The sequence below is a fragment of the Mastigoproctus giganteus genome, chromosome 14 (genome assembly GCF_048544385.1).
Source record: "Mastigoproctus giganteus isolate SK-2022 chromosome 14, ASM4854438v1, whole genome shotgun sequence".
Classification (NCBI taxonomy): Eukaryota; Metazoa; Arthropoda; class Arachnida; order Uropygi; family Thelyphonidae; genus Mastigoproctus; species Mastigoproctus giganteus.
Genome location: NC_143588.1, coordinates 116,111,657 through 116,183,745, shown reverse-complemented (window position 1 = coordinate 116,183,745; position 72,089 = coordinate 116,111,657). Strand labels below are relative to the sequence as shown.

The 72,089-nt window shown below is 37.3% G+C and overlaps 2 protein-coding genes and 1 pseudogene across 2 annotated transcripts; 1 reads left to right on the top strand and 2 right to left on the bottom strand.

Annotated features, from left to right (window-relative positions):
* Positions 1 to 4,197: 4,197 nt before the first annotated feature.
* Positions 4,198 to 5,304, bottom strand: LOC150075619 (uncharacterized). Its single transcript, XM_090388591.1, has one exon. The coding sequence runs from the start codon at positions 5,302 to 5,304 to the stop codon at positions 4,198 to 4,200; it is 1,107 nt and encodes a 368-aa protein (XP_090244717.1).
* Positions 5,305 to 22,968: 17,664 nt separating this feature from the next.
* LOC150075618 (uncharacterized) lies at positions 22,969 to 58,208 on the top strand. The gene is made up of 3 exons (XM_090388590.1): positions 22,969 to 24,452; positions 56,050 to 56,128; positions 58,203 to 58,208. Exons 1-3 carry the CDS (start codon positions 22,969 to 22,971, stop codon positions 58,206 to 58,208), a joined length of 1,569 nt encoding a protein of 522 aa, XP_090244716.1.
* A 13,612-nt stretch (positions 58,209 to 71,820) lies between these two features.
* LOC150075617 (intracellular coagulation inhibitor 3-like) overlaps positions 71,821 to 72,089 on the bottom strand; it is a 2,228-nt pseudogene continuing 1,959 nt past the window's right edge.

Sequence of the window (72,089 nt, the reverse complement as noted above, 5' to 3'; positions counted from 1 at the left end):
TTCTCAGACGAGAACTTTGAAAATTCAGTGAAGGAACGATTCCATCATTTACATCTTAAAATATGTTTAGGATGAGCTAAGCTATTTTGTGTGTGTGTGTACTGAAATATGAAATATCGTTTTACTTGTAAAGCGAATTAATTTTTATTTTATTTTAAGTCAATGCTCCCAAGCAATCGTTAATGCAGTGAGCAGGCTCCACAGATTGGGAACTTGGGTTTAGGGGATTACCACATATTAATAGATTATCCAGCAAATGAAATCATCTGTATCCAAAGTTGGTAGTTTTGAAAATTAATACCGTATATCACCCAGACTATTAGAAAGGTATTAATTTTTTTTGATGTCTTGACAGCAAAATTTATTGATGGCATATTTCTCATCAACAGTGCAGCTTCCAAGAATGAAGCAAAACTTTGGCTTTAGGCTAAATGACTTAGAAAATGATATACTATACAATTAAAAAAGGGGGAGGGGTGGGATTCCTCGTTAATAATAAATAAATGCCCTTTTTGACAGAACATTTTGAAATTTCCTTCCAATATTTCAGGAGGAAATTCTCAATGGATAAATAAATCAATGCATTTGTAGATTACTTCATTGTTAACATCAGAAGAAAAAAATGTATCCTTGTGTATGAAGCCAAATGCTTTCAAATCATCTGATTGTTTAAGGTTAATACTGAAAATTTTCTGACCTTTCCAAATACTCAATTTTACTAGAATTTTTGAAGTTCACACAGAGGAAAGGTTTGAAAATGGTTGCAAGGTATAAAGTGACTATTCCGATAATTTTGTTTAGCATTGAAACTGCACCTCACAGTTCTCATTTAAAAAAAAAAAACATTGTGCAGTGATACTGCACAATGTTTGGCTTTGGTGATGGCAAGGAAGCAACATTCTAGATTTATTTCTAATTGTCTTGTAAATTTGCTGCACTGTACCTTCTAATAGATTCTAAATAAATTTTGTTCTTTCTTGTGTGTGTTCTTTCTACAACATCCCAATCTTAATTTACTACCGTAATACAGGGTGTTTCAGTTAAACGTTTCAGAACTTCTAAGAGGGGTAGGGTACATCCTGACAACTCGAAATCATATAGCAATGTGGGGTCGGAAATGCTTTTCTGAAGCGGTGTTGTACACAGAAGCACCATAAAGAAAAGAGACCGTAAGTGAGAAATCGTTTTAATAATACATGAAAAGAAGCAAAAGGTACATGGATTAAAGTAAGTGTTCGAAGTTTCTTCCACAGGCTACAATGCACGCCTCACATCTCCGACGCATGGACATCCGAACATTCTGGAATACTCCAGGCGAATTTCGAATTTCTTCGGCAGCTACTGCGATTCTTGCAACCAGCTCCTCAGCATTGTCAACAGGGGTGTCATAAACTAGCGATTTCATATGACCCCAGAAATAAAAATCAAGACATGATAGGTTGGGTGACCGAGCAGGCCAACGCACGGGACCACCACGTCCGATCCACTGTTGACCAAATGTGACATCCAGGTAGTTACGAACATCTCCACTATAATGGGCAGGGGCTCCATTGTGTTGGAACCACATTGTCTGTTGCGTCAATGCAGAAATCTGTTCATCTCTCAAAAGTTGTGGCAATACTTGCTGCAGAAAGATCAAGTAGATAGGTCCGGTTAGACGACACGGTAACAGGTAAGGGCCGATGAGGTGATCTCCCATAATACCGGCCCATACATTGACCGAAAATCGAATGTGCTGCACGACGTCGTATTGCATGCGGGTTCTCGACCGCCCAGATATGGTCATTATGCGTGTTGAAAATTCCTTCCCTTGTGAAGGAATTTTCACGGTCATATGAAATCGCTAGTTTATGACACCCCTGTTGACAATGCTGAGGAGCTGGTTGCAAGAATCGCAGTAGCTGCCGAAGAAATTCGAAATTCGCCTGGAGTATTCCAGAATGTTCGGATGTCCATGCGTCGGAGATGTGAGGCGTGCATTGTAGCCCGTGGAAGAAACTTCGAACACTTACTTTAATCCATGTACCTTTTGCTTCTTTTCATGTATTATTAAAATGATTTCTCACTTACGGTCTCTTTTCTTTATGGTGCTTCTGTGTACAACACCGCTTCAGGAAAGCATTTCCGACCCCACATTGCTATATGATTTCGAGTTGTCAGGATGTACTCTACCCCTCTTAGAAGTTCTGAAACGTTTAACTGAAACACCCTGTATACACACAATTATTTGGCATGTACAGCACCAATGTTCTTTATATTCACACTAGGCTTTGCCATTCTGTTGACATATTTAAATTTAAATGTTTTAAATTTTAAAAAAAAATGCAAACACGTGCACACACATTTTTAAATATTTAAAAACCTAATTAAGGTGTTTCAAACACTATGAAAAAAGTTTATTTGTAAAATAATAAGAGGAGTTTACCTTAATATAGTACGTAAAACACTTCCATATGATACTCTCCAGAAATTAAAACGAAAAAATCAAAAACTTATATTAGAGTAAAAAATAAATTTTAAATAAAAATTAAAATAAATTTTAATTAGAGTAAAAAATAAATAATTAAAAACCAATTTAACGCAATTAAAAATTAAAAAGTTAACTTTTATTAAAATTAAAAATTATAAAGTTAACTTTTTAATTTTTAATTGCGTTAAATTGGTTTTTAATTATTTTTTACTCTAATGTAAGTTTTCGATTTTTTCGTTTTAATTTCTGGAGAGTATCATATGGAAGTGTTCTACGTACTATATTGAGGTAAACTTCCTCTTATTATTTTACAAATATTAATATCAAAGTAGAACATATTGAGTATTACAGCTCTGATTCATACTATCTGAAAAAAGTTTATATAAACACACTGTCCAATTCCGAATGGACACAAAAATGGCTGCTTGAATTTGAAAAAAAAAAAAAAAAAAAAAAAAGCTAGAGTTTTTAATGGCAAAAATAACAAACTGGAATAAGAAAATACATACTAGCAAAATGTTTATCATGTACATGATACATGTTCATGTTTAAGTGAACATGTACATGATACATGTTCACTTAAATTAGGTACATGTTCACTTATTCTTATTTACAGGAATACCTCGCACAGTGCGGTTAATGCGTTGGAAAAAACTACCGCACTGACTGAATCAGCACTAAACGGGGAAGTTTTAATGAGAAAAATAATGATACATGGGTATCAAAGGATTTTTTTATATTAGAAATAATTAGTTAGAAAAATAATAAATACAAATAGTGATGAGGTAGACTAAAAACAAAATTAATTGATAATCAATCGCAGTCGCAGATTATAAACCGCACTATAGTAAATCCCATACTGATTAAACCCACACTGTGTGAGGTATTCCTGTATATTTTAATTTTTTATTATTATTTTTTAAAAACTATAAACTCCATAGTCATTTCTTGAAATTCAAACAGCCATAGAGCTCTGCAAGGGTCCAGTTTCAAGAGCTCTATGGCTCTCAAAACTGGACCCTTGTTTTTATGAACTTCCTCACTGCTTAAGTTGAATCGATCCTTATATGAAACTTAACTGAAGTTTATAAAATTTATCAATTTTCAGTTAAGTTTCATATTTATAATGTTTTTAGCAAAATTAATAAATATTTTCATAAAAAAATTATACATAATAATTAATACAAATCAATTTGTAAAAGGTCACAATATGCTTCAAAAAAAAAAAAAAAAAAAATCCTTTTTCCAGAAATCAAAAAGAAAGTCGGGATATCTGTCAGGTGTAGCAAAGCCATTTTTGTTAGGATCACTGATGTGATCCTAACAAAAATGTGATCACATCACTGCCAGCATGGGTGCACTTGCCCCCTGGATTATTTAATTTTAATGCAATTTTTTCTCACGAGAGCACTAGCAAATAGAAAAAAAATGTTTAATTTCATTTCAGAATTGTAGTGAATTTTTTATTTTTATTTTCACAAAATAACAAAATAGCAACTTTTAAAAATTTTGAACAAAGTGCTGCGTAGAGGCTTTATCGCCCTGATCTTAGCCATTTCTATATTTTTTAGTTTTTTTATAGTACCAGTATATTCCAACCCCCCCCCCCCCAAATTTCTTCGGGTGCCCATGACTGCCAGGTTAAATATACCTACACACATTTGAACAAATATATATTTTGGATTACAAGATTTTTAAAACACCTTGTCACATCATAAATGAAATGGTTAGTCACGAGAGTGAAGTATTAAATGTCTTCTCAGATGATGTGACCTCGAAAATGCCTTACCACATGTTTCACAAAAGAATCTCTTTTCTTGAGTATGCACTAACGAATGTGTTTTCAAACTGCCTGACTGAGAAAATGCTTTGCCACATATTTTACAAGAGAAGGGCTTTTCCTGAGTATGAACTAATAAGTGTGATTTCAGATTACCTGACTGAGAAAATGCTTTGCCACATGTTTCGCAAGAAAAAGGTTTTGTCTGAGTGTGAACTAATAAATGCGTTTTCAGATGTCCTGAATCAGAAAATGCCTTGCCACATATTTCACAAGAGAAGGGTCTCTCCTGAGTATGAACAAATAAATGTGACTTCAAACTGTGTAACCTTGAAAATGCCTTTCCACAAGTTTCACAACAGAATCTTTTCTCCCGAGTATGTACCAACAAATGTGTTTTAAGATTACTTGATTGAGAAAATGCTTTGCCACATGTTCCACAAGAATATGGTTTTTCCTGACTGTGAACTAATAAATGTGTTTTCAGATTACCAGATTCTGAGAATGCCTTGCCACATATTTCACAGGAAAATGGTCTCTCCTGAGTGTGAACTAATAAATGTGATTTCAGAATTTGAGACCTTGAAAATGACTTTCCACATGTTCCACATGAGAAGGGTTTCTCTTGAGTATGAACTAATAGATGTGTTTTTAGAATGCCTAATCTGGAAAATGCCTTGCCACATACTTCACAAGAGAAAGCTCTTTCCTGTGTATGAACTAAGAAATGTGTTTTTAGATTACCAGAACGTGAAAATGTCTTGTCACATATCACGCATGAAAAGGATTTTTTCTGATTGTTAACGGAGATGTGTGTTTTTAGATTGCTTGAACATGTAAACTTGTTGCCACTGGTTCCATAATCAAGAGGTTTCTCATTTGTATTAACTTTTTCCTTGGCTTTAATATAATCATCCTCTTCAAATTGGCTGTCATTTCCTGTATGCTTATTCTTAACTTCTGAAATACAATTATCATCTTTGTCTGACATCTCATGCTGATGGAGGTTTTCTTCCTGTAAAAGGTGTTCCTGGCTATTCCCATTAGCAAGCATTTTATTGTGTTGATTAATGAAATCGTTGATCTTGGAAAATATCAATTTTTATCAAATTCTTTTCTTCTTCTTCTTTTATATATATGGTGTCCCAAAGAAAAAGTTCATTGGAACCTATAAAACTCTAGTACCATGAACCAGTTATGAAGGCAGAAGAAATTTGCTGACATCTTAATTTAATTTCTGAACATTCCAAGTTACTGTATATATCTCTACATATTTATTTGCAGTCATGACTGGATTAACAACTTTTTCTCTTGGTTATACCTGGGACAAAAAAAAAAAAAAAAAAAAAAACTGATCAATAATTAATAAATGAAAACAGCAAGTTACAAATTTATTAAACACATAATACCTACAAACTAAAAACAAAATTCCTTTTTACTTTTTAGTCTACTTTTTGTGCTGTAAAGTGTGGAGCATAATTTGTTACCTAAAATGCAAAAAAAAAAAACCCTTATAATCGAAAAATATCTTACTATAGTCACTGTAAAGGGGTTAAAAAAAACTACACAAAATGCAAAGTGTGGCAATTAAATAATAAGACTAGTGTAATATAATAAATATAATGATTTCATATCTTACAAGTTATTCCCTTCAAAATAATCGTCTTGAGCTTGTACACACTGTTTAATACATTTCTTCCAAGCACAGAAACATTTCTGGAAGTCATAAATCCTTTAAATCCTTCTGTAAATCATAAATCCTTCTGTAAATCCTTTTAACACTTCAGTCATTTTTTTTCTGAATGTCTTCAATGGTTCCTTTAAGTACGCTTTTCAGTTTAGGGAAGACAAAAAAAAAAAAGTCAAAAGGGGCTAGGTCTGGTGAGCAGGGTGCATGTTTACAAAGGGATTTGTGTTTTGGCCAGAAACTGGCAAACAGAGAGCACATTGTGTGCTGGAGCAGTCTTGGAGCATCTAACTAACCTTCCATAATTAAATCTCTTCCTTCAAATATTTTCACACAACTTTGTCAGATCTTCAGTGTAGTATGTTTGATTGACAGTGTGATTTGGTGGGTATTCACAGCCATAATAATTCCTTTAATATTGAAGAAAACAAGAAGCATGGTTTTCTTCCATTGTATTGACTGTTGTTTTAGTTTCTGGGTTGTAATGAAACAACCAACTTTCATTGAAAGTAATTTCAGTACTCAGAAAGTTTGGATTTTCTTCAATTTTGTTGAAAACTTCTTCACAAACTATGAATCTTCTCATTCTCTGATCTTCATTCAAAATTTTTGGGGCCATCTTGGCACATACCTTTCTCATGCCTAAATTTTCATTTAAAATTTGTCTAACTGTTTCTATGTCCATAGTGAGTTCTGATGCAATAGCCTAGACACATACTCTATATATAGGCTGCACTGTCGTAGCCTAGGTACGCATTCATATATGCTATGGTGCCAACTCTATCGTCTCACGTGGAGCATCTCAGGCAGTCAGCAGCAATGTGCATTAGTGTTTGGTATTCTTAATTCCATCTTGACAAGACAATGTGATAGCTTTTCAAACTTTACACTTCACAATTTATTTTTTACCCCTTTAAACACGACCAAAAATATATTTGCACCTTGGCTAGAAATCACTGCCAACAGCATGTGTTCTGTTTGGCATCATGTTTTGCCCCATTTGGTAAATGATTTCACTGGTTTTGAATCGCAAGTTCAGACAATTGCTGAAGGTATTGTAAAGATTGGAAAAGATTTGGGATTCGAAACTTTGGACACTGCCAATGTACAAATTTTTGTATGTGAGTGCACTGATCCACTTGCAAATGACTTAGATAATGCAAATCTCCTTGAAATTGACAAGCAAACTACATGTGAAGAAGAGGAAACCAATTCTGAAGTGGCACCAAAAGGATTTTCAACAGAAGGATTGGAGAAAGTTTTTTGGGGGGGTTGACATGTTGTTGTTGTTGATTTGGTTTTTTTTTTTAGGAGCAACTAAGCAACTAAGGCCATATTGCTCCGGGATATGCGGTGGTCATTCCCTGACCTTTCCGCGTCCTTCGTATTTGGTGGTGATGGGCTCGAACCCCGGTCTAATCAAGAAGCGTGTGCTACGCACTGCTGCTCCTTCCCACCTGGCTACGGAGGCGCCGGGGGTTGACATGGTCTGCAAGATGATTATGAATGTTGAATGTAGCACCAAGATACGACAAATGCTACAAATACTTGTAGACTGAGAAAAAGAAGAGACAACTTCATAAAGCTTTTTTTCTCATCTCTCAACAATGTTACTTTTTCATTAATAAAATTTTTGCAATATTTTTTATTTCAAATCCTTTTAATTAGCTATCAAGTGCAAATTGTTTATAGATTTATTATAATTTGTTTATAGACTGTTTCTCTGGTACGCATTCAATTAAAATCCATTATAATTATACCTCAATCAGCAGTTTCACATAACACAGAACAGTTTCGGTACCAATTATCAGTGGGCAGGAGCAGCAGTGCGTAGCACACGCTTGTTGATTAGACCGGGGTTCAAGCCCATGACCACGAAATATGGAGGATGCGGAAAGGTCAGGGAATGACCACCGCATATCCCCGGAGCAATATGGCCTTAGTTGCTAATGCTCCTAAAAACCAAATAAACAAACAACAAACCAATTATCAGTGCTATGCGGGGTATATTCACACCAGAAATGTTTTTAAGAGATGGATTAACATAAGTCTAATAATAATTGGGAGGTAAATGACTTAAGAAACACAAAGCGGAAGAGAAATTGTGACAGTAAAAAGTAAACAAAGCATCTGGGGCTAACGGACTCTATCCAAGTATACTAAAAGATACTGCAAAAGTAGTAGTTAAATCTTCAACAATAATGAGAGCATCCTTAGATTCAGAAGAAGTATCTGCAAATTGGAGATGTCTCACCCTCCTATTCACAAGGATAGTTCAAATGGTGAAGAGGGTAATTACACACTTGTAGGTTTAACCTCTGTGCTCAGGAAAATGATGTAATTAACAGTTAAAGAAATAATGCAAGTTCATCTTGATAGTAGTAGAGACAGAGGGCAATCATAGGATGGATTTGTTAAAGGGAAATCATCATGCCTTGCCAATCTGATTAGAAGTTGTCACAAATGAACTGGATGCAAAGAATAATTCTGTATCATAGATTTCTGCAAAGTATTTAATACTGTACCATATGTATCACTTGTATAAACTGTAGCAGTGTGGCATTATGGGGCACGTTACCACCATGGATAAAGGATGGGAGGTAAGAGACATTGGTTAATTTTCCATAATTCATACCCTCGATTTAAAGACACTCATGTGCCATCTGTGATACCCCTTTTAATTTTAATTATAAAAAATTAATTTTCAGCTTTTTTATTGAATTGAAAATGGTGACCTATTAAAAAATACTGAAATGAAAATAAATGAGAGAAACCAATAATAACAATAATGAAAGTTTTTATCATATTTTTAGAATTTAAAGTCCAGTTCCCTGATTGCATTTGGACTGAAACCTAATGAATGTGTATTTTTATCAACTGTTTGTTTAGCTGGTGAAATTAAATCTCTATGGAAAGATCTGACATCTGTTGGCATCTCACATATGCATGTTGGAATGGGAACTGTCCAGAAAAGTAGATGCTTTTGCTCACCTGGCATCTGTTAAACACCAAACAAGAAATTAGATTCATAATTCCCAGTATACCAAAATGAAAACAGAAAATATTGTATAACCAGTCAGAGAGTACTTGTGGGCAAAATTACACAGGAGGATTTGATTTCACTTACAAATTAAAAAAATAGAAAATTGTTAAAAAGTGGCATTTGTTAGATGCCGCACTAGCAACAGAAGGCTAACATTCACTGCTCTTCATGAACTAATGTGATGGGCAGGTTCTGCAGGGGTCAATACTGGTTCCCATGTTTTTAATATTTATTAATGATACTGATGTAGGTAGTCTGATGTTGAATTTTGCTGATGATACAAAGGTGGATACCGTGATTAATGACAGTAATCAGGGTATGCTAGCTCAAAAGGATATATAACTAAGGGAATTAATGATGGGCTGAAAAATGACAATTAAGTTTAACAGTTATGAAGACCAAGTACTGGATTTCAATAGCAATAATCCTAAAATAACATGCCATTTGGGTGGTATGAAACTTAAGGCAGCAGAGTGTTGATAGAAAAGAACTGGAGGTAATTATACAGTCCAACATAAAAATCCTTTGAACAGTGCAAACAATCATTGCTAAAACAGTTCATAAGGTTCTGTTAATATAGGAACTTTGCCAGCAGGGGCAAAGAGGAATCATCCTGTTGTATAAAGCAATGTTGAGGCTCCATTTGGAATACTGCATACATTTAGAAAACACATTTTAGGAAAGGCATAGATCTGTTGTAAGTGGGTATAGAGAACAACAACACGATTAGTTTGGGAGCACAAAAGGATATTCATATTAAGAAACACTGGGCTTCTGTAAACTGTAGTCTGGAAACTAGACATCTGCATAGTGATCTAACTGAAGTGTATAAAGTTTTAAAAGGGTTAAGTAAACTAAATGTTTATGGGCATCTTTACTCTTTCTTAGATGAAACACATTAAACTGAAAAAGAACATTTACAGAACAGATATTTCATAGGGTTGCCAGGTTTTGGCTCAGTCTGGTATTTGAGATTACTGGCAGGTAAACAAATTCAGCAAATAGTGGATATGCCGATGTCTGGTATTTGCTCGATTGGTAATACTCCAGTTTATGGGTACACCTCCATACATTGGCAAGAAAGAGAGGCAGAAGGCTGTGATTGGCAGGTGAAGACACCTCTCACTCTGCTTCCCCCCCTCCTGCACATTACAGGTGTATGTCATGTGACATCACAATATGTTGGAGTTGAAATGAAGAAAAAGAAATGGCAATAGGGAACAAAAAATTGGTGAATATAAATGCAAATTTCTTAAAACAAGTAACAAAAATTAACACCCAACTAAACAACAGATAATTCTCACCCATACATTACTAGATGATTTCAAGTGCATTAAAAATGAGAATTGCTCATGCAAGTCTACAAAAATGCTTTTTTTTTTTTTTTTTTTTTAAGAACAAAACCGATAGTACAATAATGATTATACAACATGACAAAACAAGCTCAATTTGTTTGCAAATTGTTGCTGCATTCTGTAATCTTTATTATCCTTACATAGTCAGAATAATAAAAGTTCAACTATTCAATGAAATTTCAATTTCTATAGAAAGATGTACATTAAGTTTCTATATTGAATCTGTATGAAGAAACTTTGCTTTTTTGTTTTTAATAAAATTTCAATTTTTTTGGATGCAAAAGATATTTTCTTGTATAAAAAAACATAAAAGCTGCAAAATTAAATTTATATTATAAATTTTAAATATATTATAAATTGTTGATTATCATTTTGAATAAGTTTCAGTTTCATTATTTTAAATCAGTATTTGTTACTATAATGTATCCCCTTCCAGTGACAATTATTTTTTATTTTTATTATTTTTTCACAAAACTTTCCACTGGGTGTCCTGTATTTTTATATGAAGACCCATCCAACGATCCATCTAATTTGAATTATTCGATACGATTTGGGCGAAGCTGGAGGCCCGGTATGTACTATCTGTAGCTGTTAGGTTTTATTTAGGGGGGGAGGGTCATCAGGTAAACAATATTTAAAAACCGGTATTTAGCCAGAGTACAGTAATCGATTGTCAAAATAAACATCCACCTAGCGTTGCAGATGTGGAAAATTACTGTAAGGATACATTACTGGAAGAAATCGGTAAATTTATTTATTTATTTATTTTTTTTTTTTATGGTCGGCTAAGGGACCAAAGGGGAGAGGAATACGTCAGTTTGCCATGGTTAACGTTCACGTGGGGGCGTTAATTTCGAGAGCGGCCCAGCACTCAGTTTCACCTTTGTTACTTATAAATGCATGGGATGAACTTACCACATTCAACAGTAATTGGAATAAAAATTGATAATAAAAAAGTAAGAGAAAAAAATATGGAAAAACCTCTATTACATACCTATTTCAAATAGTTGCTTACTTCATATGTAATAACGATCAGCGCCCTCTCACTTGTAATAACTCAAAATATTTGTAATTTTATTTTCTCGATTACCATGGAAATGAGAATTTTAGAATTATTATTATTAGCTATATGGTGCAAGGAAGACTGAGGCTTATGCTGCATCAGTCAAAAAAAAAAAAAAAAAAAAAATTCCCAAGTTACCCTGAGAGAGAGTCAAAAGTAGAAGGGAGGGTATCACCAAGAAAGAGAAGAATAATGATATCCAGCTCGGGACCCTGAGTGTGCCAAGCCCATACTCAACCAGATGGTGCAATGGCACCAACCCGTTCACTATTGAATCTTACGTGTAGTCTCGTGCTTTATGCACAATAATCACCTTAGTTTATACTATTGCACACCATCGAGTATCTTTCATATTGTGGAGTTAAACTTCATAACTGGATTGTCACGATTGCAACTTTAGTTTATGCTATTGCCCGCCGAGGAGAGCCAACAAGCCTTGAAACGATCCCGTCTGGGAGGTCTTCATGTGGCCCTCGTTGCCGCGGATTTATGAGTGGTTTAGTTCAGTGAGTGAGTGTGAGGAGTAACTGCCTCTTTTCTCTTTCTGCGATTTCTTCTTCTTCCTCTCCTACTATCACTTTCCTACACCTTTTTGCTTTCCCAAGTCTAATATGGACAGTATGTGGATAATATAGTGTTTCATCCATTTTTCAAACGGTGCCGTCTGGGAGGTCGTATCCGCCGAGCATAAGTATAGAGGTAGTGCAATACCATGGCAACTCGTTGAGAAGGTATTCATAAAATAATATAATTAAAATGATCCCAATTATCTACTTCTGCAGTTCACCCGAACAAAACATGGTGCAATGGCCCTAACCCGTTCACTAGAATTAGTGTTCATGGGATTCTTTCTGTTTAGATTAGAACATCGGCTTGCCAACTTTTCTTTCCCGAACCCCATTTTACAACTAGCTTTACTACTGGATTCCCAAATTAAAATATCATTTTTTATTAGGTTGAAATTTACTTTATGGTGCTTACCCATGGATCTTTGCGACAAGGAAAGAAGAGCTGATCTAGCTTCTCTTGTTTTTCTCATCAAATTCCGTCCAACTATTTGGGATGGCTCGAAATGAATCTCACATTCCTGTAACGATATGAAATATATAAATAAAATGTTATGCTCCGAATTTCACTTTACTTATTATTAGAACCTCTTAGACGATTGTTATTAGCTTTTAAAACTAGCAATACCTCAGTCCTCGTACACAGGCCTACAGTTTATCAAAGGTTTCATATAATTACTATTCGTGTATTTATCTACACTAAAAGTTGCAATAAATAAAATTAACATTACATATCATATAAATATGGAGATTTTTTGGTTTCTTACACAAGCATTTACTTTTCTTCGGCGTGTCCAATATATAAAATGAATATTTTATATATAAATGAAACCACAAAAGCCGAAATTCTGACAAAATTTACTTCTCTATTCTTCCAAGAATATACACCGATGAGCCAAAACATTATGACCAGCGAGTCGTTATGCAAATCTAAGCAGCTGCAGGTGAACTACGGCGCGTGCACGGGTCAGGATACGATATAAAAAACAATTGATACTGAGCTCCGTTAATCAGTGTTACTCATGTTCTTCAGATGGGAAAGGCAGCGGACTTAAGCGAGTTTGACTAGGGCCAAATTGTAATGGCCAGAAAACTGGATCACAGCATATCCGAAACGATACGGCTGGCGGGATGCTCACGGTCAGCCGTGGTTAGTACCTACCGAAAGTGGTCCGAGGAGGGAAAACCCACAAACTGTCGGCGAGGTGTTGGACGACCACAGCTCAACGAAGCTCGAAGTGAGTGAAGGCTCTCCCGGATGGTACGTGGCAACAGAAGGGCGACTGTGGCGCAACTAGCCGGTAATTGAAATGCTGGTGACGGGAATAATGTGTCACAACACACAGTACATCGAACCCTGCTGAATATGGGACTGTGTAGCCGCAGGCCACTCCTAGAGCCATTGCTAACCACGCTTCAGCGCCTACAATGTGCATGCGAGCATTGAAACTGGATCTTGAGTGATTGGAATAAGGTCGTCTGGTCCGATGAATCGCGTTTCCTGTTACATTAAGTGAATGGCCGGGTACGTGTGCATCGTTTACCTGGGGAAATTATGGCCCCTGGATGCACCGTGGGAAGAAAACAAGCCGGTGGCGGCGGTGTCAGGCTTTAAGCAATGTTCTTCTGGAAAAGGCTCAGCTTCGAATGCCGTCGATGACGCGAGGAACTTAAATGGTTTTTTTTAGATAGCAAGGTTTTTCTTCTGGCAAAACAGAGAAACCGATCATAGAACACACACACAATTAACAGGCATAAGATGCAGGGCAAGGCAATAAATTTCATTAGGGTAGCCTAATAATAATAGTTTAGCTAAACATCATTAAACATCATCTTCTCCTCTGACGGTGGCGGGTTTCAGCAGAATAATGCGCTATGCCGAACCGCCCGGATTGTTCGAGACTGGTTCGCAGGACATGAGGAAGACTTCCAGCTATTGCCGTGGTCTCCAAATTCCGCGGAAATCAATCCTATGGAGCATTTGTGGTTTGTGTTGAAACAGCAACTCCGATCTGCGGCTTCTCAACCACGAACCTTACAGGACTTAAAGGATCTTCTGGTTACGTGTTTTTTTTTTTTTTTATGAAGACCCCAATCACGACAGGTATTAGAATCTATAGTACTTAGTACTGTGCTTGGATTGGCGGTTGAGAAGATATTTGTTGACATTAGACTTGAACTTCTGTAGACTGTCATTTTCAGGAAATACATGTGAAGGAACGTTTTTTTTTTTTTTTATGAAGACCCCAAACACGACAGGTATTAGAATCTATAGTACCAGTACCGTGCTTGGATTGGCGGTTGAGAAGATATTTGTTGACATTAGACTTGAACTTCTGTAGACTGTCATTTTCAGGAAATACGTGTGAAGGAACGTTTTTCCAGAAAACGGCAGTTGAATGAATAAACGAGGAAGATGAAAGTTGGTTCTGTGAGTTTGAAGTTGGACATTAAATGAATGTTACCTGGTGGCGGCACGTGTTCGGACTGTTTTGCAAGAGAGAGCGAGAATAATAGAAGTCAATTCAGAAGAACAGCGCCCATGGAAGTAACTGTAGAAAAGGCATGCAGCAGAAACAGTACGTCTACGAGACAGCGGGTGGAGAGACTCTGTTAGAGAGGAGTCATTAATTAACCTAACTCTCCTCTTCTGAATGGAACCTAGAAGCCTGAGAGGGGTTTTGGGGCACCACCCCAGATGTGGGAACAATATTCCATGGTAGGGCGGATTTGCGATTTGTACAGAGTGAACAGCTGTTTGGAAGAAAAGTAACGCCGAGGGCGAAAGAGAAAACCAAGTTTTTAAGATGCAGGGAAGCAATATTTCTAATGTGCTTGTGCCAAGAGAGATTAGAAGTCGAAGTAATCCCCAAAAGAGATATCTTGCCTAGAAATCGGAGTATCACCAAAGATAAGCACAGGAGCAGAAGAATCCACTTTGCGAGATATAAGACAAAACTGAGTTTTAGAAGGGTTGAAATCAACTAAGTTGTCTTTGCCCCACTGGAGAATTACCTGAAGATCAGCATTTAAGGAATTGGCAGCAGATTTTCGAGAACTTGAAGCTGATTGAGCAGGACAAGGTTTCTCAAAATGGAGAGTTGAATGCAATGTGCTATCATTGGCAAAACTATGGATAGGATTTCCAGTGAATGGAAGAACGTCATTGATATACAAGAGGAAAAGAGTGGGGGAAAGAACTGAACCTTGGGGGACACCGGCATTAGTGGAGAAGTTAGAAGACAGAGCCATCTACCATCACCCTCAGTGAGCGATCAAAGAGAAAACAGGACAACCAATTAGAAAAAAAAGTTGGTAAACCATAAGATGGAAGCTTGTTTATTACACGATGGAAATCCTTTGAGATGTGAAGAGCAACTGCTTGTGTTTCACTGAACTTTTCCATTGAATTTGTCCATAAATGGGTAACATAAGCCAGAATATGTTACCCATTCAGTCTAACCAACGACACTAGCGATCGTTGGTTAGACTGAAGGTTTCTAGGTAGTTTAGGAATTGGCGGTTAATTGATTTCTCCACTACTTTAGAAAGAGTAGAAGTAATTGCAATGGGACGATAATTGGATGGGAGGGATGCGTCACCCTTTTTAGGAACTCGCTGGATATGAGCAAATTTCCAAGCAGAAGGAAAAACATCTTTGGAATAAGAAAGTGAAAAAAAGGCAGCAAAGAACAGGAGTAAGTTCAAGAGCACAGGTTTTGAGAACAAGTGGAGAAATACCATCAGGACGCGGAGCTTTCTTAGCATCGAGATTCGTCAAAATGCTTCTGACATGCTTTGGACAGAAAACAACAGGAGGCATTGAATGGAGCGTGTTGGGAATGGTGGGTGGTGTTTTACCAAGATCATTAATATATGAGTTGGAAGGAAAATGGGATGCTAGCAGGTCAGCTTTATCCTTGGCTGATGTGACAACAGAACCATTTGGTTTTGACAGAGGTAGAAGCAGAGTTGGGCAAATGTTGCGGCCAATAACATTGGCAAGAAATGCTAGCAGGTCAGAATACTCGGCTGCCATTAGGACAAGAAGCAAATTTTCTACTCTTAACCTGTTAAAAATCTAGTTTGGACTGATCAATAACTGCTTTAGAATTGTTGCAAGTTTTGGTGTAGGCAGAAAATGAAACCGAAGATTTGGAAACAAGCCAATTACGATATGCTAGGTTCTTATCTTGAACAGCCTTAGCACATTTATTTGAAAACCAAGGACGAGATTTTAAAGTGAAGTGTGGAATAAAGGATTTCATTCCTACAAGAAGAATTTCACCGACACGATCCGAGCAAACGTTGGCGTTAGACGTTTTTAAATAGTAATCCGATCAAGGAAAAGAAGAAAAGAAATCTCGCAGGTCATCCGATTTTGCATTCTTGTAATGCCAAACAATACGAGGTTGGGAATAGCCATGAGATAAAGGCTCCATTGGAGAAGAGACAATCACAAAGTTGTGATCTGATGTGCCAATAGGATCACTCACTTCGACTTAGAAGGGTTGTTTGTGAGAAAAAGATCAAGCGTGTTGGGTGCATGGTTAGGATTGTCCGGTATTCTTATAGGTAAATGAACAATCTGTGCAAAGTCATTAGTAATTGCAAAAGCCTCAGCATCTCGACCGACTGGGTCAGTGTGACTTGAAAACCGAAGCCAGCTGAAGTTGTGAACATTAAAATCACCAAGGAAAATTACCTCACTGTTAGGAAAGTTGGACGGGAGAAAATCAAGTTGCAAAGAGAGGAAGTCGAAGAGGTCCAAGTGATTAGTGGTGTTGGGAGAACGGTAGAGACAACAGATGAATTTGACACAATAATGTAGAGAGATTTTAAGCCACAGAAGATCGAAAAGAGGAGATTCCAAATATACCTACCTTTCCTGACTTTGAGAGTTAGCATTAGCATTAGCATTAGCATTAGTAGAGGCATATGATGCAAGAAAGCAAGCTTATTCAACATCAGCCAAAAAAAAAAAAAAAAAACCTCTCCCATTTCACCCCTCCGTTCGTTCGAAATACCTGTCCAGTTGAGCTTTAAATTTGTTTAGGCTATCGACTTCAACAACAAGTGATGGAAGTCGGTTCCACCAACCAACCACCCTCTGGCCAAAGGCAAATTTCCGCACATCTATCCGACATCCGTCCTTCCTCAATTTGAATTTATGCCCTCTGAGGTGATTATTCTGAGAAAGATGAAGAATCCCATTGGCATTGAGCATGCTCAAACCATTCAAAGCCTTATACACCTCTATCAGATCACCTCGCCGGTGCCTAGTCTCCAGACTCTGTAATTTGCAAAACTTAAGCCTTTCTTCGTAAGAGCAACCCTTTGTTCCATTTACTAATCTTGTTGCCCTTCTCTGTACCCGTTCCAGCAGCTCTACATCCTTCTTGAAATGAGGCCTCCAGACCTGTATACAGTACTCAAGATGTGGCCTAACCATTGCCTTATACAAGGGAATAATCACCTCCTTATCCCTGCTAGAAAAATTCCTGTATATCATTGACAAGACACCATGAGCTACTCTTGCAGCTCGTCTGCACTGCTCAGAGAACTTCATATCTGCCTGCACAATTACCCCCAGGTCCTTTTCATTCTCCACCACTGTCAGTGTAGTACCGCAGAGTTGATACATTGCTCTGGGGTTACTGTTACCCATATGTAGTACTTTACATTTGTCAATGTTAAACTTCATTTGCCACCTCTCAGCCCATCTGTTCAACCTTTCCAGATCCTGTTGCAGCAGCATAGCGTCAGTAGTGTCCTTAACGACCCTGCCAACCTTTGTATCATCTGCAAACTTAGACATTAAACTTGATATCCCATCATCAATATCATTCATAAACACCGAAAACAACAATGGACCCAACACTGAACCTTGAGGAACTCCACTAATAACATTAGTCCACGTTGAGCAGTGTCCATTGATTACCACTCTCTGTCTTCTGCCACTCAACCATCCCCTTATCCATAGCAGCAATTTGCCTCCAATGCCACACTGCTCCAATTTGTGCTGCAGTCTTCCATGTGCAACAGTATCAAAAGCCTTTCTAAGATCCAAATATATAATATCAAAGTTATTCCCTGCATCCAGTTCTTTTGTGACTACATCATAGTATCCAATCAAATTGGTCAGGCAAGACCTGCCCTTAACAAAACCATGCTGCGTCTGAGTTCACGAACGTGACATACCAGTTCATTCCTATACAATAGGCTGTTGCTAATGCAAAGCCAATTCGTGTACTGTCATTATCTATGTTTCTCCTGAACTTTCATTTTCGGTTTTGTGCTTAGTTTGTAGTCGGATTTTTGTGTGGAAAGTTGCAAAATATATATTGTTTTCTTTTTATCAACTGAAGCCGGTATAGATGTGATTTTTGCTTAGCCTTTCAGCAGTGGCGCATTATAGCTTCATGGGGCCCAAGTCAAAATGGAATTTGGGGCGACCCATCAACATTAAATATTGAGTGACAGAAGAACACAGAGAGCTGAACTCTCTTCAGCTCTTCCTGTTCTTCTGTCACTCAATATTTAGTGTTCTTACACTGTTTTTTTTTTTTTTTGTTTTTTTATGTTTCTTACACTCGTTCATTTAAGTTTCTTACACTCACACTCATTAAGACAAAAACAGCCGAATTATTCCGCTGTAGTTCAGTTAATCTTCAAGTAAAGTTCATTGACCTTGGCAGGTAAAAAGTTTAATTTCGAATAAAAATCACTGAAAATATTAGTAAAAAACGGCAATGAGTGTTTGAAACAGTGATTTTGGGTTCCCCTTCTGATCGGAGCTCTAGACAGATGTCTTTTTTCCCTTTCGGATAACGTGCCACTGCCTTTGCGATACTAGAACATGCTTTCTAAAACCAGTATTGTCCCCCAGTCAAACCAATTCCTATTGTTACTTCTAGGTGGCGCGACTGTACTAGGATATGTTAGTCTCGTTTTTTAATGTTTTACTAAAAAAAAAAAAAAAAAAAAATCAATAAATATAACAATATAAATGGGTGAAATAAATCATGCAGCCATTTTTAATTCATTTACAGATTTCAATGTGTTTTCAATATAAATTAATGACCAAGGGCCCCGTATTTCACATTTCGGATATGGAAAAAATTAACTGAAAACTATGGAACTTTTCTGACGGTATGCTGAAGCGTCACGTGTCATGTGCTTGATTGGCTGGCTTCATTGGAATTAAAAAGTCGATTACATTCATTTGATTGTTTTAGAAACAATCGCCTAAGTTGATAGTTTTTGCTCTTATTGTATTGTGTTTTAAGTCGCTAAAAGTGGATTGAGGTTATAGTGTACCTGGCTACTCTGGGGGGTTTCTGTTAGATAAATTATGATTATAGAAATGTTTCATTTCAAGCCATCAGGTGAGGAATACCTGTCTTAATTTTTTATTTACTTTTCATCCCCCCAAGAGGAATAAAATTAATTGCCTTTATCATAACCATTTAAAAGATCGTTTCTTCCTTACCTGAATTTATCATAATGTTCAATAAACTGTGGAGTTCTTACAATACGTGTGTTGGAGATATTTTTATAATTTATTGTAATAATTTCTACAGTAAAAAGGTAAGCAGCTTATCAAAGTCCTTTTACGTTACATTCACATAACATTATGTAACAAGTAACGACTCGTTTATTTCTGTTTTTTTTTTTTTTTTTTTTTGAATATCCTGTGGAACCAAGGGGACTAAAATTATAATAAATATTACTTTAATTGTCAATCAGCTCAAGATACTCAGCATATACAAAGAAACCCCAAAGGCTCACATCTGGTGAGCTCCGGGGTTCTGAGCTGGATATCATCATTCTTCTCTTTCTTGGTGATTCCCTTCTACTTTTGACTCTCTCTCTCTCACTCGCGCACACACACACACTCTCTCTCTTTCTCAGGGTAACTCGGGGAATTATTATTTTTTTTTTTCTTGGTGCAGCATAAGCCTCAGGCTTCCTTGCACCATGTGGCTATTAATAAGAGTAAGAGGGACCTGCCCTGTAAGGTTTGTATGTCTTAATGGAAAAACCATGTTTCATCACTTGTCACGTTTAAAGCACTCAGGACTACCAGAACCAAATTTCTCCAAGAAGATCTTCACAGATCTCTCTTCTTGCAGCTATCATCTCTCATGTGAGCATCTTAGGCACCCACTGAGAACAGATGTTTCTGTACCCCAGTCTGTTAATGATGGTCTAAACACTTCCTTTTGACATTTTTGCAGCATCCATCACTTGTCTGGTGGTTATGCACTTGTAATTTGATTGAGCTGGTCATCAAGTTCTTTATTTTCACTGTTTATGAAATGTAGCCAACTGATTGCCCTATTTGAACAGGAACTCCATCAAATGCCATTGCCAGAAAAAGCTGGCACTTTGTCCATCCATATCTTAAGATCTAAAAACACCAGAAAAATGATATTTGGTGTGTTAATGAGAAATTGGTAGTACAAGTGTACAACAGGAATTACCTCCTCTTCCTTATGCACATGAGTGTATGAGTAAATGTACATTACTTCTTGAAATGCCCTTGTATTTATTTCTTTTAATTGTGATCAAATCATAGGAAGAGTCATCGTGCATCCCACAAGATGCTGTCGAAGAGGAAAGGTGACAACAGCAGAGCTCCACTTAGTGCAGAAGGGTGATTACAACTGGTTTTCGCCCAGTTTCCAGAGGTCGTCTTTCTATGATTAAAGCTGTCCCCTTTCAAAATTGGCCATGTGGTAGGCAATGGCATACCACCATATTATCTGATGCCACAGAGACCATAACAAAACCAACTCTAAAAACTGCTGTTAAAGGAAGACCTGCAACTAGGTGGAAGGATGGATCAGTGAACCTTTGGGCGTGACATTTTGTGATGCCGCTCGTATAGCATATGATCGATGCAGATTTTGCCCGTACAATGACACATTTGATCATTTTGGGGAGGGGGCTAGTGGGTTTAAAATTTTAATAGTAAATGAGAGTATATACCATATTTTCTGGGCTATTGAAGCTTTAGAAGATAAATTTTTGGAAAAAATATTTAATTGCATATATCTGAAACAAATTCACAAGTGCTCACTCAATAAAAGATCTGTGTAGCATGAATTTACCCCTCCTAAAATCTCTGAACTTTGGTATAGTTGTACTTGTCATTATCAGTGTTATAGTCTGAATTTTCTTCAAGGACTTTGTCTTCAGTGGGCACTGTTGATTCCATATTCCTTGAAAGATTTCAGGTTTCTAGAAAGAAGTGTTTTGTTGATCTTTTTCTAGACAATAAAGAATAGTTTAAGTGAGACATGCAAAAGGCTTACCTGGATATGTTATGTGGCAGAAACCTGAGCTGTATTTCTGTCCCAATCATAAGGACAATTCCATGAAATTGTAACAACAATTTCAGACCATAAGGCAGAGAGAAACAACATTTGGGCAACATTTTCCAGCAAAAAAACGTGCACCCTGTGGTCCCAGAAAATATGGTATAGTAAGTCCTCATTTTATGAACTTAGCAGCTTTTCATATTCACTCATTTGAAAAATTGGTGTTCCTTCTTTGATATATGCAGTTTTCACTTCAGTGAAAACGTGCTAAGCAGTGCATATATTGCCAGACCTGCTTGTAGTTGATTCCCTAAATCTTTGTGCATGCCATAGACTAAGAATAATGAGGTTAAAAGGTCATTGTCACTGCTGATGGTGATGAAAGCAGTAGTGCTCTCATTGAAGAATGCTCTTATATATTGATGAGGGAGATCAAGTGCCCACTTTCCTTCTCTTCTTCCCCAACACTGTTGATAATGTCTGGTATTTCTACAGCTTTATATACAGGGTGTCTCAAAAATACACGGCAAAACTTCAGGAATGAGTTCCTCATATGTAGACAATAAAAATATTTTATATCAACATAGGTCTGGAAATGCTTGGTTCCCGAGTTATTAACCGGAATGTCTTATCTCCTGCAGGTGATTTCCTTCATCACAAGGTACTGACAGAATCTCATAGTTTTCCATTCCGACCATGTACTCAAATCAGGAGCAAGCTGATATGCACTTTATGTATGGTTTGGTGGACAGCAATGCTCTGGAGGCTCATCATTTGTACCATGAGGTTCCCAGAACGAAGATGTCCAGACAGGAAAACGTTTGAAGGTATCCATCACCGCCTTTGTGAACATGGGGCCTTTACACCTTGTGCTGCCGATAGAGGACAACCAAGATCTACGTCTCCTGAAGTAGAGGGTGGACCAACTGCCTGGCCTCCACACTCATCTGATTTAAACCCACTAGATTTCTTCTTGTGGGGCCATTTAAAGTCATTGGTGTATTCGACTCCGGTAGCTGATGTGGAAACTCTCCGCAATCGAATTGTGGCAGGTTGTGAGACAATACGAAACATGCCAGGAATTTGGCATCGTCTTCACGAGTCGTCGATGTGAGGCCTGTATTCAGGCAGAAGGTGGACATTTTGAACAATTACTATAAGGTGATATGAACAGTTAAGTGTCATAGACAGACCTTCAAAACTCGGAAACCAAGCATTTCCAGAACTATGTTGATATAAAATATTTTTATTGTCTGCATACGAGGAACTCATTCCTGAAGTTATGCCGTGTATTTTTGAGACGCCCTGTATATGTCTACCTGGAACAAAATGGTCCACTGGCCATTTTTTTTTTTTTTTAAGTTGACTAAAAAGTGATTTTTCTTTGTTCAATATATTTGCCAACTTAACTTGCAGTTTTCATTTCATTTATTTATTAATTTTTATTTTTTCCCTCCAGATATAACCAAGAGGGAGAACTGACATTCCTGTCCTAACTACAAAATAGATATAACTAGCAGCGTACAGAAATTAGTTTCTTCTGACTTTCTAACCAATTCACAGTACTGGAGTACTGTAGTTATCATATTAAAAAGAATAAAAAAAAGAAAAAAGATTTTGGTGATATAAGTTTCTATATTTTCCAAGATAAGTGATTGCATTAGTTATCACAATAAAAATGCTTGCTAACAGAAAGAGCCAGGAACACATTTCACGAGGAAAAAATCCTCCTCTAAGTGAGACATCAGACAAAAGTGATAATTGTATATCTGAAGATAAGAATAAGCATGCAGAAAATGGCAGTCCATTTCCAGAAGAAGATGATTATATTAAAACTAAGGAAAAACACAGTAGTAATGAAAAAACTAAGGAAGAACACAGTAGTAATGAAAAACCCCTCAATTGCAGAACCACTGGCAGGAAATCCACATGTTCGAGTGATCTGGAAACACATTTCTCGGTTAATAATCAGAAAAACTTTTCCTCATGCATAAATGATGCGACATTTTCCGATTCAGATAATTTAAAAACACAGGCACTGATTCATACACAGGAAATGACTTTTCCGTGTGAAATATGTGGCAAGGTATTTTCCGGATTAGATATTCTACAAACACATATATTAGTTCATACTGAAGGGAGACCATTTTCTTGTGAAACCTGTGGTGAGGTGTTCTCAGAATCTAGTCATTTGAAATCACATTTGTTAATTCACAGTGAGGAGGAACCATTCTCTTGTGAAACAGCATTCTCTCAATCAAGTAATCTGAAAACTCATTTATTAGTACGTACTCGGGAGAAAAGATTCTGTTGTGAAACATGTGGAAAGACCTTTTCGAAATTACACAGACTCAAGTCACATTTAGTTGTTCATAGTCAGGAGAAACCCTTCTCTTGTGAAATATGTGGTAGGGCATTTTCATTGCCAGGAAATGTAAAAAAACATTTATTAGTTCACACTCAGGAGAAACCGTATTCTTGTGAAACATGTGGCAGAGCATTTGCTGGGTCGAGTAATCTGAGAAAACATATATTAGTTCATACTCGTGAAAAGCCATTCTCTTGTGAAATGTGTGAAAAGACATTTTCCAGATTAGATTCTCTAAAAAGACATCTGTTGGTTCACACTCAAGAGAGACCATTTTCTTGTGAAACCTGTGGCAAAACATTCTCTGACCCCAGTCATTTGAGAACGCATCTATTAATTCATACTCAGGAAAAGCCATTCTCCTGTGGAACATGTGGTAAAGCATTCAATCAATCAAGTAATTTGAAAACACACTTATTAGTACATACCCGTGAAACGTCATTTCCTTGCGAAACTTGTGGCAAGGTATGTTCCAGATTAAGTGCTCTAAAGAGACATCTGTTGGTTCACAGTCAAGCAGGACCATTTTCTTGTGAAACCTGTGGCAAAGCATTCTCTGACCCTCGTTATCTGAAAACACACTTGTTAATTCACAGTGAGGAAAAACCATTCTTTTGTGGAAGATGTGGAAAAGCATTCTCTGAATCCAGTGATCTGAAATCACATTTATTAGTACATACTCGGGAGAAAAAATTTTGTTGTGAAACATGTGGAAAGACATTTTCAAGATCTCACCGACTGAAGGCACATTTATTTATTCATAGTCAGGAGAAACCCTACTCTGAAAATATATGGTAGGTATTTTCAGTATCAGGAAATTGGAAAAAAACATTTCTTAGTTCACATTTGAGAGAAACTTTTTTCTTTTGAAGCATACTGCAAAGCATTTATACAAAAAATATGGAAAACACACTTGTTAGTTCACACTCACAAGAAGTAATTGTGGGTGGTGCATTTCCCCAGTTGGTTAGTTTGAAAGCATGATCATAGTCAAGAGAAATAAATTTTTTTCTTAAGCATAGTAGAGAAAGCAATTTTAACACTATAAAATCTAAGAAAACATTTTGTAGTTCTTTAGAAATAATCCTCGTGTAGGATATATATATGGAAAATATTCTTAACATCGTTATTTATGGAAGAGCCAGCAAGTCATTTTAACAGTGAAGTAATCTAAAAGCAAAAACCCTCCTGTGAAATATTGGATACCATTTTCAGAATTTTCTCTTCAAAAGGCATTTTCTAAGTAATTTAGCCCAAAAACAGCCCGTATTGCTTTGCTCCCGGAGGCTTCATTGCTGATGAGGGATATGTTCTCAGCAGGTTTAACTGCCAGGCATCAAAGAGGAATTAATACATTGTATACATATAGTAATCTCTGCACATTTAGGTTTAATTTAATAAAATTTTCAAAATCAACTACTCTTATCACTGCTAAGCTGATATTAGATGGAAATCTCCTAATTATTTGTTCCTGAACCTGTAGGGAAGACCTATATTAGATGATCTAAAAAAACCCATTGCAGGAATAATTACACGAGGGGAATGGTTAACTAATATAGTTAGGGAAGGACGTTGCATGGTTATTTTCCATTAAGATTATTAATATAATTAATACCACTCATACTATGTGAAATGAATGATACAGTTTCTTAAGCTAATCCCCTAAATCACTATACAATTTAAGGTGACTTTTCAGGCATCTTACCAATACTCATCATCAGACCATGCTGCTGTCAGACTCCTCTTGCCGATGTGCCCGGAAACCTGAAATGCATAAGAACATCAGCAACAGGACTCTGATAGCAGCATGGTCTGATGATAGGTATCGGTAAGACACCTGAAATGTCTCCTTAAATTGTATAGCGATTTAGGCAATTAACTTAATAAACTATATCATTAATTTCATGTGGTATATGAGTGGTAATAATTATAGTAATAATCTTATTGCACCGTTAAGCTAAAATAAATTTAAAATTCATTTTTATTGCCAACTTTTTAAAGTAAGTATTTTTTATTCAACACACAGTATTTACTTTTCAGTATGTTGTTATCGTGAATTAAAGTTTATACAAATGCAATTATTTTCATACTTCTGTAAAGTTATATCTAAATATGGGGTGCCTTAAGCATTTAGTATTAGCATTAATTGAGACATATAATGCAAGAAAGCAAGCATCAGCCAAAAAAAAAAAAAAAAACCCATTTCGCGCATCCAGTCACTCCAGATGTTCGGCCTTAAATTTATTTAAGCTATCAAATTCCACAACAACAGATGGAAGTCTGCTCCAGCAATCAACTACCCACTGGCTAAAGGCAACTTCTGCACATCTATTCTACAACTATCTTTCCTCAATTTGAATCTATGCCCCCTCAGGTTCTTAATCTGAGCAAGCGGAGGTATCCTGTCGGCATTGAGCCTGCTCAAACCATTCAAGGCCTTATACACCTCGATCATATCACCTCGCAGATGCCTAGTCTCCAGATGCTGCAACTTGAGCAACTTACGCCTTTCTTCGTAAGTGCACTCTTCGAACTTTCTTTGTAAGTTCCTCTCACCAACCTTGTTGCCCCTCTCTGTACTTGCTCTAGCAACTGTACATCCTTCCTAAAATGAGGCCTCCAGACCTGTATACAGTACTCGAGGTGTGGCCTGACCATTGCCTTATACAAAGGGATAACTACCTTGTCTCTGCTAGCAAAATTCCTATATATCATTGACAAAACTCCATGACCTGCTTTGGCAGCCTGTCTGCACTGCTCAGAGAACTTCATATCTGACTGCACAATTACCCTCAGGTCTCTTTCATTCTACACCTCCCTGAGTGTAGCACAACAGAGTTGGTACATTTCTCTTGGATTACTGCTACCCATATGGAGTACTTTGCATTTGTCAATGTTAAACTTCAGTTGCCACTTCTCAGCCGATCTGCCTAACTTTTCTAGATCCCGTTGCAGTAGCATACTGTCTTTACTGTCATTACCTTCATCGATATCATTGATAAATACACAAAACAACAATCGGCCCAGCACCAAAACCCTGGGGAAGTCTGCTAATAACATTAGTCCACGTAGAGGTGTCCATTTATTACCACTCTCTGCTGTCTCCCACTCAACCATCCCTTTATCCATTGCAGTAACTTGCCCTTAATGCCATACTGCTCCAATTTGTTCAGCAGTCTTCCATGTGCAACAGTATCAAAAGTTTTCCAAATCCAAATATATCAAAATTATTTTTTGCATCCAGTTCCTTTGTGACCACATCATAGTATCCAATCATATTGGTCAGACAAGACTTCCCCTTTACAAACCCATTCTGTGTCTGAACACTATTACTGCTGTCTTGTCTAGGTGATCCTGTATCACCTCCTTAACCAGTGACTTCATTATTTTCCCTGGAACAGAAGTTAAACTAACAGGTCTATAATTATTTGTACCACTCTTTGTGAATTGGGGATACATTTGCACATCTCCAGTCCATGGGGACCTCCCCTGACTCTAAGGATGCTCTCATAATTATGGCTAAGGGTTTGCTTCCCTTGCTGCCTCTTTCAATATAACTAGATAGATTCCATGCCCGGTGCTTTTTTTATGTTTAACTTCAACAATTTCTCCTCCACTTGGCTCTCAGTTATTACAAAATCACTTAGCTCCCTGTTAGAGTTTGATAAACTTCTGGCATTCCCCTCCTTGAATTACTCCTCGTGTGTGAATGTAGATTCGAAATACTCGTTTTATTTATCGGCTACTTGAGCAGGATCATCAATAGTCAAACCATCTATGTTAAGTAGACCAATCTGATTCATCCCCTTCCTTCTAGGGTTTACATAAGTAAAGAACTCTTTGCTGTTTTTCTTTGCATACTTTGCCAAAGATTTCTCGTAAAATGCCTTTGCCTACCTAACCTCCTTTGTGACTTGATTACAGTCTAGCTTATATCTGCTGTAGGCTTCTGTGATAATTTATATGCATCCTATGCATTTTTCTTTTCTGCTATGAGCCTCATTAATTCGTCCGACATCCATTTAGGCGTGAACCTAGAACAGTATTCCTTAGTTGGTTTCCTCACATAAGAGGAAAATTGCATCATATAATTGTTTTTCATCTGAAAGTATATCTTAATGGCATCCTTGTACAGATAGTCTCCTTTAATATTTACTTCTTAACAGCTTGGATTAAAATAAGAATGTCTGTAGATTCAGACAGCATTGTTATTTTTTGTGTTATAAATAACTGAATATTTATGTAAAGCGCTAAAAATTTTTCTTTCAATCTGAATGCAGTGTATTATAAATCAAATAGAGCTGAATATTTGTTTTATTTTTAGGCGTAAAAAGGAATTTTTGTAATATGTAATTATTGATTTGCTATTAAATCTTTTTATAATTGTATATATGGATTGTTTGATTATGATTCAGTCATTGCTTTTAAGTTTTCAGAGAATTGTAATAATTATTTTGATTTACCAACAAGGGAATATTACCAGTGCTACCAGCATACTCCTTATGATGGTGTTGGTAATGTAGATCTGTGGTGAAGGACCAGCTTATTTCCAATCTGTCATGGACTGGTACTTTTATAAAAAATAAATCTTGCGGACCCGTAACAAACAGTTTGCGGACCTGCACCCTTCCACGGACCACACTTTAAGTAGCACTGATGTTAGATCACTTATTCTCATATATCAGTGATAGCTCTGTACAATTGGTTTCATAGCAGGATAGAATTGGTCAGTGTCACTTGCCAGCTGTTTAGAACAGTTGATTTGTGTCCCGTTAGTGAAGCAAAGAAATTACTGAATCCTTTCAAATGGATCAAGAGCTGTCCCCAACTGATGTGAGGAGATATTTCTACAGTTTCACCAACAAAGAAGCTAGATCATGTTAGCTTGAAGAGTTTACAGGCAGTGCAGTCACACCACTTGCCCTCATTTTGCTTGCCACTAATTTATAAATTGCATGAACCAGACCCTGCCAAAAGAAGGCAAATACCGAATGCCAATATAATATAATACTTACGTTTGTTAATATGATGATGTTAATATGACAATACTGTGTACACTGTGACTACTCTGTCACTGTGTATATCAGTGATATGATGAAATATGAGTTAAGAAATAGCAAGACCAAAAATATGGGGTGATTGGAATGTTGCAGAACCCAGCTTTGTTTTTAGAATAATGCAGACAGCATAAATAAGAAGTCAAAGGTTAGTATATCATCATCTTAACAACACACCGTCCACGTGATTACAATGTATGTTGAAAATGGCAACCTTTCTCATGAATGCAAGCACATATTTATATATGAAGCCACTTTTTCAACACATGGAGAATATTCTTGAAGACCACTCCATCCATCCAGATACTACCCCACAGGATAAAGTGTCTGACATCAACTGCTCTTTAAGACATTATTCCTGAGTTTGGGTTAGGCTGTTTGGAATTTAGATCAAAACAAAGCCATGAGATTGATTAATGTGTCAAGTAAAAATTGCTTAGTGCAAACCATAAAGTGGCTTGCACCGAGACTGAAATTTTATAACGGCACATATAATTTGTAGTTATGTCTTGGCAATGGTAAATACATTGAGTGCTAATTTAATAGGTGCTTCCTGATTCAAGGAATCAACCACCTCATTAAAGAATTGCTATCTGTCTTGGTCTATATATTATACATAAGCAAATCAGTGAAAGAATGGGCCAATAGCATGGCCCAAGTGATAGCACTGGACTTGCTGATGCAAGGATCGCAGATGGTTCTGCTGGGGTGTTTCATTCTCAGTAACTGTCTACAGTTACTGAGAATAGTCCAACAACCATAAAATATCCAGTAATCCTGGTGCCAGAGTTTGGTGGGAAAGGCCAACAGACGATATAAAAAGGATTGTGTGGCTACTATCAGTGAAATAAGAGTATAGTACAAGAGATGTACAAAAAGATATACAGGAGTGGACTTTGTCTGATCCTGTCATAGATGGAGAAATGGTAACAGTTCCAACTCTATCAGCTAAAAACAAGCAGCTAGGCATAGGCACTGGACATATTCTGAGTGGGAAAGGGATTATCTGATCTGACAAATCCTATTTTCAGTTCAATAGTAGCTTTAATCAGTGGATTTCTTGCCAGATGGCAACAATGTAAGCTGGTGTGGAAGTATGATGGGAATATTTTCTTTCATTTTTGGTTTTTTGATGCCAGTAGTTCTGTTTCTAAATGACAACTTGCTTTGTTAATAACCAAGTGCATACCTTCATAATCAGTTATCCATCTGTTACTTCCAGATGGTAGATGACTCTCATCAACCGGTACAATACTGCCATTTTACTTATTGGAGACTTGAAGTGGTGAAATCCATGTTTAGTCTCTAGAGCAAAGTTTCTGGCATCCCCCATACTTCTCCTTCAACCAGTGCACGGTACTAAGTACTGTAGGTTTTGATACCTTTCGTGTTTGGGATTTTCATAAAAAAAAACAGAAAAAAACAAAACAGAAAATGTAGTATGGATCTTTGGAAATGATTCCAGGAGTATAAGTGACTTTGTCATACTTCCATTGGCCTTACCTGTCCCTAGAATTCAACCCAATTATGTGAGCCATCTGTGGCAAGCTGCTTGCTGGTGGGATCTGCTACCACCCAGGGTGAGCGGTACAGGATGCATAGGCCAGCATCCCTGGAGAGCACTCATTATTTCATTTGGCCCAGTCCCAAATGCCTTGAGGCTGATATAAGGCTAAAGGAGATACTTCTCTTTGGACAGTCGACTTAATAAATTGGCTTCTTATTGTATGCTTTTTAATTGTGAGATATGCAAAAGTTACGAATTTGTGATTTTCTTTTAACTTTTTGTATCCATTAGTGGTCAAGTACAAGAGTACGAAAGCGCATGTTTTGAGTGACTGTGGTTCAAGCCTGTGTTACTACTAAATACCATATAATATTCTTATATTCTCTCTTTTGAACCCCTCCGACCTTACTTGGGCATCCCAGAGTATAAACAGAAAATTTATTTAACAACCTAACAGCTTTGGAATATTCTGTAGTGTTTACAGATTTCTTACACTTTTTTACAGATTAATCACATGTTTACAGATTAATTCTTAACTTATGCTTTCTTCTTAAATTCATATAATGAATAAACAAACAAGTGAAATATAATTGTGACTTAGTGAACATTAGCATCACATACACACTGTGAGCACTAAATAAATTAACATTTATAACTTCATTCTAAAATATTTGAATATAGTTGACTACAAAAACCTATACAATATTACCAAATTAAATGATTACAAAACTGCATTCAATTTTATCCAGTATGCTGGTGACAAATTAAAAAAATACAAGTTATTCATACTGACACTGAACACTCAGTTGTTTAATATATATATATATATATTTAATTCTTTCTTAGAAGAAACAGCAGAATTATTAATTTTCCATTCATTATTGCAGTTTAATATGATTTATATTAGCCAGTCATTCTACTGGGATATTTCCCTGATTTATTTAAATTTTTTAACAAATACATGGACTTGGATGGCAGGATCTGATGCAGGTTTACTGCATCAGATTCTGTCTTCCATGTCCATGTATTTTTGCCTTTTATGCCGAAGTCTCATTCAGGTTTACTTAACATTTTAGAAAATCATAATGCTTCAAAACTTCTTTTAGGATGAATAATATTTTAAAAATATTATATTAAATATGTATACACTTACATTTCAATTTAAATGATTATGCCAACCTAATGTAATAGTGGATTAGGGTAGTGTAGTCCTCCAGGGCCCATACATTGCAGAGGTTCCACTAAGTAGACCACAGTGGCTAAACTATAAATTCTGGGCCACCTCCTCCAGTTTGATGGATGGCTCCAACCATAGGAAACTAGCCATTAGTTTTTTTAACACCCTGATCTAAACTAGGGCCCACTTTTACCTAACATGTAAACAGAGACAGGTGAAATTTACTGAAAGTGTGGATGACTCGTTTCTGCAAAAGAACAGATTAATTTCCAGAATAAAGGAAAATCACTCTCTCCTAATTAATTTTCTAATAGGGTGTAACAGCAGAACACAGGTTGACCCCGGTGTATTATCTGCATCGGGGATATGCCTTAATCTTTACCACTGGCCCTGAACACAAGAAAGCAGTTGACCAGTGTAACTTCTCGGTAGAGTGTGTGGGAGTTGGTTGTAAATGTGTTACGGACTCCACAATTCAGTGATGTCTGTAACACATTCATGTGTTCTCATTCGTGCATTCTACATCAGGAGCTCTATTGCCTAAAGGCCAGAGGTGTGAACAATGTACCCAGGCCTCTAAATCCATTTGTTATATGGAAATTTTACTTCTATGTAAACTAGTTCAATTGGACCATCCATAGTTTCTCTGTGTTGCGACAGAGTTCAGTACTGTTCTTTATACTTCACAGTATTGCAACGTTTGTGTTTAAACAGATCGGTAAAAAATATCTTTTTTTTTTTTTTTTTTTTTCTGATTTAGTTTTTTTTTTTTGGACTCTGGTATGTTTAAAGGGGGCCCCTGCATGAGCTTAGCACCTTGGGCCCCGAGACATGTAAGTACAGTCATGCTGCTAGTGTACACTGAGTGGACAGAAATCGTGGCATACCTACCTAGTAACAGGTAGGCCCAGATAAGGGCAGTCACACAGCAAGGCATTGAGTCCACTAGTTCATGAAAGCATTCCATCCATGCTGCACTGTACTGCTGTCCATAATTTTGTCAGACTCCTGGGTGGAGGATCCAAATCTCTGGCGAACGGGTAGGCCATTCCATGATGGTAAAATCTGCAAAATGCTCTTCAAACCATGTCCTAGTAATCACTGCTCTGTGGGGAAGCACATTGTCTTGCTGGAAGAGTCCAATGTCCTGTGGGTGCATAGTGATCATGAAGAGATGCAGATGATCTGCAAGGATGGACACCTAACCTGAACTCTTCAGAGATGCAAGACATACCAGAGATACCAGTTGAACATGCTCCAGACCATTGGCAACCACCTGCCTAAACAGTTCATTGTTGACATGATAGGTGCATAGCTTTGTGCAGTTCCACCAGATGCACACCCTCCGATCTGCTCGAAATAACTGGAAACGGGACTCATCAGATCAGGGGACCCATCTCCAGTCATCCAAGGTCCAGTGACAATGTTCTTTCAGCCAATTGAGGCATAGAGTCCTGTATTGTGATGGTAGCAATGGGACTCTGGTGGGTTGGTGGCTCCCATAACTTATTGCGGCTAATGATCACCTGATGGTCTTGGTAGAGACTCTGGCACCTTTCTCATTGAAGTTGGTGGTGATTTGTGCCACTGTTGCTCTCAGGTTGGCTGAAACAATGCGAGACACATCAATGGCCACGTTCGCCACCTTCTCTGCCAACAGTTCTGTCCACGATGAGATGTTATTCTGGAAATGGCATATTCCCGAAAGACTTGATACTGTCAAACAGGGATAGTGCAATTTCTGTACCACCTGTGCGACCCAATCGTCGGGCATCCACTATCATCCCTCTTTCAAAGTCGGTTAACTCACGAAATTTATCCATACTGACATCGAATTACCATCTACGTGAATGCAGTGTGCATACTTGTATACCTGGCAAGCAGTTGGTTTGTCCACTAGTGATAGGGGTACCAGGAACCAGGTACCCATGCATTCTGACCTTTCAGTGTACCTGGTAATATGCCATAAAATTACAGGAAAAATTCCTTTTTTTTTTTTTTAGGCTATTTTTCATCCAATCCTTTTTGTCATATATGGGCTCAAATATTTGAATTTGATGCTAAAATGGATCTAGTATTAAGAATTAGATTTTGCCATTTCTAATTAAAATTTTCTCTAATCACATGTTTTTTCCTTAATGAGAAAGTTGTTCACAGTCTTTAGTTTAGCCTAAAAACATTGGTCTATATGTGAAATGAACACAAACTGATTTAATTTAAAAAACAAAATAATGGTGTGAACAGTGATATGCACTCTTCAGTCCATGCATGTAGCTATGAATGGTTAGCTACAAATACAATTGTATGTCACATTTCCTCAACTACAACCATTTTTTAAAATTTTTGGTTCAAATTTAAACAGTAATCCTCAGCCAAATTTTAAAATTTAAATTCAAAAATTTCACTCAGATATGGCAAAAAAAGATCCAGGCAACAAATAAATTTGTTTGTTTGTTTGTTTGTTTTTTATTAAAAACACCACTTTGTGTAGAAATGGGCTGGTCAGTGGTGCTGGTGAAGGCTCAAACTTGGGAACAGCTGACCTAAGATTGTAGTTCACATAAGGCAATCAGTTTTTAGTGTCTCTGAAGAACAGTTGGTCAGAAAGATCTTTTCAGCTTTGAACATGGAATGATTGTTCGGGGGAAAAGGTACAGGTGCTAATATCAACAACAATCAACATGGTTAAGTGCATCTCTTTGGTGTCAAGTCTACCTTGATTCACTCAACAGTGGTTAAATGTAGAAGAGTTCACGCATGGAACAGCTATATGTGATCAATGCCTGTGGTTAGTTTTACCTGTCTCATCTCATAACATGGTAGTGATACAGAAGTGTCCCAGCTAACCACCCAGTACAATGTAGAAACAGCAAGACCAATCAATATCCACATTGATGGACATTAACTCAATATAGGCTTTGGCAGTTGATGGCTATCATTGGCACCTATGTATACTGTGAGACAAGAAAAAACTGCACCGTGCTTGAGCATGTCATCACCAATACTAGACCACCAACCTGGAAATGTCTAATCTGATGAATTCTGGTTTTATCATGCTTTACCTTATCATGCTGATTGCTGTATTCACATTTTGAGAAAGCAACATTAGGCCATGGCACCTGAATATGCACTGTTGTGGTTCAGCAGGCTGAAAGTAATGGTGTTATGGTTTGGGGAACTGTTCATAGCATGCTCTAGGTCCTCTGATCACTGTTCATGAATGGCTTGTTGGGAATGCCTACCTGATACATTTAATTATTTTGTAAATCACTGATTTACAAAAAAAAATTAAACGCTAGTTATCAGAGGTGGACTGGCCATAAGGCTTATTGGGGAACCCTGGTGGGCCGGAGGCTGGTATGAATTTGGCCATAAACAATATTGCCATAAACACTAGTATGAGGCCACTACAAGTTTATCCTGGTACGAATTTTTAACCCAGTTCGCCTCTGCTAGTTATAGATTTGTAAGCCATAACACTAGTAATGAACATTTGAATTCAAAAGGAAACATTTAAATCACAAATCTCATCAAAAAAGAGCCATTGGGCACTTAAAATCACACCAGAAAAGCTGGTTGAGTTATAATTAATGCTTCTTTTTCTTCTCCTTTAATCTATTTATCCATCTCCAGTGATGTTAATTTTCTCACCGAATTCATCTTTGATAATCTTCGCACCTATATTCTCATGTTCCTTGCTGCAAGCCAAAAACTGAAAATATCCTTGGTTTTAACTAACCTCTTTTATCAAATTAATAAAGTCAAAATCTAAGGTTCACTCCATATACCTTAAAATTAATGAACAGCTTTTTTCTTCAATCTAATTCCCTCTATTCCATTCTTTTTCTTCCATCAGCACTATTCATCGGAAAGACCTTAGACCATTCTGGCATAGGGTTAACAACTGGAGATCTTCCAACTCAGCTGCGGTTGCGTTCTTAAAACTTCTCTACCTCATCATTACTGAAGCTGCTGAAATCGCATCAGAATTTTCTATTATTTTATCTAGAGTTAACTCTTACAAAGACTTTGGAATACGCCACACCCAACAGAAATTTCTCTTCACATCACATATTAAAAATATCAGCCATAGAGATTTTCAAACATTAGGCTTGTTGAGAAGATGCTGTATCCCTTTCTGCTCTTCATCCCTTTATGAACCTTGTTAATTTGAACCTTAATTTATTTTAGTTATTATTTTTTTATTATTATTAGCCATATGGTGCAAGGAAGCACCAGCCAAAAGAAAAATTTTCTGAATTACCCCGAGAGAGAGAGAAGGGAATCACCAAGAAAAAGAATGATGATATCCAGCTCAGGACCCTGGGTATGCCAAGCCCGTACTTACCAGATGTGAGCCCCAGTTTGATATTCGGTTAAACTTCAGTTGGAGACTTTACCCATGAATCTATGCGACAGTAAATGATGGTCAGATCTAGCTCCGCCCTCTGCTTCACACTGGAAGATCTATTCTTCCGCTTGATTTTGTTTCCCGATTTTAAACCAGCGATAAAGTCGCTTCCTGATTTGAAACTAGTGCACCAGGAGGAACTTGTTTACCATTAAACGGCTTAGGGGTTCCCCTCTTACAACTGGTTTTAAATCAAGAAACAATATTGCATGAAGGAATAGATCGTTCAATCATCGCGAAGCAGTAGTAGGAGTTAAGCTGATTCATTTCTCTGTGATGCAATGATCCAAGGTAAGAGTCTCTTACTGAAGTTTAACCTGATAGTAAGGCTTCATTATTTATCTTCATTCATTAATTTGTTTTTACTGCTTATCTTCAAGCATTATTATTATTAGCCAGATGGTGCAAGGAAGCCTGAGGCTTATGCTGCACCTGCCAAAAAAAAAAAAAAAATTCCTGCGTTACCCTGAGAGAGAGAAAAGTAGAAGGGAATCACCAAGAAAAAGAAGAATGATGATATCCAGCTCAGGACCCTGAGTTTGCCAAGCCCATACTCACCAGATGTGAGCCCCTGGGGATAATTATTGGGAACTTTCATGTACTGTGTGAAATAAATATAAAAATAAAACTCACAGATGCAGTGATTTGTTTCCTCTCAAATTCAAAGAATCAATAGACTGTTTAATTTTGAGGTGCATATTCCATAATGGAGGGTCATCACTGTCGGTTGCATCAGGAAGACAGAACACGTGTGGAATGCTTCAAACTTTAAAAATATCTAAGCATATTTTCCTAATTTTTGCAGTTGTCACTGGTGAAAGTGAATTTTGCAACCTTTTAAAATCGCATCACGATAGAAGTACAATGAAACGATTGAGTAGCTTTTCCAAAATTCATCTTAAATAGGGCAGAGGTTATAATTCATAGATTGTATATTTGAAATTTTCAGAAGAGTTTACCTCAATATTTCTTCTTAGAATAACTATATTCGAAATTTTCAAAAGAAATACCTCAATATTTCTTCAAAGGATAACTTCTATCCTCAACTCTCCAGGCCTGATTAAAATGATTTAAGAACGATTTTAAAACGCATAAAACTAATTTTAAAATTATTAAATGTGTTTAACACTCTCAGAGCATGAATGTTCCGATGCCCCGGGATCACAGTTGCAAGTCCCAAGTTGGGACTTTCGACTATGATCGAAATGGGTTGGGACTCCCAGATCGACCCCTTATTCATCAAACTCTCAATAAATTATGAAACTTTCCTACCTCATCACAGTTTTATTTAGTAGATTTTATTTTTATTTTATGGTATACTGTATATTTTATCAACGTCTATTTTTAGTATCTGACATATTTTTAGTCACTCATGGATTCATGGAGGGTTTGATGAATCTGGGGTTGGGTTGGGGCTTTTGGTTATGACCCCGGGACATCGAATCATTCATGTTCTGAGAGTGTTGAACACATTTAATAATTTCAAAGAAGTTCAAAGTGATCCCGGGGTGTCGTGCGTTTTGAAATCATTCTTAAATTATTTTAATCAGGCCTGGAGAGTTGAAGATAGAAATTATTCAATGAAGAAATATTGAAGTAACTCTTTTGTAATTTTCAAATATTACCAAAACATAGGATATTGTTATTATTAGCCATGTGGTGCAAGGAAGCCGGAGGCTTTTGCTACACCAGCAAAAAACAAGAGTCAGAAGTAGCAGGAATCACCAAAAAAGAAAAGAATGAGAAGGTTTTTGCTTTCGTAAAGGCGACTACGATGGTCTGAGACAGTATTTGAATTCTATATAGTGGGACCAACTGATGATGTTACGAACAGCAAATTCAAAATGGGAAACATTCAAAGAACGTATCTTGGAAGCTACTAGGCTTTACATACCATTTCCATCCTGTCCACAAGGGTTATGTCCGGTCTATTGTGCGGGATGGTCTTATCCGTTATTATGGCGCGATCCCAGTACAGCTTGTGGGTTCAGGTCTCTAGTAGAGCCTGGGGTTCGTACTTGTAGTATGGTACACTTTCTTTGGTCAACTGGTATTTCCTCGATAGCTTCTAATGTATTATCCTGGCGACCTGGTCATGTCTATGAGTGTACTCAGTCTGGGTAATCACCTTGCACCCCGCGGTGATGCTTTGGATCGTTTTTAAGGCCAGGTGGCATCGTCGAAATGTGTTATCTGACATTCCGGGCTCCTTTGCGATGTATTTTCTATAATTTCTGGTGTTGATTACCTGGTCATGGATGGCCAGCATGAATCCTTCAATCTCGGGGAACAGCATCCCGCTTGTGAGGCATGCATTGGAAACAATGTTATCGAGGTCATTGTAGGTGTCTGTCATGGAGTAAGACACTTTGCACATCTTTCTTTCGTCGTTTCTTGTACCGTTTGGGCGGAAGGGGTTTCCTCGCTTAGGTTGAGTGGTGTACACCACTTATCTATCTTCCTTATGGCCTGGTGGAATGGTGCAGTGTTGTTCTTGAAGTAATCCTTCAGGTTAAGTATCGCTGTTTTCTGTTGTTCTGACCCCTTCCTCCCTCTTTCCGAGGTATAGTTATTCTCTCCATTGCTGACTTGGGGTGGTATTGGCGACTCTTGGTCATCATTGTCCTTGTCTTTCACATGATATCTTCTAGCTCGGTGTTAGTCCAATCTATGACCCGAATGTGTATGTTAGTACTAGAGCTGCATAGGTGTTTATGGCTTTAACTGTGTTCCCTCCGTTCAATTTTGCTTTTAGCAGGCTTCTGAGTCTCAGCTGATATTTTTCGGACAGGCACTTCTTGATTTCCTTATGTTCCAACTGCTCAGCCTGTATCGTCCCTAGGTATTTGTAGGTCTCTCCTTCTGTCATAGCTTCGATCTCTTTACCAGTCAACAGCTGGTAGTTTCGACCAACTAATTTTCCCTGTTGCAGTGTGTGAGTCTTGCATTTTTCTAGACAAAATTCCATCCTGATGCCCTTGCTGAATTCTTCGGTGATCCGGAGTAGTTGCTAGAGTTGCTTCTCGGTTGCCGCGTGGAGCTTTATGTCATCCATGTACATCAAGTGAGTGAGGGTGTACGGGTTATTTCTTCCTTCTTTGAGGTTATATCCATACTTGCTGCCGTTGAGCATGGTGGATAGTGGGTTGAGTGCTAGACAGAACCATAGTGGGCTCAGAGCATCTCCCTGAAAGATTCCTCTCCTAATGGGGATTGGCCTTGTAATGTTATCGACCTTAATGGTGGTATTCCATTTCGCCATTGTTGCTCCTAGGAAGTTTGTCAATATCGGATTGAACTTGTAGATCTTCAGGGTCTCTATTAGCGATCTATGAGGTACAGAGTCGAAGGCCTTGCGGTAATCGATGTAGGCCGTGTATAGATTGCGGTGCTCCTTGAAGGCTTGCTCCATAATTGCGGCATCTATTGTTAATGTTAATTGCTCTTTGCATCCTATGCTCCTCCGCTTGCATCGTTTCTGCTGTTCGGCCATTATGTTCTGACTCTCTAAGTGGTCTGATATCTTCTTGGTTATGCAGCTGGTCAGGATCTTGTACATCGTTGGGAGGCATGTGTTTAGCCTGTATTTCGCCGGTTTCTTGTATCTTCATCTTTAGGCTTCAGATATGTTACTCCTTCAGAGAGAAACTTCGGGATTGTCTCCGGGTGCCTTATCATTCGAGCGAACTGCTCTTTCCAAGTGCTTGCTTTTGCAGGTGAGCTTCTTGTACCAGTTGTTGTGGATGTTATCAATTCCCGGAGTTCGCCAGTTGTGGGTGTTCCTGATCGACTGTTTTACTTCTCGAATCTCGCACTCTCTCATCTCTTGTATGTCCTTCGTTTTCTTCCGTTCTATTTCTATCCAGGGTGCTTTGCTGTTATGTCTTACTTCACTGCTCCAGATATTTCCCCAGAACTCTTCGATCGTCTTCTTCTCGGGTGGTCAGTTTCCTGTAGAAGGCTCTTTGGTCCTCATCGAAGATGCGGTTGTTTATTTTCCTCTGGGAGTTCTTTGTATCGGTGTAGTCTCTTGCTGAGTGCGAGGAGTTCTGCTTCAGTGTCTAGGTATTCTCCTATTCTCTGATTTCTGGTCTCCTATTAGCTGTAGGCACTGTCTCTCTTCCTGATGTTTATTTATTTATTATTATTATTATATTAGCTACATGGTACAGTACCCCGAGAGAGAGAGAGAAGAATGATGATATCCAGCTCAGGATCCTGGGTGTCCAAGTCCCTCGGATTATTTTGATAAGTTCTTGCGGTAACATCGTCCATTCCTCTATCAGCGCCAACTTCAGCTGGTGAACATTTTCTGGCATCTTCCCAGAGCGTCCCATATGTGATCGATCTGATTTAGATCGTGAAACGGGCAGGCCAATCCATGCGAAAAATGACCTCACTTTCCAAACGCATATCAACAGCTGCAGTGCAATGGGGTGTGGCGTTATCATCCATAAACACGAACTCGGGGCCAATGTCACCTCGGAACAGAGGCACATGGGGGATTTTTTAACTTCCCAGATATTGACTGGAACTTTGGTTGATCACTCGCACACTAGTAAGACTTTTGTGGATTTATTGGATGATCGGTTTCTGCAGCAGCAGGTTCGAGAGGCAACCAGAGAGGGTAATACTCTCGATCAGTTATCAGCAGTGATCATTCGTGTATTAAGAATCTGCAGATGAAGGAACCACTAGGTGGCAGTGATCACGGTGTATTGATGTGGGATTTACTTAAAGATATAATTACCATCGGGGGTAAAGGAAAGGGTTTTTGCCTCCGTAAAGGTGACTACAGTGATCTCAGACAGTTTTTAAATTCTGTACAGTGGAATCAACTGACGATGTTACAAACAGCAAATTCTAAGTGGGAAGCATTCAAGGAATTAATCGTGGAAGCTACTAAAAGTTTCATACCTATTAAGAAATATTGTTGAAGGTTTATGCCTAAATGGTTATCAAAGGAACTAATGAGACTCGTAACAGAGAAGAAAAATGCATGGGATGCATATAAGTTATCAGGAGACGCAGAAGCCTACGACAGATGTAAGCTCGTCTGTAATCAATTCACGAAGGAAGTTAGGCAGGCGAAGGCAGATTACGAGAAACCTTTGGCAAAGGACACTAAGAAAAACAGAAAGGATTTCTTTACATATATAAACTCTAAAAGGAAGAGGATGAATCAGATTTTCCCACTTGATATCGATGGTCCGACTGTTGATGATCCTGCTCAGATAGCAAACAAACTGAATGAGTATCTTGCAACCACATTCACACATGAGGAGTTATTAAGGATTGAGAATGCCAAAACGTCATCAAATTCTAGCAGGGTGCTTAATGATTTTGTAATAACTGAGAGCAAAGTGGAGGGGAAATTGTTGAAGTTAAACATAAGAAAGGCACTTGGGGTGGATGGGATCTATCTAGTTATATTAAAAGAGGTTTTTAATATAACTATTATCTAGTTATATTAAAAACCCTTAGCCATAATTATGAGAGCATCCTTGGACTCAGGGGAGGTCCCCACGGATTGGAGACGTTCAAATGTGTCCCCAATTCACAAAGGGGGATCGAAAGTTGACATCAGTAATTACAGACAAGTTAGTTTAACTTCTGTTTCGGGTAAAATAATGTAGTCACTAGTTAAAGATGCATTCCATGATCATCTAGACAAGACTGCAGCAATAATTCAGACAAAGCATGGGTTTGTTAAGCGAAAGTCTTATCTGACAAATTTGATAGGATATTATGATGTGGTTACAAAGGAACTGGATGAAAAAAATAATTTCGATATCATATACTTGGATTTCAGGAAAGCTTTTGACACTGTTGCACATGGAAGACTACTGTACAGGTTGGAGCAGAATGGTATTAAGGGTAAGTTGCTACAATAGATAAAAGGATGCTTGAGTGGGAGAAGACAGAGGGTGGTAATCAATGGGCGCTGCTCTTCATGGACTAATGTTATTAGCGGAGTCCCACACGATTCGGTGTTGGGTCCACTGTTGTTTTGTTTATTTATGAATGATATTGATGAAGGCTTAGTGTCGAAGTTTGCAGACGATACAAAGGTTGGCAGGGTTGTTAATGGCAAAATTTTGCCAGATGGGCTGAGAAGTGGCAACTGAAGTTTAACATTGACAAATGCAAAGTACTGCATATGGGTAGAAGTAACCCCCAGAGGAACGTACCAACTGTGTGGTACTACAGTTAAGGTGGTAGAAAATGAAAAAGACCTGGGAGTAATTGTGTGCAGTCAGATATGAAGTTTTTTTTTTAACAATGCAGACAAGCTGCAAGACCAGGTCATGGTATTTTGTCAATGATAAACAGGAATTTTGCTAGCAGGAAAAAGGAGGTGATTGTCCCTCTGTATAAGGCAATGGTCAGGCCACACCTTGAGTACTGCATACAGGTCTGGAGGTCTTATTTTAGGATGTAGATTTTCTTGAGCGTGTACAGAGAAGGGCAACAAGATTGGTGAGTGGAATGAAGGGATCCTCTTACCAAGAGAGGCTTAAGTTCTGCAAATTGCAGCGGCTGAAGACGAGGCACCTGCGAGGTGATCTGATTGAGGTGTATAAGGCCTTGAATGGGTTGAACACGCTGAATTCTGATGGGATTCCTCCACTTGTTCAGATTACGAACTTAAGGTGACATAAATTCAAATCGAGGAAAGACTAAATTTTGACTAAATGGATGTCAGATGAACTGCCTAAATGATGTCAGATGAACTAATGAGACAGAGAAGAAAAATGCATGGGATACATGCAAATTAACACGTGACACAGAAGCCTATGATAGATACAAGTTGATCTGTGACCAAGTTACAAAGGATGTTAGGCAGGCGAAGGCAGATTACGAGAAATCTTTAGCAAGGGATGCAAAGAAAAACAGCAAAGAGTTCTTTACTTATGTAAACTCTAGAAGGAAGGGGATGAATCAGATTGGTCCACTTGATATCGATGGGTCGACTGTTGTATGATCTTGCTCAGGTAGCCAACAAACTAAATGAATATTTTGCATCAACATTCACACGTGAGGAGTTATTCAGCGAGGGGAATGCCAGAGGTGTATTCAACTCTAGCAGTAAGCTAGAGAATCTTGTAATAACTGACAGTAAATTGGAGGAGAAATTGTTGAAGATAAACACAAGAAAGGCACCTGGGGTGGATGGGATCTATCCAGTTATATTAAAGGAGGCAGCAAAGGAGGTTAGCAAACCCTTAGCCATTATTATGGCAGCTTCCTTTGACTCAGGGGAGGTACCCATGGATTGGAGATGTGCAAATGTGACCCCAATTCACAAAGAAGGATCAAAGGCTGACACAAGTAATTATAGACCTGTGAGTTTAACTTCTGTTCCCGGAAAATTAATCTAGGCACTGGTTAAAGAAGCACTTCAGGATCAGCTAGACAAGACTTCCGTTACAACTCAGACACAGCATGGTTTTGTTAAGGGGAAGTCTTGCCTGACCAATTTGATTGGATATTATGATGCAGTCACAAAAGAACTGGATGCAGGGAATAACTTTGATATTATATACTTGGATCTTAGAAAGGCTTTTGATACTGTTGCACATGGAAGACTGCTGCACAAATTGGAGCAGTGTGGCATTGGAGGCAAATTGCTGCTATGGATAAAGGGGTGGTTGAGGGGGAGAAGACAGAGAGTGGTAATCAATGGACACTGCTCATCATGGACTAATGTTATTGGTGGAGTCCCTCAGGGTTCAGTATTGGGTCCATTATTGTTTTCTGTATTTATAAATGATATTGATGATGGTATATTTTTATTTTTTTATTTTATTTTATTAATAACAAGATACACAACAGGTAACCATTAACAGTGTATCTGAGATCAGATCAATAAACATAATAACAATAATATGAAATCCAACAGGACGATAAACATTGATATAGATTCAAACAATAAAAGCATATGTACAAAAGAGGATTGTATTAAGTTAAGTTACCGGTAAAACAAGTAATAATTAATCCGTTAGAGAATAGAAAAATAATATAACAAATAATAATAAACTACAATAATTAGATGTGAGCTAGTCACTTTGCAGTTTAAGTGAAGAGGCAAACTTGTGGATGGAGTTCATCAGTGATTGGGAGTTGTCAAAGAAGTCAATGAGAGAGTCATTTGCTGATTTGCTGATTCTGTTCAGTGGACTGAACTTCATTAAGTCCGTGTTGGCAGAGTCAAGGCGAAACGGTGTAAGGTTCCTGACTTGTCTACAAGGAGCATTGAAGTTTATTTTACTCAGGATATCAGATGCTTCGTAAATTCCAGTGATTACTTTGGCTAGAAGGGCGATGTCAGCAGTAACTCTTCTAGTGCACAGAGGCCTCAGATGAAAGTAATCACACGGCGATTCATAATACACTGAGTGATAGAATAGAGGATTGCGGTACGTAAGGTAACGGACAAAGTTTTTTTGGACTGCTTCAATTTTGTTAGTTAAAGTCTTTGTGTGAGGATTCCAGATGGGTGAACTGAATTCAAGGATTGGCAGAACAATAGTTTTATAGAGGATAACCGCATATCTGTAGCTTTTGAACTTGTATGTGTTCCGTTTGATGAATCCCAGTGTTTTGAATGCTTTGCTGGTGATTTTAAGGACATGGGCATCGAATTTAGCACTGCTGGAGAAGAGAATCCCCAAGGCGTTAACTTGGTCACACCTTTCGATGATCACAGAGTTAATACTATACTCCGTATTCATTAGTTGTGGAGATCTGCAAGATGAGAAAGAGATTACTTTGCACTTCGAGGGGTTAGCAGACAAGCCATTCAGAGATAGCCACAGAGAGAATTTATTGAGAGCACATTGAAGCTGTTGAGAATCGGTAGTCTCCTTCACTGCTGAGTAGATCTTAAGATCATCTGCATAGAGAGCAACTTGAACATTGGAGGTGTACATGAAAGAAGGAAGATCATTTACGAAAACAATGAAGAGAAGAGGACCTAAGGGAGAGCCTTGTGGTACTCCGCTTAGTGGTATAAAACAGTCTGAGTTCACTTGATCTATGATAACGCTCAAGGAGCGATGCGTAATATAGCTGCGTAGCCATGAGAGCAAAGGGTCACGGATACCATATAGCTTAAGTTTTTCCAGAAGTTGTTCGTGCGGGACTTTATCAAATGCCTTGGATATGTCTGTGTAGACTGCATCAACTTGTAGGTGGTTATCAAGAGCTTCCGAGGTGTATTGCCAGAAAGGAAGTAAATTTGTGACTACTGACTTGCCACTGCAGAAACCATGTTGATTCTGATCAATAAAAGGCTTGAAGAATTCGAAGAGATGTTTGTGCACTGCTGTGTCGAAGAGTTTAGCCAGGCTGTTTTGCAAGGTTATGGGTCTGTAATCGCATACGTCATTTTTATCACCTTTTTTGAAAATAGGAACTATATTGACCTGCTTAAAGTGCTTAGGATACTTCCCCAGCCTGAGAGACAGGTTGAAGATCCGCAGTATGAGGGGTTTCAATGTAGTGACAGTCCTTTTCCAAAATAAACCTGGAATGTCATGTGGGCCTCTAGTATAGTCATTTCTCATGCTTTTTAATGCCGAATTTAAATCTTCATCAGTGATAAAGAGGTTAATGAGGATATCATCTTTAACAGGTGTGAAGTCAGGAAATGAGGCAGGTCTCAATGTATCATTTGTTTGAATTCTGGAAAAGTGTTTGGCAAACTCTTGAGCAATACTGAATTCGTCAGATAAGAGAATTCCATCTGCGTTACGGAGTTGTAACTTTCTACTGGTTATATTCTTATGCTTCATGAAATTCCAGAATGGTTTGATATCTCTGTGAGTAAGCAGACTATCCCGAACTGACTCTGTATACATGTTGTAGGAGTTTAATATGAGAGTTTTCACTTCTTTGCGGAGTTGGCTGAATATTTCATAGTATTGACTGTCACCTGTTTGCTTATACTTGTTTCTGTAGAATTCTTTGGATTTAATTTTACGTATTAGTTCACTGTTATACCAGTGCGGGTAGGTAGAGCGTGCGGTAAGGTGGGATTGAGGAACAATGTCAGATATAACTGAATGGACACAGTTAATCAGGTTGTTGGTGAGCACATCGATGTCATCCATAGCGTCAGCGAGCTGCTTGTCTACATTTCTTAGAGCTAGGTTGAGCAGAGGCCAGTCAGCCTTTCTGAAATTGAAACGAGGAGTATGGGAGCTGCATTTGAAGTTATGAGAAGTCACTGTGATGTCAAAAGTAATTGGTGAATGATCCGAGTGAAATATGGGGTTGTCGGTGTGAACATCTATATGTGTAGAGGAAAATATTAGGTCGAGGTAGGCATTTTCTCTGGTTGGAAAGTTGCAAATTTGTTCCAGACCATAACTGTGAAGCATATTAAATAGAGCCCTAGTCTGCAGTGATGGAGAAGAAGATCCTAAATTGGCCATTTGACAGTTAAAGTCACCCAAAACCATTGCTATGTCGGCAGATTGAATTAGTGGGAAGATTGATTCCAGCGAGCTTTCTAAGTACTGGAGGTCTATATTAGTTAAGGGAGGTGGAAAATAAAGCAATACTATTAAAACTTTTAACTTGCCAAGATGAAGAAGGCAGTATACTGATTCAATATTTGTGAAATTTGATGCAGTTTCACAGAGTATATGGTTAGAGTGTATAATAGCTACTCCGCCTCCACGAGATCCTCTGTCCTTTCTATGGATTGTATATTGTCCATCTATAAGCTCCTGATCATCAATATCAATGGAGAGCCAGGTTTCAGTGAGCAGGTAAATGTCGTAAATATGTGAGCCTTGGATTGCTCTGAAGTGGTTTAGGTTACTAATTATACTCCTGCAATTCTGAAGGTAAACACTGAACAGTAGGGATCTGGGGATTCTATGACGAGAGGAGAACGTAGTATGTGTAGATAGCGGGGTATCTGATTGCTATGCCGGTGGAGAGGAGATTTTGGACTCCCTTGATGGTCTGTCCGTGAAGCGTTTTACTAGAGCCCCTGATAAAAGGGATCTTAGATTCAGCACTTTTTCTGTTTGTGATGGAAGGCATGTTATTATAAAAGATGAGTAGGCGGGACATCGTGTCTTCAGAGAACGGACATCTACTCCGAAACCATATTCTTCTTTAATTAGGTTGATAAGATCTTCAGATTTAGTGGCGGGTCCAAGTCTACAAAGAAAAATTCGGTCTTTTGTGGGAATAATTGTGATATTATACTTGTGTTTGAGTAACTGAGATTTTTCTGCAGTAGTTACATTCTGTGTTTGATGAGTTATGGCTGGAAGCTTGGAAAAAGTATCTTGAGATATAGATGCTGTAATATTTTCTGACGGTTTGTTCTGTTTTGATCTTTGGTGTGATATTTGAGACTGGCAATTAGAAACAGGTTTACTCGCTGTGGCGGCAGATCTACAGACAGGTTTGCAGACCTCATTAGATGTGGCAGCAGTTATTTTTGCATATGTTGCCTTAACTGATGTTGAAGAGGATTGCGCTTGGTGACTCTGAGCTTGTGAAATAGAGGTACAGACAGAACTGTTCCGCAGAGGAGAGTAGGTGGGAGGAGTGGTTCTATTTACATCAGAAGAATCATCTAACAGAGTCTGTTTAGCAATAAATTGCTCAGTTGAATGACTTGAGTCATGAATGTTAGCAGGCTTGGGCAAATTAATATTTGCAGCAGTAGAAGTATTGAGGCCGGTGGAAGGTGAAGATCTGGTCTCAATACTGAGGGCATCGTCAGTTAATGAAGAATTCGTATTCACTTTGAGCCCATTGGTTTCGAGAGTAGGTTCAGAATTCTTCCTAGCTTCCCTTAAGTGGCAAGACATAATTGATGTCAGATTTTTAATTTGGGCGTTAATGTCAGAAATTTCAGCCTGTTGATTAGTTAATATTGTTTTTATACCACAGATCTGCGTGGATAGCTCGCTGTTTCCTTCATTGAGTGTATTAGAATCCAGGAGAATTTCAGAGTTTGCAGTATGAGGTGCGCTGATTAGATGAGTTTGAATGAGGATTTTCTGCATAGTGTTAAAGAGTAGTTCCTGGAATTCAGTTGATTGCAGAATACCAAAGGTTGGATTCAGAGTTTCCGTAGGGAAGGAGTTAGCGCTGAGATCTTCTGACAGCACAGATATATGTGTTTGATTTGATGCATCTGAGATTTGATGCGACCCCAAAGAAGGATTAGAGGCTTCATCCATGTACGATTCAGAGTCGGTATTTCTAGTTATTGGCATGATATTTGTCTCAAATGTACTAGAGTACGGCAGTTCAACTTTGTTAGCGGAAGAGGAGGAAAGTGACTCAGGTTCCGTGCTGTTTGGCGTTGCAACAGTTATAGGGCTTTTCTGAGAATTTCTGAGTCGACATCTATCACAACAGAATGATTTCCGCCGACTTTTATTTAATTTTTTCAGGTCAGAATGTGTACAGTCATTGCATATTAATTGTTTGCACTCAGTACATTGGACAATGGGGTCAGAGCTGGTCCCACAGATGGTGCAGACGCTAGAATTTTGACAGGAGGTAGTATTTGTCATATTGAATTCAGTTGCTGTAGTGTTACTAGATAATTTAATATCACCACAGTTGTGGTTTAGCAAGCAATTGGCACTGTGACCTGCCGGTCGCCTTAGTTGCCCTGCAGTGATATCCACAGGGAGCAGGGGTCTAAGTAGGGAGGGAAGAACAGAGCGGCTAGGCAATACTCTAATGCCTGGTCAAGGTCAAGTATCTGTTGGACACATGTATAAGTTGAACTACAAGATAATGGCTGAAAGCGCTTGTATGGAGTAGCAGAATGAACATGCAGAAATTCATTTAATACTTATCTGTTGTCCGTTTAAATAATACAGTACTTGCACCTGGTAATCCAAGGGCCTATCCTTATGTGGTGGCACTAATAGGAACTTAATACTCTAAATATAAAACACACAAAACAAGAAAAGTTTACGGAGCATATCATACAGACAGCCGGACACAATCATCCCCCTAGCGGCATATATATCAAGCTTAATGTCCAAGTTTGCAGACGATACGAAGGTTGGCAGGGTTGTCAAGGACACTACTGACATTATGCTGCTGCAAGATCTAGAAAGGTTGAGCAGATGGGCCGAGAGGTGGCAAATTAAGTTTAACATCGAAAATGTAAAGTACTACAAAAAATTTGTACATATGGGAAACAGCAACCCTAGCGCAACGTATCAACTCTGTGGTACTACACTGACTATGGTAGAGAATGAAAGGGACCTGGGGTGGTTGTGCAGGCAGATATGAAGTTCTCTGAGCAGTGCAGACGGGCTGCAAGAGTAGCTCATGGAGTATTGTCAATGATATACAGGAATTTTTCCAGCAGGGATAAGGAGGTGATTATTCCATTGTATAAGGCAATGGTCAGGCCACACCTAGAGTACTGTATACAGGTCTGGAGGCCTCATTTCAAGAAGGATGTAGAGCTGCTGGAACGAGTACAGAGAAGGGCAACAAGATTAGTGAATGGAACAAAGGGGTGCTCTTACGAAGAAAGGCTTAAGTTTTGCAAATTACGGTGTCTGGAAACTAGGCACCAGCGAGGTGATCTGATAGTGGTGTATAAAGCCTTGAATGGTTTGAGCATGCTGAATGCTGATGGGATTCTTCCTCTTGCTCAGAATAATCACTTGAGGAGGCATAAATTCAAATTGAGAAAAGACAGATGTAGGATAGACGTGCGGAAATTTGCCTTTAGCCAGCGGGTGGTTGGTTGGCAGAACAGACTTCCATCCCTTGTTGTGGAGGTTGATAGTCTAAATAAGGCTCAGCTGGGCAGGTATTTCGAACGAACAGGGGGGTGAAGTGGAAGTGGTTATTTTTTTTATTTTATTTTATTTTATTTTTTATTTTTTTTTTTTTTTTGGCTGATGCTGCATAAGTTTGCTTTCTTGCATCAAATGCCTCTACTAATGTTAATGCTAAAGACAGCTGTGGAATAGATGTGCCGAAATTTGCGTTTAGCCAGCGGATGGTTAATTGCTGGAACAAACTTCCATCTGTCGTTGTGGAAGTTGATAGGTTAAATAAATTCAATTAGGAATTGGAGAAACATTTAGAGGGAATGGTCGTGTAATTTTTTTTTTTGGCTAATGCTGCATAAGCTTTCTTGCATCAAATGCCACTATGACTACTACTACTACCATAGAGAAGTAAGATATGTTACTACTCTGTGGGTTACAGTAATGCCTTCCAGTATTTGAAGTTGTATGTCCATCCAAGATAACACCTCGACCGCTATATCTATCCTTTTCAGTGATGTTTGCGGGGTGATACCGTGTGCCAACCTCTCGCCAGATTATCTGACGTCCAGAATCGCTGCTGAGACTGAATCTACTGTCATCAGCAAAGAGCACCTTAAGTAAAGATGTTGTGGTTGTAACCTTTAGAAATAGTGTTGGTTCCTAAGTTTTGCACACCAGTGTATACAAATTTTGTATTTCGGGAAATTAAGCAAACCTACAAGAATTTTTCTCCTTTCTAAAGAAGATAACTATGTTCTCTCACTTCTAAAATCTTACAAATATGAAACTATTATTTTAATTTGAAATGCACAATATGGCCTCTGTAGCCATAGTGCCAAAACCTTAACATCAACAACAACCCTGGCGTTCCAAGCGTTGAATGACACAAACACTGTCGGACCTGTTCACATTCTAATAGGGGAGCAGAATCTGTTTTTTATATTTTTTTTAGTTAATTTATTTGGATTCGCTCATTAACCGTTCGTTCGTGAGCTGCTAATTTCATCGATTACCATTATTTTTTAAATAATGAAAAGGTAATAAGCATCCTTTTATGTATGTATTTTGATCTTATACTTAGTGGTGCTTGAAAAATCCAACTATAAGGGCTTTTTCCAGTGACTAACATCTGAATGGCATTTTAAAGTATTTTGTTTTATCCACTAATACAAAGGAAATTAGATAAATCACCTATCATTGTTTAATCAACACTTGGAATTCAAAAATGAATTAATCTATAATGCTGTTTAGCAGTGAATCAATTAGATTGCATTACTTCTGAAATTCACCATAGTCTACTATACATAAAATTGATGTATATGGTTTGATTTTTAAAATAACTGGAATACATATCGTAGCATGTTTTTTATAAACATAAAAATATGCATAATACATAAAGTTTGTAACATACTCAGACAGTTTTTAAATTCTATACAGTAGGATCAACTGATGATGTTACCAACAGCAAATTCTAAATGGGAAGCATTCAAGTAAGTAATCATGGAAGCTTCTAGGCTTTTCATACCAAATAAGAAATACCGTTCAAGGTTTAGGCCTAAATGTCAGATGAACTAATGAGACTCGTGGCAGAGAAGAAAAATGCATGGGATACATATAGATTAACAGGTGGCACAGATGCCTACGGCAGATTTGGAATTCAAAAATGAATTAATCTATAATGCTGTTTAGCAGTGAATCAATTAGATTGCATTACTTCTGTAAGCTAGTCTTCATTAAGCTAGTCTGTAATCAAGTCACAAAGGAGATTAGGCAAGCAAAGGCAGATTACAAGAAATCTATGACAAAGGATGCTAAGAGAAACAGCAAGAACTTCTTTACTTATATAAACTCTAAAAGCAAGAGAATGAATCAGATTGGTCCGCTTCATATCAATGGGTCGACTGTTGATTCTCTTCAGATAGCTGACAAGCTGAATGATTATTTTGCATTAATAACTCATTTACACATGAAGGAGTTATTAAGGAAGGATCTATCCAGTTATATTAAAGGACGCGGCAAAGGAGGTAAGCAAACCCTTAGCCATAATTATGAGAGCATCCTTGGACTCGGGAATTCCCCACAGACTGGAGATGTGCAAATGTATCCCCAAATCACAAGGGAAGGTCTAAGGGTAACGCAAGTAATTACAGACCTGTTAGTTTAACTTCTGTTCTGGGAAAAATAATGAAATCCCTGGTTAAAGAAGCATTGCAGGAACATCTAGACAAGGCTGCAGTAATAATTCAGATACAGCATGGGTTTGTTAGGGGAAAGTCTTGTCTGACAAATTTGATTGGATACTATGATGTGGTTACAAAGGTGCTGGATACAAAAAATAATTTTGATATCATATACAGTCGATTCCGGTTATTTGGGACACATCAGGACTAGTGCATTTTGGCCCGATTAAGTGGCTGCCCCAATTATCCGAAGTTTCACATAAATAGTTAAAAATACAATGGACCCCACTTTACAATTGGTTCACTGTACAATCTAATCACGTTACGATGGACTCACCATAGTAAAGTACCATTCACTATACGATGTGTAGTAAGCACTGGTCATTGTGATCACGTTTGTGAATTGAATTTTAATTCTATTAACCAGCGATTCTAATGAGTGAAAATAGGAGGAATATTATCCACAGGCTATAAAAGTAAAGATATATTAAGCACGAATTTACCCTTTATTACCTTACCAATTAAAAATTTAAATGATACTTGAAAATCGGAAGAATATACGTGATAATCAGAATAATTAATACATACTGTAATATGTACATACAAACTAGTTGACATTTCTGTTCGCTGACATTTGTGGGTGGGGGTTAAAATTTAAAACATTAAAAAGATAAACAATCAATAACAAAGAACACGGCACACACAAATTGCAAGTAATATGATTTGAGAACAGAGTAACAAGTTACAAAGCTTCAAAAATAGGAATGAAGAGAAGATCTGAATTTTAATTTTTTTATATGATTAAAGATTTCATAGAAGTGTAAACACATTTAACCATAATAACCCACAGAATTCCAGCTGTTGGTATTATCGCAAATTCAATAAGATCGAGTTTGCCACCCGTTTATGATAGATTGCACTAACAGAAAAGCCCAATAAACAGGTGACTGCTAATTGTTTTTATTCTTTTATGGTTGTGACCCAAAATTTCGACCAAACTACGTAGTATGGTCACAGACAATCGTAGGGTAATCTCCAGTGCTGCGGTCTCTTGCCCCCGATTAAGCGGCATGTTGTCCCAATTAAGCGAAGTAAAACCTGGCTATTTTCTCGATCGGTTTCTGTTTTTTAAGGTTTGCCCCAAATAAACGGCTACCCCGATTAACCGGTGGCCCAAATAACCGGAATCCACTGTACTTGGATTTCAGGAAAGCTTTTTACACTGTTGCATATGGAAGACTACTGTACAAATTAGAGCAGAATGGTATTAAGAATAAATTGCTACAATTGATAAAAGGGTGGTTGAATGGGAGAAGACAAAGAGTGGTAATCAATGGACACTGCTCTACGTGGAATAAGGTTATTAGCAGAGTCTCCCGGGGTTTGGTGCTGGGCCCATTGTTTTGTGTATTTATCAGTGATATCGATGAAGGTATATCAAGCTTAATGTCGACATTTGCAGATGATACAAAGGTTGACAGAGTTATTAATGACAGTAATGTCAGTGTGCTACTGCAACAGGATCTAGAAAATTTGAGTAGATGGACTGAGAACTGGCAAATAAAGTTTATCATTGACAAATGCAAAGTACTGCATATGGGTAGAAGTAACCCCAGAGAAACGTACCAACTGTGTGGTACTAAACCTAGGATGGTAAAAATGAAAACGATCTGGGAGTAGTTGTGCAGTCAGATATAGAGTTTACTGAGCAATGCAGACAGTCTGCCAGAACAGCAGGTCGTGGGGTACTGCCAGTGATATACAGAAATTTTGCTAGCAGAAACAAATTGGTGATTATCGCTTTGTGGTCAGGCCACACCTTAAGTACTGCATACAGGTCTGGAGGCCTCATTTTAGAAAGGATGTTGAGTTGCTTGAGCGAGTACAGAGAAGAGCAACAAGATTGGCGAGGGGAGCGAAGGGGTGGTCTTCTGGAGATTAGGCACCTGCGAGGTGATGTGATTGAGGGATATAAGGCCTGGATGGGATTCTTCCTCTTGCTCAGATTACAAACCCAAGGGTCATAAATTCTAATTGAGGAAAAACAGTTGTAGAATAGATGTGCAGAAATTTATTTTTAGCCAGCATGTAGTTGATTGTTGGTATATATATATCTATCTGTTGTGGAATTTGACAGCTTAAATAAATTTGAGGAGGAACTAGACAAGTGTTTAGAAAGAATGGATGTGTGAAATGGTTTTTTTTTTTTTTTTTGGCTGATGATACATAAGCTTGCTTTCTTTCATCGCATGTCTCTACTACTACTACTTTGCTGCCAACAAGTTTTGCATTATTATCTTTTGTTTCCCTTTTCTTATGTACTTTATTTTTCATTTAATTTGAGTTTATTTTATTTTATTGGATATGTGTGTGTGTATATATGTATATATATGTGCATGTGTTTTTTGTTTTCTATTACTACAATGAATTAACCTTATTTATTATGTTTTTGATTTGTAAGCTGATGCTATAGATAAGTGGTGTTAATTCTGTTGCAATAGTTAACATTGCACATAATTTAACTTAGGGTAGAGGGCCTAAATAATTTAGGATCTGTGTTTCAGTTGTAGGTGGATTTATAACAGGATGCACTTCAGGCATTTTGACTTAATGGTGCTGACTAACAATTTAGCGTGTTAGCAGCAACTAGTTTGCGTAGTGTTTTTAAGAATTAAACACTGATTCATATTAAATTTGTATCTTAAATAACTAGGGTAAACAGCAATATAAATAAAATAAAATGAAATAACAGGGCAAAGTGAAAGGAAGAATAAAAGGGGTAAAGGGGAAATTTAAAAATACATTCATCCATGTGGCCATTCCTCTGCTACTTTGTCAGGAACTTTGAATGGATTGATAGCCATACATAATGAATGTCTCATGCATACCTGTTCTGTAGGCCCAGAAGGGAGCCAACTTTTGATTTTTAGCAAAAGTGTAAAGAATTGCATTCCAGGAAATGTATTTATAAGTGGGGGGAAGCCAAAACATGTAGTCAGTTGCGAGAGTGTAATAATGCATGCGCGCACACACACACATTTAGGTGCTTGCATATAGGTTGCAGCTGGCTTACTTTCCAGGAGCTTAAATGAAACATTTATTAATGGGAACAGACAAAGTAACAGCATTTCAGGACTAGTCATGTCATTCCACCAACACACCCCCCAATCCACTCACTGAAATGTCCACTGTGTTTGTGGAGGAATGCACCAAAACTCCTTCCTATTTTTGAAAACTGGTTTGAAGTTATTATTATTATTATTGTTGCTTTTATATTATTTCTCCCTGATTGGGGGATTCCACTCTGTGACAGGTACTGCTACCAAGTACACAGGATGGTCGTAATGTGTGGTGTTACTGTTGGCCGAGGAACTCTGACTATCCTACAGATGTTCAAGATTGTAACTTTCTGGAGTTCCTAGTAGGTGTTCTCTGGGAGACCTATTGCTGCTAGGCTGCTATGTAGAGTCTTTGGCACCATACTGGTCGTCGACACGATGATCGAGATGGTCGTTACTTCTTGCATATGCCACATCTCCTTGACCTCATTTTCAGGTTCATGTGCTTCCTAATTTTTTCCTCATGGATTTTGTCGAATTGCTAGTGTTGGGCACTGCTATGTTAATCAATAGGTAGCCTTTTCCATCTTGTCCACAAGGGTTATGTCTGGTCTGTTGTGTGGGATGGTCTTATCCGTTATTATGGAGCGGTCTCAGTACAGCTTATGAGTTGGGGTCTCTAGTACTGCCTGGGGTCTGTACTTGTAGTAGGGTACACTTTCTTTGGTCAACTGGTATTTCCTAGCTAGCTTCTGATATATTATCCTCGCTACCTGGTTGTGTCTATGAGTGTACTCAGTTTGGGTGATTACCTTGCACCCCGCGGTGATGTGTTGGATCATTTCTGAGGCCAGGTGGCATCGTCGACATGTCATCTGGGCTCCATTGCGATGTATTTCCTATAGTTTCTGGTGTTGATTATCTGGTCTTGGATGGCCAGCATTATTATTATTATTAACCATATGATGCAAGGAAGCCTGAAGCTTATGCTGCACCAGCCAAAAAAAAAAATTCCCAAGTTACCCTGAGAGGGAAGCAGAAAGGAATTATCAAGAAAGAGAAGAATGATGATATCCATCTCAGGACCCTGGGTGTGCCAATCCCATACTCACCAGATGTGAGCCCCCGGGGACTGAAGAGGACACTAATTATGCCAATTGCAGGTCATCACAATAAATATTGTATCATTGAATGGTTCTGCATGAATTTTTAGGTGTCAAGTTACTCTTGAAAATAGAATATGTGATTATGTGCAGATTACTCAGTTTGTTGTTAAGTACACTGAACTAATAGTAAGTAGCCCAGAACATGAGGCATGGACTCCACAAGGTTCAAGACACATTTCACAGGGATGAGTATCCATGCAAACTCTATTGCATTATGTATATATATATTTTTTGGCTGATGCTGTATAAGCTTGCTTCCTTGCATCATAAGCCTCAGCTAATGCATCCTATAGTCTCAGATTGGATGATAGTCCATGCAAACTATTGCATCCTTTAATTGCTTCAAATTGAACAATGGTAATTCTGTGCCACGACAGATTCCACCTTATCCCATAGATACTTAAACCAGGTTGAGATCTGGTGATAGCAGACCAATGATTTCTCCTTCTCTTGCTTCATCCATTAATGATCTATGTCTCATGACATTGGTCATCTGCTGGAAGTAACCATTACAAATTGGATAAAATGTGTAATGTGAGCATGAATTGACACGTGAACAACAACGGCAGTGACTTATGTATTGTCATACTTTACAAGTGCGTTAACTTTTGTGAAATTCAAATTACTATGGTTTTTATCCCTTCTAATTATAAAATAGGCAGGCAGTTATAAATAATTTATAATGATAAGCCCAAATATTATTATATTATTGGTTTTTGCTTCATATTATATTGCTGTTCTCCATTACAGTATAATGGGTTCACTTGTGACTCATGTTGGGGGATCAGAGTTTTCAACGCCATTTGAAACAAGGAATTCTTCAAGGTGTCTGCAGGCTAGGTTGTACTTTGCCTAGAGTTGATGCTACCATACTGCCAGACCTGCAACTGTGGGGAGACTTGATGGATGGCTTGATATGGTTTAAGATCATTTGGGGGGGGGGACAAAGTTAGGGCTGGCCCAAGAAAGCTTCAGCCAGCCCTGACTATAACATACCATTTTAATTTGTGACTGCAACACACCAGTCCGGGAACTTTATTGCCATGCCTTGTATGTAGCAAATTTTAACTATATTGGTATTAATTTTCTTTAAGTATATGCCATTAATTAAAATTGGAATTTTATACTTGGTGTGGTTATCCTATTATGTTATAGAAACCATTCTGTTATATAATAAATGTACATATTTCCTATTTTGTCACTAATTAAAAATAAAATTAAGAAAAGAAAGTGCTTGCTTTTAGAGCTGTAGATATATTTATAATGTAATGCATTTAAAAAGTTCCTGGAAGAATGTTTCCTCCCCACCCCCCAGATGACTGTGCATATCAGTAAACATTTACCCCAAATTTGTGAATTTGAGGATTAACACATTTTTTCCAACTTTTGTAAAGTTGTTAGAAAATATTTATGAGATGCATTTTATGCTTCAGTCTTGAGGGGTTTTAAGTTGCAACTTTCTCTTCAACATTTTTGAAACAGCTGTCTTTCAAACCTCATTGCATACTCTAAGATCTGGTAAGTAAGTTGGATTGTCTAACATTGTTTAATAAGGGTCTGTCTGACTGAAGTGGACCTACAAATCTCTTAGTCCGTTTAGCACTTCAGTATGTATACCTCTTCTGGCAGGAGTCACCCCTACAGAAAAGCTTTTGCCACTAATTATTGAAATTTTCATCAAATCCCATCGTGCATGCACTGTAACAGTTGTAGATTTCTTCAAATCTGCCTGGGAAACAAGCTCACATGCCACACGCGCGCGCGCACACACACACACACACACACACACACACACACACACACACACACACACGCACGCACGCACACACAGAGAGAGAAATGATATGTTGTGAAACCAAAGGAAGTAAGAACTATGAAAACTTAGTAATATGTCAGAAAATTCCCAATGAGCAAAAACAACAAAGATTAAATGTCATGCACAATTTGATATTCAGATGTTACTCAGTTGCTAACATTTTATTACTATGCATAAAAACAAAATGTGACTGCTTATTACCTACCAATGTCAAAATTGCCACTTCCTGATTTGTGTATATTTGAACAAAACATGACACTTAGCACTGTCCAACTGAAGTATCGGTTATCTATTTCTAGGAAATTTTTGAATGTATTTTCCATTATTGTACGCATTTACTTTTTAACTTGCTGTCTTTATTTACTTTTATTTTTTTATTTTCAGATATAACCAGATGGAAAGCTGTTATACAGTCGTCGCTGATGAAAACATATTTATAAATAAATTGTTTGGTAAAATGAATATTTTTAAAAATAAGTGATTTCTATGATTATTAGTATTAAAATGCTTAGTGAGGGAAATAGCCAAAAAATCCTTCACCTACATGAATTATTACACAAAGATGATAATTCTCTCTCGCATCTCCAGAATAAGGAGGGATTAACTATCCAGAAAGAAATGATTGAAATTCAGAATTATAGAAATCCTTTCTCAGAGGATGGATGCATTAAAACAGGAAGTGAAATTTCTGATGAGGCACATATCAATTATGGAACCTCTGACAGTAAATGTCCAAATTTGGTTGATATCAAAATGCAGTTCTCTGTTAATAAGACAGACTCCTTATGTTGTGTGATATGTGACAAGACATTTTCACGTTCCAGTAATCTGAAAACACATCTATTAATTCATACACAGGAGAAACCTTTTCCTTGTGAAATATGTGGCAAGGCATTTTCAAGAATGAGTAGTTTAAAATCACATATATTAGTTCACACTCGGGAGAAATCATTCTCTTGTGAAACATGTGGCAAGTCATTTTCAAGGTCATATCATCTGAAATTACATTTATTAGGTCACACCCAGGAGAAACCGTTTCTTTGTGAAACATGCGGAAAATCATTTTCAGTGTCAGGTAATCTGAAAACCCATTTATTAGTTCATACACAAGAAAAACCATTCTCTTGTGAAACATGTGGCAAGGCATTTGCACAATCGAGTAATCTGAAAACACATTTATTAGTACATACTCAGGAGAAGCGATATTGTTGTGAGACATGTGGCAAGGCATTTTCAAGATTGCACTATTTGAAATCTCATTTATTATTTCATACTCAAGAGAAACGCTTCTCTTGTAGTATGTGCAACAAGGCATTTTCACATTCAAGTGCTCTGAAAACACATTTATTAGTTCACAGTCAAAAGAAACCTTTTTCTTGTAAAACATGTGGAAAAGTATTTGCACAATCAGGTAATCTGAAAGCACATTTAACTGTTCATACTCAGCAGAAATCTTTCTTTTGTGGAAAATGTGGCAAGGCATTTACACAGTCAAGTAGTGTGAAAACACATTTATTAGTACATACCCAAGAGAAACGATTCTTTTGTGAAACATGTGGCAAGGCGTTTTCACGATCACACAGCCTGAAACGACACTCATTAGTTCATACAAAGGATTAACTATTCTTTGGGACACATGCAGGATGCTTGCAAATTTAGTAATTTAAAAATGTCAGTAGTACCTCTTCTGAAATGTGTGACATTGATTTTTGCAACAGCAGTGATAGTCAAAGACACAATTAACTCATATAGAAGAGAAATAGGACAGTTGACAGTCCAAATTCAAAGTCAAGCAGTCTATAAACATATATACTATTTTGTGTTGACAAAAAGCAGTTTAATAAAAATATGATAAGGCATTTTTCAATGTATGTGTTTTAAAAGATCATTTATTAATTCATACTAAGGAAATCCCCTTCCCCTTCTGACTAGAATATATAACATGGTACAGCTGAAACCCGTTAAAACACGATTCATTAGAATGCAATTCCGTTTATAAGCGATGTAAGCATGGCTCCCATTTTTCATCAGTTCGAACGTGTTTTTAGTCACAGAATAACGTTTTGGATTTCTTGGAAATACGTGCCGATATCTTCAGTTTAATGCAAATCCACAATAAGCATTATCCTTTGATGATTTCCGTAACAACAATAATAAACGACTTGTAATTTTACTTGTTGACTGGTATCACGGAGGCACTTGCTAGTTTGGAACTGGACTTTATAGAAACAGAAAAGGAAGATTCCCTTTCAATTTTACAGTTAAAATGCCTTATTGAAATTGTTGAAAAAGAAACAAAGATGAAACAGTTAATCCTTGATACAGTTTTTTAAAATATGAAAGACTTGAAAGTAACAACTAAAATGTGCAAAAGTTTGTTCACTAATGTCTGCTTAGTAGTTGAAGGAACACTGAGTGCATTATGTTTTGCTTTTTCTCCTGAATTTGACTGTTTGTTAATTTCAAAACATAAACGTAACAGTCAAAACAACCACGTGGAAAAATAGTTTTTGTGAATATTCATTTGTTTTTGTGACAAAAGGTGTGTGCTTATCATGCTTATGTATATTTAACAACATGAATATTGTTTTTTTTTTAAATACTTTATTGTACAGTGCATCAATAAAAGATTGAAACAACGCAATTGCATTTTATTTCCATTATTATTCTTTGCGTGATTTTTCTTAGATGTAGTACTGCAATTATTGTGCAAAAAAAAAAGAGACTAGCAAAATTGATAGTACTTATGAAGTGGCGCCTCCGTAGCCAGGTGGGCAGGAGCGGTACTGCATAACACACACTTCTTGATTAGACCAGGATTCGAGCCTGTGAGCCATCAAATACGGAGGATGCGGAAAGGTCAGGAAATGACCACCACATATCCCCAATATGGCCTTAGTTGCTAATGCTCCTAAAAACCAAATAACAAACAAACAACCTAAAAAACCAAATAACAACTTATGAAGTTTGAGTGCCGAAAAATAGCTAGAATTTTCTAATGCGATCCTGCTTATATCGAGACGAGATTCTTTGGACCCCGAGTATTGCATTATACAGGTTAACTGGTTTCACCTGTTTCTTCAATTTGGGTATATGAAATTTTACACTAATATCAGAGACATAATTTAGCTTGCCACTAGAATGGAAAGGAATGCTGAATTTGGCAAGATGGCCTGAATTGTTTGGAGTAAATTCAGATAATTATTATATGGATTTGCTTGAAATAAAGTGTTATTGTTAATTTCTTGGTTTTTTAAAACTGTAGTTATACTTGTTTAATATATCTGACCTCAGTTTACAAAAGTTAGTTCGGCTTTATATTTCCCTTACCGTTTTGTCATCTTTTTGTGTTCGTTTATTATGAGTTGTTTCTTGTCTGATGTCTGGAAAGTGAGTAGAAGCAAATTTGTTCAAACCTAAACTCTGATCTTTTGAAGTGTGAGTTCAAAGAGAGTATTTGTTTCAGTAACTGCTGGGACTTTAATTCTTAAATAAACAAATGCCTACCTATGATTGTTTAATGCTTTTTTTTTTTCTTTAACTCAAGAAAACCATCAAAGGTGTTAATTAGATGTGGACATTCTCACAAATATTTATTGTAATTAATTGAATTAAAGTAATTTATCTTAACTTAATCATCTGAATGCCAATATTGTATTAAATTCATTTATATAACTTTACAATGCAATCTGTTGTAACTCCAGTTGCTAATTTGATTTCTTTCATATTTTAAGTTTCCCTATAGGCCTGATGATGGGATTCAGTATTGTACCTTGAAATGTCATCAAAGTATTAAGTGTAAATTGACATGTTTTGTTTCATACTCAGGAGAAATGCTGCTTTTGAGATATGTGGTCAAGTACAATGTGTGTATTCATAAATAATCAAAATCTCAAGGAAAAGTTTTTTCCATATTATCTTTAACATACATCCCTTGTAATTTGATACACCTCTTTGCACCGTCATACAGCATTAAACATTAAGGGAGGCAGCAAACTCTTAGCCATAATTATGAGAGAGTCTTTGGATTCAGCAGAGGTCTCTGTGGACTGGAGATGTGTGAACGTACTCTTAAAGTCTGAGGGCGTTAAATAGGGTCACCAAAAGGTCACATGGAAGTGACCTTTTGGTGACCCTATTTAACGCCCTCATTATTCCGATTTGGATATCTGAAATGCTGTCAAAATGGTGCCCCTTCAAGTGGGATTTCACTTCGGGGAACAGAAAATAATCAGCAGGTGCCAGATCTTGCAAATTAAGGTGTTGAAGTGCTGAAATGCATTTCCATGCAAGAAACTGCTTAACATTTGTCATTGTCACATTATGTGAAGGTGCATTGTTATGAAGCAAGAACCATTTATGATTTTTTTTTTAAAAATCATAAATGGTTCTTGAGTTATGATTTTTTTAAAAAAAGTCTGAATCACTGTCTACCATCTCAACCAATCTTGACATGCAGCAACTCATTTCTCCTGTTCTGTCTTCAGTGCATCCAGTATGAAGTGTGAGCATACTTTCCTTTTTGTTTAAATCTTCAGCAACAGTCAATTGAATGGTATCCTTGCTGATGTGAAGCTGGTGTGCTATCATTTGGAGGGACAGGCAGTGATCTGCCCATGCCAGCAAAATATGTATTGTGATAATGCTTCATTTTTTTTATGAAATCCCCAAACACAAGAGGTATCAAAACCTATAGTACTTGGTACCATGCATGGGTTGAAGGAGAAGTATGGGGGGGTGGGGGTGCCGGAAACTTTACTCTAGAGACTAAACATGGGTTTCACCACTTCAAGCCTCCAATAAGCAAAGTGGTGGTATTGCACTGGTTGATGAGAGTCATATACCACCTATAACGTCCTGCACTCACCATTGCAACCATTTCAGTTGCACTTTTTCTGCCTTTAAAACAAAATTTTGTTGTCACTTTGCTTGGTCCTTGAATCTGTGATGACGTGATTTTATTGCACAAACTTAAATATGACTTTCCAGTAGAATGCCTTTGTGCACACTGATTTAAACTTGGCACAGATCCAGTTCAAACTTGATAGGGAATAGTTTCAAAGGTGTCCTATGTATGGCACTAGTAGTATCATTTAAAAAAAGATCAGTCCTAAAACTTTTGAGACCCACCTTGTATTTCTAAGATCAGATTACCTGAAACCATATTTTTTAGTTAACACTTGGGAGAAGCCATTACCTTGTGTAACATATGGTAAAGGATTTTTGAAAGCAAATCAATCAAAAGGCTGTGATTGTTCATCCTCACTTTTTTAGTTGACACTTGGGAGAAGCCATTACCTTGTATAGCATATGGTAAAGGATTTTTGAAAGCAAATCAATCATCTTCAAGAAGGATGTAGAGCTACTGGAACGAGTACAGAGAAGGGCAACAAGATTAGTGAATGGAACAAAGGGTTGCTCTTACGAAGAAAGGCTTAAGTTTTGCAAATTACAGTGTCTGGAGACTAGGCACCGGCAAGGTGTATAAAACCTTGAATGGTTTGAGCATGCTGAATGCCGATGGGATTCTTTCTCTTGCTCAGAATAATCACCTGAGAGGGTATAAATTCAAATTGAGGAAAGACGGATGTAGGATAGATGTGCGGAAATTTGCCTTTAGCCAGCGGGTAGTTGGTTGGTGGAACAGACTTCCATCCCTTGTTGTGGAAGTTGATAGCCTAAGTGGTAGATGACTTTCATCAACCGGTGAAATACCACCACTTTGCTTATTGGAGGCTTGAAACCCATGTTTAGTCTCTAGAGCAAAGTTTCCGGCATCCCCCTCTCCCCATACTTCTCGTTCAACCCATGCACGGTACTAAGTACTATAGGTTTTGATACCTTTCGTGTTTGGGGTTTTCATAAAAAAAAAAAAAAAATTTAAGTGTCAGCTGGACAGGTATTTCGAACAAACGGAGGGGTGAAATGTGAGTGGGTTTTTTTTTTTTTTTTTTTTTTTGGCTGATGCTGCATAAGCTTGCTTTCTTGCATCATATGCTAATGCTAATCTAAAAAGACATTCATTACATTTGTACCCATGAGAGAAGTGGTAAGGCGTTTTCAACACCAAGTATTCTAAAAGGACATTCATTGTTTCATATTGTGTTCGTTTTCATTGACCACAGTTGCACTACTAGAAGTACTTTGCTTCTTATTTTAAAGTTTCTTTTTTCAACCACAAATCCATGGTCATTTATTTTAATAATAATATTTCAAAATACTGATAATTATCAAAAAAAAAAAAATTATGCTAGGAAGTGAATTTAGTTATGATATTGGTTCGTTTCCCCCTCTCCTTCAACCCTTGTACTCCAGGCTAAATTGCATACAAATGGCATATTAAATCACTACATTGCTACTTTTTCATAAATGTCATTACTTCTGCTCATACTTCTCTGTGCAAAAGCCTGCCAAAATAAAGTGTTCTGCGGTCTATTTGATTATTAGTCTATGCCAGTATATTAATAACCAAAAAAAATTTTTTAAATTATAATGATAAAAAAGTGGTGTACACTACAGATTTGCAAAATTTATTTATTTATTTTTTTTAATTATTAATTATGATTTTTCACGGAACACAATTTGGGAAACTCTGTGTTAGTTCATACTCAGGAGAAGCTCTTTTCTTGTGAAACTTGTGGAAAGGAATTTTTAAAATCAAGTAATCTAAAAGCACATCTACTTATATTCATACTCAAAACAGTAGCATTATGAAATATGTGGAAGGGCAGTTTCCAAATTGTCTAATCTGCAAACATCTTATTAATTCATAATAAATAATTTCATAATAGTGGAAGGCCATTTTCAATATAATTCGGTTTCAATATCATGCTTACTTCATACACACACTTTTCTGTTTATGTGGACCTGCAAAACTGTCAATATATGTGAGAGACCTCTTTTTTCTTGTTGATGGTTATTCATTCAACTTCTTATTTTTTGAAAACTATGAAATTGCAATTGTGCCGTTAAATCTTAGTTATAAAAATGATCATGTGGGAATATATGAAAATACTTATTCCCAATGCCAGGAAAGCAAGTAAAAGTTTGTGTAAAGTAAGGGATGACCACCCAGCTGTGTATGGCACTTTATGTTATATGAATCTCTCATCAGTGACACACACCTCACAATATTGAAAAAAAAAAAAAAAAAAAAAGTAATAAAAACTTGTAAAAAAATTATACAACTGATTTCAAAGATCGGAAATGACAAACACATACAGTTTAAATTCCACCTTTATTGTCAGAATTCGAGCCAGGTTTCAGCATTATTGTGGTTCATATTTATTACTTGTTAATGTTAGCTCAGTGCATGTAGCGATGGTCCTTGTGACATCAGTTTTGTGAGGATGAACATTTAAATAAAAATAAATTCTGTGTTAATCTCTGGTCAGAGGAGTAGCTACCATGGTGCAATAAATGGCAACGCATTAGGACCCGTGAAGACTGGGAATCCTGTGGGGCTGTCCTGATAAAAAAATTTTTGCAACATACCTAAAAAAATATGGCAATAGATAAAAAAAAAAAACGTAAGGCAGTGTAGATTATTTTAAATACAAATTATTTAAAAAATTACCACAATGAAACTTGTGGTAATTTTTTTCATAATAAACACTGCTTTACATTTTCATAAACTTGAAAACGTAAGGCAGTGTTTATTAAATCCAAATTACTTAAAAAATTACCATGCCGTTTTCAAACTTTTGAATAATTTAAAGTTTTTGTTCAATTGAGTGCACAACTCTTGCATTCACCCATTATTTTTGTGATTTCTAAACAAAAAAAAAAAATTTACTATAAAAAAAATTTCGATACTCCTGACATAAATAATGAAACAAAATTTATCTTTTTTTTGGTACCACAGAACACAACAAACTATGCAGCACACTAAGCATTTGTTCTCTTTCTATTGATGTTTTTTTTTTGCTGCTGTTGTGAAGACAGTGGGGGATGTGGGATAATAGGTACATTCATCTCCCAATCACAACTTATGATGCCACTTCTTGTTGCTTATTTATAATTTATAAAACATCTGTTTATGCCTATTCATTTATTTATTTTTATCATTATTTATTTATTACTTGAATTTTATGATTTCCAGTGAATATATATATTTTTTTAATTTTGAATCTTTGATACTTTTGAATAAGTATCACTATCCCAATAGAACAGACTATTATTATTTATTCTCAGTCAAATATGGGCAGTGGTATCCACTCAGTATAACTAACAACAGTCTTCTCTATTGGGAAAGCATTACTTATTTGAAGCATAACGAACAGGCAACTCATGAGGAATTCGCAATGGGAAATGTAAATAAATTCCTTGTAATCAACTTCGGTTGGTCTAGCATGTACAGATTTTATGCAGTGCACTGACTTCTATGTTTATTTTATTTGTTATTATTTTTTTACCCTTCCAAATTTAATCTGCCTTTGGCAAGGGGGAGAAGGAATTTTTGAATTAGCTCCTAGGTGGCACACAACAGATTACCAATGTAATATGTGGCACATTGCAAGAAAAGGCGAGCAGCCACTGGTGTGAAGAAACACTTCACTGCATGATAAAGATGTTTAATGTTGAATGGCTACATAAAAAAATGCAGTTTTTTAAATTTGAATAGTTAAGAGAGTACACTTGTTCTTACATAAAAATTGTTGCATAGTCAAGCAAGTGGTGTACATTGTACACCATTCAATATATTTTGAAAAAGATCAAGGATGGAGCAGTTTTATATAAACGAGATGTTTGTTCTTCACCATTTTAATTTAATTTAAAACTTGGATTTACAACAGTTTAAACTGCCATGTTTTTAATTATTCATTGAGCTTCTTAACAAAAAAAGTGAAATATGAGACTTAATCTATGAAGAACTTTGAAGCGTAAGACAGTGTAGATTATTTTAAATCCAAATTACTTAAATGTTTCAAAATTAAATAGTTTTGTTACCATGTAGTTTAATTTTTTTCATATATATTGTTATATCTATGTCGAAAGCACACTCCCTCTCACATTACAAGTCAAGGTTTCTCATTGACATTCATTTCTTTTCTCTTTTAAGGTAAAACTGAATCGTAGGGGCGGATACAGAAGAGGTATTTACTTGATTTATACTGAAGGTGTTAAATTATGCTAATGAATATGGAAACAGTTGAAAGATATTTTGGTTCTCCAAGTGAAAAATGATACCTTGTGAATTTGCATTTCAGACATATACAAAAAAGATTTTTTTTCCAAAATTCTGAAATCTTGTGTGAAATCTTATTGTCCTGGCAAATATCGTAATTAAAATAGTAAACCATGTTGCTTAGTTACATTCCAAAAGAGATTGTAGCATACTAAATTGGATGCTTACTTATTTTAGTCTCTTCACTAATTACAATTTATATTCTTTGTGATATTTTTATTTCATTATTCATAGTTTATCAGTTCACTCAGTCTTTCCTTTTACTTCTAATATCAGGAGGCAAATAAATGAATCTGGGTACGGTATTTAACTTACTTAGCCAGACTTATCAGCCTTAAAGTCATCTGGTGCATCCAGGTACCTGTCCAACTCTTAAATTTATATAAGCTCTCCAATTCTAGAATAATAGGGTGATATTATATTCCAACAGTTTAGCATTAGCATTAGTAGAGGCATATGATGCAAGAAAGCAAGCTTATGCAGAGCATCAGCCAAAAAAAAACACTTCCGTTTCACCCCTCTGTTCGTTCAAAATACCTGTCCAGCTAAGCCTTAAATTTATTTAGGCATCAACTTCCACAACAAGGGATGGAAGTCTGTTGCACCAACCAACTACCTGCTGGCTAAAGGCATTCTGCACATCTATCCTACATCTGTCTTTCCTCAATCTGAATTTATGCCCTCCCAGGTGATTATTCTGAGCAAGAGGAAGAATCCCATCAGCACTGAGCATGCTCAAACCATTCAAGGCTTTATACACCTCAATCAGATAACCTCGCAGGTGCCTAGTCTCCAGACACTGTAATTTGCAAAACTTAAGCCTTTCTTCGTAAGAGCAACCCTTTGTTCCATTCACTAATCTTGTTGTCCTTCTCTGTACTTGTTCCAGCAGCTCTACATCCTTCTTGAAATGAGGCCTCCAGACCTGTATACTGTACTCAAGGTGTGGCCTGACCATTGCCTTATACGAGGGAATAATCACCTTATCCCTGCTAGAAAAATTTCCTGTATATCATTGACACGACACCATGAGCGACTCTTGCAGCCCATCTGCACTGCTTAGAGAACTTCATATCTGCCTGCACAATTACCCCCAGGTCCTTTTCATTCTCTACCACTGTCAGTGTAGTACCACAGAGTTGATACGTTGCTCTGAGGTTGCTGTTTCCCATATGTAGTACTTTACATTTGTCAATGTTAAACTTCATTTGCCACCTCTCAGCCCATCTGTTCAACCTTTCCAAATCCTGTTGCAGCAGCAGCATAGCGTCAGTAGTGTCCTTAACAACCCTGTCGACCTTCGTATCATCTGCAAACTTGTACATTAAGCTTGATATACCATCATTAGTATCATTTATAAATACAGAAAACAAAAATGGACCCAACACCGAACCCTGAGGGACTCCACTAATAACATTAGTCCACGATGAGCAGTGTCCATTGATTACCACTCTCTGTCTTCTTCCACTCAACCATCCCTTTATCCATAGCAGCAATTTGCCTCCAATGCCACACTGCTCCAATTTGTGCAGCAGTCTTCCATGTGCAACAGTATCAAAAGCCTTTCTAAGATCCAAATGTATAATATCAGTTAACGTTGGTTAGAAAAGAATCTTATATTTAGGCTAAAATGATGTGTGTTTAACCTACTGCTAGTATAGAATCTGACCCAACCCTTTTTTGCTCTCGTGGGTAGCACTGTAGAATCGCTGTCCTTCCCATACCGGATGGAAAAGACTTGAGTTCGAGTCTTGTTGATGATTTGAGGCATTTTTATAGGCCTCTTTTCACAATGTGGCTGAGTTAGGCGAAGGTAGCATGGTTTTTACTCTTGGAAACGTGGGTTTTTCATCTAGCAAACAGAAAATTAACCACAGAACATGCAATTTACAGACAGTATATACAGCGCAATATGTCCTTTGCTGCCGATTCTCTTAAAACCTTACATCAACAACCACTTTTTTAAAATTTATAGATGAAATGGGATCCTCCCATGTACTTTATCCACCAGTAGTCTGGTTATACAGTATTTTCTTTCATTTTGGTGTACTGTGTATTACAAGACATTCAATTTTTGTTGCTCAAATTCAAGTATGGAAGAAGAAATTTACAAACTTGTTAATTACTTTTCTTATTTACTATGATGCAAATGGAGTTAACAATGGGCTGTGCAATTTTTGTAGCACTTTCACGATATGCATTTCACAAGCACGCCTATGGCCAGTCCCAATGCACACGATCTTTTGGCACCTCCGTAGCTAGGTGGGCAGGAGCAGCAGTGCATAGCACATGCTTCTTGATTAGACCGGGGTTCGAGCCCGTGATCACCAAATACGGAGGATGTGGAAAGGTCAGGAGTCAAATGACCACTGCATATCCCCGTCGGGAATATGGCCTTAGTTGCTAATGCTCCTAAAAACCAAAACAACAACAACACGATCTTCTATTGTATTAGTAGTGGCAAATGATGGAAGAAAGCAAGTAAAAGAAAAAAAAGAAAGCCGGGAATATGCGGTAGGAATGGCCACCACATATCCCCGGAGCAATATGGCCTTAGTAGTGGCAAATGATGGAAGAAAGCAAGTAAAAGAAAAAAAATAACAGCCCTCACCTCTCCTAATAGTTTTGTCTAGTTTGTAACCTTGAATATATTCAAACTGCCCATTTCTACAACACCAGATGAAAGTTCTGCTGACTGCAAATTACCACACATCTATCCTGCTACCATCGTTCATCAATTTATGCCCCCCCCCACACCTACAGTGAGCAATAAGAAGGACTGCATCTACATTGAGTTCACTCAATCCATTTAAAGCCTTAAACACGATCAGATCTCTGCAACTTTCAGAACTGAAGCCTTACCCAGTAAGAGCACTTTTGTTCCCCCCTCATTAATTTTCTTACTCTTCTCTTCACCTGCTCCAACAACAGTATCCTAAAAATTAGGTTTCCAGTCCTGTATGCAGTATACTCAAGACGTGGTCTAACCATTGTGTTACATAACAGGATGATGAATTGCTGAAAAAAAATTTGTTTATATCTGACAAAACTTCAAGCTGTCCTGAAAACCTGTCTGCATTGCTCAGAGAACTTCAAAATATAACCACAATTATCACAAGGTCTTTTTCATTCTCCATGAGTATGGTAGCCACAGTTGGTACATTGAATCAGATTTAAAATTCCATCCATTGTAAAATGCAAATATTTCAACAATTACTTGTTTGCAATTCGGACACATTTGAATTTTTTTCCGACTTGCTGTAGAAGGTGAATGATCAGTCAGTCTTGCCCTCCTGGGTTGATAGGATCACTGAGTGAAAAAGACCCGAGTTCGAATCTCATCAATGACAGGAGGAATTTTTATGGGTCTTTTTCACAACGTGGCTGAGTTAGTAATTATCAGGCAAAGGTAATATAGTTTTTCCTCCCGGAAACTCAGGCTTTTCTCCCAGCAAACAGAAAATCAATCACAGAACATGCAATTTACAGACATATAAGGAGCAACATGGCCTTGGTCGCTGATGCTCCTAAAACTCAATAACAACAGTCAGTCTTAATCATTTAATGTAGACTTAGGAGGCCCATTTTCATTTCAATGTGTATGTAATTAACAAAATGTTAGAAACGAGCATCCGAAAATCCATATCACCTTCATGACCAACCACTTAACAGCCAGAATGCTTCTTGTGAGTGTCTGCTTTGGCATCATCAGTCCATATATTTTAAAATTTAATAGTTAAGCTTTCACAGTAACTAGAGCCCTAAATGTAAATATGAGGCAAGAATTTATACGTGGAATTTATCAATAAAGAGGCAGCTTATGAAATGTCTGGTTTCAACAGGAAAGTGCTACAGCACAACTGCAAGACTTTCCATGCAGTTGTGCTGTAGCACAACACAACACAACACAACTGCAAGACTTTCCATGGAAATGGTTCTAAATCACGTCATGTCTCATTTTGGTAAAGCAAATTGGTCACCGCTATCACCAGACCTGTTTGCAATTTCTTTTTATGGCTTTCATAAAATATATATAAATCATCCATGGAGACGTGAGCAATTGAAACAAAAAAATTGCATTTAAATTGAAAGAATACCAACAGAAACGTTACACTGAGCGGTGGAAAATGAGAATCAGTAGAAGTGTTTGTAATGTTGATGAACATTTTGGGACATAGTCTTCAACTATAAGTGCTTTTATGTGTATTATTAAATTGTACAAATAAATATCTTTCCCGATTTTCACAGTAGTCATTTCATTTTTAAAATGGTAAGTTTTTGCCCTGTATAACTAAATTGCCAAAATATATTTGCTTGCCAAGACAGCATATCCCATCGAATTGGCCCACTTTTCTGTGGTACTTTCAACCTCACTATATAAAATTTCCAAAGGCTCGATGCAAGAAATTAATATATGTATGTGAAGAATACAAGTATTTCTGTTTATTCTGTTAATAACTTCACAATTATTGAAAATTTTAAAAACTAATAACAAAAATCTTTTCTCACCTCAGAATCCCTTTTCTTATAGGCTCCAGTGCAACTTTATCATCTGCACCAGCCTATTTATGCCACTTGACAAAGGTCTGCCTCTGAGTGCCATAAGATTAGGAAAGTTAATCTTAAAGGATTAAAATTTCATCATGAAGATTATCGGTAATCAAGCTTTGGTCGTGTCCAAATATTGTCTTCATCGACAAGGGTACTTAGAGTGAAATTTAATATCTCTACTTATAAATTGATGCTACTCAAAACGATAATAATTGATCAAACCACTTCGACTATTTATTAATAATCTCGAAATCTTTATTCTTACTACAGCTCATTGACTCTTCCACAAAACAAAATCATTCCACTGCTTTTGTCAATAATTTGAAATAGGAATGGATGAGGTGCAATAAATCTTGGAGCTGGAGGATTATAAGAAATATGAACTACTCTAATTTCTGTAACTGCTTCAGTCTCACTTCCTTCTTCGTTCACTTCAATAAAAGCCTTGTGGAGAACGCTGGACACAAAAAAGCATGTCAGTAGCGCTGATCCCACTGAGATCAGCGCTTTTGCTGAAGACTGTTTTCATTTGC

What these genes read in the sequence shown, in the direction of transcription:
- LOC150075619 (XM_090388591.1), bottom strand. Translation starts at nt 5,304, where the DNA reads ATGCTTGCTAATGGGAATAGCCAGGAACACCTTTTACAGGAAGAAAAC.
- LOC150075618 (XM_090388590.1), top strand. Translation starts at nt 22,969, where the DNA reads ATGCTTGCTAACAGAAAGAGCCAGGAACACATTTCACGAGGAAAAAAT. An exon ending in CCCTACTCTGAAAATATATG is followed by an intron (nt 24,453 to 56,049) that starts GTAGGTATTTTC and finishes ATGAATTTTTAG; the next exon opens with GTGTCAAGTTACTCTTGAAA.